The 72,089-nt window shown below is 43.9% G+C and overlaps 1 protein-coding gene and 1 long non-coding RNA gene across 2 annotated transcripts; both read right to left on the bottom strand.

The window, feature by feature from the left end:
• Positions 1 to 15,508: 15,508 nt before the first annotated feature.
• On the bottom strand, positions 15,509 to 37,537 carry LOC148112293 (uncharacterized). The gene is made up of 3 exons (XR_015729608.1): positions 37,340 to 37,537; positions 29,082 to 29,242; positions 15,509 to 17,890 (listed from the first exon to the last, which is right to left on the bottom strand). It is a non-coding gene; the product is annotated as an uncharacterized LOC148112293 (long non-coding RNA).
• Positions 22,578 to 28,411, bottom strand: LOC148112294 (uncharacterized). The gene is made up of 2 exons (XM_087877119.1): positions 27,777 to 28,411; positions 22,578 to 27,685 (listed from the first exon to the last, which is right to left on the bottom strand). Exon 2 carries the CDS (start codon positions 25,372 to 25,374, stop codon positions 23,974 to 23,976), a length of 1,401 nt encoding a protein of 466 aa, XP_087733245.1. The 5' UTR covers positions 25,375 to 27,685; positions 27,777 to 28,411; the 3' UTR covers positions 22,578 to 23,973.
• Positions 37,538 to 72,089: the final 34,552 nt, after the last annotated feature.

Here is a 72,089-nt window from a genome sequence, read left to right as displayed (position 1 = left end):
TTGGCAGCGGGTCGTCGTCCATCCAGTGTTGCTGGATCTGTTCGGTCGGCCTCACCAGAGCAGCCTCGTTCTTCTGGTCATGCACCTCCCAGGCCACCTCGCTCTCCTTCCTGCTCCCATGCTGGTCAACTCTCCCCCCTGTCGGATGCGGACATCAGTGACAACGGTGACTCTGGGTTGTCAGATGACAAGAACCTTCCACCTGATCAGCCGGTGTCTACGGCCCTTTTTCCACAGGCCTTGTTTAGGTCTCTTCTGTTCAAAGCCGTCAATACGGCTCGGCTTTCCTCCCCTGATTCCCATCCTTCTGTTTCTGGGCCGTCTGGAACTTTGGACCCGATGTTCGCTGAGCCGCCCAAACCGATTACAACCATTCCTACACCTCCACTTTTCCTGGATGTCGTGAAACGGCAGTGGACTTCCCCAGCGTCAGCTCCTATCCCTTCTTCATCTGACCATACTAATTTCCAGGTCGCATCTGACCTGGACACTCTTCTGCAGCTCCCGTCAATAGATGCTCCCATCGCTGCTCTTCTCTCTTCTGCCGCTGTGCCGGGCGATCCTGCTGAGAACTTACGACCTGATGAACGCCGTGCTGATATGGTCCTCCAAAGGGCCCATCTGGGGGCAGCATGGGCCATTAAGGCGGCCTCTACAGCATCTTTCTTTAACCGCTCCACGTTGTTGTGGCTCCGCCAGTTACAAGAGACATTGTCACCGGAAGATGCTCGTATTAAGCATGACCTCAATAAGATTGTAGCTGCGGTTCAGTTTTCAGCGGACTCCACTCTCAGCGCTGCTCGTTTTGCGGCCAAATCGCTGGCCTCTGCTGTGACGGCTCGCCGTTTGACCTGGCTCCGACATTGGCAGGCGGACGCCAGGCATAAATGGAAGCTCGCCTCGGTCCCATTTGGGGGGTCCCGTTTGTTTGGGGACGCCTTAGATCCCTTTTTAACCGAAACCAGAGACAAACGGAAGGTTTTGGCGGCGGTTTTCCGCAGGGGGGATTCCCGCTTCTCTCCATATCCCCCTCGACCCCACCTTCGAGGTAACTCTGTTGGTGGGCCTTCTTCCTCCTCCTTCCCCTCGCCCCGGCCGTACACAAATTTTGGCAGACAGCGGGGCTCGCAAGATAGGGGATTCCGGGGTAGATCGTTAGGGTCTAAGCGGCCCTTTCGAGGGGGAGGAGGTCGTTTCATCCGTCGCCGGCGCTAATTACATTTCTAATCCTCCCATTGGCGGCAGATTGGCCATTTTCGTAGCCGCCTGGGAACGGTCCACCTCCGATCAGTGGGTCTTAGCCACTCTTCGTTCGGGTCTAGCTATCGAATTTGTCTCCACCCCCCCTGACTCCTTTGTCTGTTGTCCGATTTCTCGTAATTTGGAAAGAAAGTCCCTTATGGACGCAGCGATTCACCATCTCCTGACCATTAGAGCTATTCAACCCGTCCCTGTGGGCCAGGAGCATCAGGGTTTCTATTCCAGGGTTTTCCTGGTTCCCAAATCCTCAGGGGGGTGGCGCCCTATTTTGGACCTGAAACGCTTAAATAGGTACGTGGTGTACCGTAAATTCAAAATGCAATCCTTACAAACTATTCTAGCCGGTGTTCGGAGGGGCGATCTCCTCTCTTCCATAGACCTTACAGAGGCTTATTTGCACATCCCTATCCTTCCCTCCCATAGACGTTTTTTGAGATTTTGTTACGGGGGGGTCCATTATCAATATAGGGCGTTACCTTTTGGTCTCTCCTCTGCCCCCCGTACCTTTACGAAGGTGCTGGCTGCTTTAGCGGCATTTCTTCGTGTCCGTTCTGTTAGACTTTTATGCTACCTCAATGATATTCTCATGTTGTCCCCTTCTGTTGCTCAGGCTGTGTCGGACGTTCGTCTCACGGTAGAGACGTTGGCGGCCCATGGTTTCTCGATTAATTTAGATAAGAGTCACCTCTCTCCTTCCACCAGTTTGGTCCATTTGGGAGCCCTGATCGACACGGTTCAGGGTAGGGTGTTTTTGTCCCCCGATAGGCAGGTGGGTATCCGTCAGTTAGTTTCCAAGGTGGAATCCTGCAGGGCCATTTCCCCTCTTGTCCTCTCCCAACTGTTAGGGAAAATGATTTCTGCCATCTCCATAGTTCCCTGGGCACAACTGCACGCACGGGAACTTCAATGGTTTCTCTTGCCGTTGCAGAAGGCGGGCAGAGGCACTTCATTCAGGCCGGTTCCGGTCCCTCCGGCGGTTCGTCGGTCCCTGCGGTGGTGGCGTTCCCCGGCCCTAGCTGCGGGGTCGTTTTTCCTGGAGCCTCAGAGGGTGATAGTAACCACAGATGCCAGCCTCCTCGGTTGGGGGGCCCATTGCCAAGGTCAGTTGGCTCAGGGAACTTGGAGCCCGGCAGAGTCCCGTCGCCCTATCAACTGGCTGGAACTACAGGCGATCTTCCTGGCTCTCAGGGCATTCCGAAGCCTGGTCTCCAACTCACACGTCCTCGTTCTGACGGACAATGTTGCAGCAAAAGCGCACCTGAACAAGCTGGGGGGGACCAGGTCGAGGTCACTTCTTCTGCTGGCCCTGCGACTGGGATTCTGGGCAGAGCGGCACCTTTGCTCCCTTCGGGCAGAGCATATTTCCGGAGCGGACAACTCCCAAGCGGACTGGCTGAGTCGTCGTCGAGTGGACAACGCGGAGTGGCGCCTCCATCCCCGATTCTTCCAGGAGCTGTCTCGGAGGTTCGGCATGCCGGTGATCGACCTCTTTGCAACGCACACGAATGCTCAGCTGCAACAGTTCTTCGCCAGATTCCCAGATCCTCAGGCGGCGGGCGTCGACGCTCTTCGAATTCCATGGCCGGCGGGTCTTCTCTACGCCTTTCCCCCGACCTCACTCCTGCCCAGAGTGATTCGCAAGATCTTATACGAGCGGGCGGAAGTGGTCCTTGTAGCGCCTCATTGGCCCCGGAGACCCTGGTATGCGGACCTTGTGTCCCTCTCGGTGGCCCCATCGTGGCGCATCCCCCTCGAGGACGACGTGCTGTCCCAGGGCGCTCTATTACACCCGGACCCCGCCTGGCTCAACCTGACCGTTTGGCGGTTGAGCGGAGCACTTTGACAGCGGTGCATATCCCGCCGGACGTTATTCAGACATTACAAGCCTCGCGCCGCGCTTCTACGGATCGCATTTACTCTGCCACCTGGCGCGCCTTCTGTTCCTGGTGTTCCGAGTCCGGTGTTTCCGCTCTTCAGCCATCCATTGTGGACATTTTATGTTTTCTGCAGCAGGGCCTGGCACAAGGCCTCTCTTCCAACACGTTACGCAGGCATGTGGCCGCGTTGTCCTCGGTCCTGGTCTGCGGGTCTTTGCCATCATTGTCGCATCATCGCCTAATCCGGCGTTTTCTGCGGGGAGCTACTAACTTGTGTCCTCCTGTAGTGCACAGATACCCTACATGGGATCTCCCCTTAGTTTTGGAGTCGCTTATGGGTCCCCCGTACGAACCTTTGCGAACTACTAGTCTCCGTTTACTCTCCTGCAAGGTCTCCTTCCTAGTGGCGATAACGTCAGCCCGTCGTATTTCGGAGATAGCGGCATTATCCATCCGTTCTGACCTTTGTGTCTTTCATTCGGACCGTGTAGTTCTCCGTTTGGACCCCACCTTCGTCCCGAAAATCAATTCGGTTTTCCACCGCTCGCAGGAAATCATTCTGCCTAATTTCTGCCCGCGCCCTGTTCATCCACGGGAGCGAAGATGGCACTCGCTCGACGTGCGACGGGCTTTGCGGATCTACATTAAGAGGACATCTGTTTTCCGTCGTTCGGAGTCGCTGTTTGTCTCTTTTCTGCCCGTTTCCCAAGGGTGCAAGGTCTCCTCAGCTGTGGTCGGTCGTTGGATTCGACTTACCATCGCTTCGGCCTACGACCTTCGATCCCTTCCGCGTCCAGCTCGAGTGACCGCTCATTCCACCCGTAGCGCGGCTACGACTGCTGCATGGGCGACCCAGGCGCCCTTGTTGGAGATCTGCAGGGCGGCTACGTGGACTTCACCCGTGCCCTTCGTACGCCATTATCGATTGGATCAGTTTGCATCGGCGGAGGCGGCTTTCGGACGACGGGTGCTTCAGCGTGTCGTTGCCGGGGAGACTGTTGTTGCCGACCAGCCGGTTCCCACCCTGAACTCGGGACAGTGAACTGGGGTATGTCCCACACTGGCTGCTTTCTCCACTCTCAATGGAGAAGGGGCGTTGGTCCTACCTGATACGCTCCTTCTCGTTGAGTGGAGACAGCAGCCAGACCCCCCCTTCTCCGGCTGTTTTTTTTTCTCTGTCTGTTTTACTCTTCTCTTTACTTACCTGGTGGCAGATCCTGCCTTCTGTGCCCACACGCCGAGTCAGTCTTACGTGTCTTCGCCAAAGCTGGGTCTGCCCGGCAACAGAGGCGGGACTTAAAGTTGTTGGCTGACTCAGTCCTTCAATCTGATTGGATGAGTAGTACCCACACTGGCTGCTGTCTCCACTCAACGAGAAGGAGCGTATCAGGTAGGACCAACGCCCCTTCAACTGAAAGAATAAAGTTCCAATTGAAACATGAAAGTGGGTGGAATTTTATTCATAAAAAGGCTCTCGGAATAAAAATGAATGGTCTAAATATGATTGTTGTACATGTGAGAGTTAGGGTTGGTTCTCTCTGAGCTTGCTTGTTTTCTTGCAGATGTTTCATTACCCAAATTAGGGCACATGTTTGATGTACATGTAAAAGGTTACTGTCAGGGGTGGGCTTCAATAATTTTAACACGGAGTTCTCTGCCCGGTTGCTGGGTGGGTGTGGCCATGGTGGGCCTGGCCTATTTGGCTCCTGCACCACAGTAGGCGGGGCGTTTTTGCCCTCCCCGTGCTCTGGAGGCTTTCCTCGAGCCTCTGGGTGGGCAAAAATGGCCTCCCCAGGCTCTGGAGGCCCTCTGGAGGCCAGAAACGGCCCCGTTTCTGGCCTTCTTGAACTTCTGGTAGGCCCATTTTTCACCTTCCTCGAGCCTCTGAGTGTGCCCTGCACTTACCTGCATCTAAAACAGGCTGCATGGGGACTCCTGAGAGGGGCGGGGAGGGGTGGGCAGGGCCAGCCAGGAGTGGGATTTGGGGGTTCTCCGAACTGCACAGAATCTTAGCTAGAGGTTCTCCCGAACCTCTGCGAACCGCCAGCAGTCCACCCTGTCAACTGTCCATCTTAATGAAAGAACAGAAAGGATTGATATTAACTTTATCATGTCCTTGATAACCTGGAGTTATTTAAATGTATTTAAAACAGAAGTGAAAAACCTGCATCTAGGATCTTAGCTGTCCCTCAAATAATTTAATTTAATTTTTTTTACAGCTTGTAAATTCTTCCTGGATTATGTCACTAAACAGTGGGAAGATACCAATAAAGGAGAATATTTGTAGCTCCAGATTGAACTGAGGGGTCCTTGGTGCTCTCTGAGCTTGGTTGTTTTCTTGCAGATGTTTCATTACCCAAAGTAGGTAACTAACCATCATTGTTAGTAAGGAATGGGGTTTGCTCTCAATTTATATTTTAGTGGCTTGCCCTGTCAGTTTTGATGGGGGTGGTCTTAGAGATTCTTTGCTTGGGCTGTTTAAAGATAAAGGTAAAGGTTCCCCTTGTTCCTGACTCTAGGGGACGGGGATCATCTCTGTTTCAAAGCCAAAGAGCCAGTGCTGTCCAAAGAAATCTCCGTGGTCATGTAGCTGGCATGACTCAATGCCAAAGGCACACAGAATGCTGTTATCTTCCCACCAAAGGTGTTCCCTATTTTCCTACTTGCATTTTTTACGTGCTTTCGAACTGCTAGGTTGGCAGAAGCTGGGACAAGTAACGGGAGCTCACCCCGTTACACGGCACTAGGGATTCGAACCGCTGAACTGCCAACCTTTCGATCGACAAGTTCAGCATCTTAGCCACTGAGCCACTGCATCCCGTTTGGGCTGTTTACTGTTTATTTATTTAGCAGTTCCTTGATTGGGGTATTGTTTACTTGATTGTTGGTCTGGCATTAAACTTGAAGTTAATCTATGCTCATCTGGGTGTTGATTGTTGGTGGGAAGGTCTTTTGGTCTTTCTGTTCCCTTTTTGGCTTGTTGATTGTCTCTTTTGTGCAGTATGTGTCTGTTGATGGCTAATTTGTCAATGTGCCAGGCTTCTAGAAATTCTCTAGTGTTTTTAGACTTGTGCGGATGAGTGAGAGTGTAAACATTGGTGATTTTGTTCCTGGTCCACCCTGAGGCAAGAGACACATAAAATTTCTGCTATGGCTTGCTCATTCCTTCAAGATTCCCATAGTCAGCTTCACGTTCCCTTACAAGGGGGCTGTTGGTAAAAAAACATAAGGAAACATGGCAACCTCCTTCTTGAAAAGCATTTGCTTGATGGAAGAGCTTTGAACGACAGCTTTGCTTGAAGCTTCCTCAAAACAATGAAAAGGCTATTTTGAAGCTTGGCAGAGCCCTGGTAACTGACGCTAGCTGATGTAGCACTGTCATTAAAGATTGCTCCAAGGGAGCTGAAACAAAGCAAAATGAATGAAAGCACTCCATGTGTTCCTGCATTAATCCATGCAACCAGGCAAAGGGAAGGAAAACAGAAAGGACACAGATTTCATTAAGGCATCTTTAACATAAATCTGGGATGAATACCGAATCTACAGAAATCCCATCCACATGGATAGTACAGGTAGTCCTCAATTTATGGCCACAGTTGGAACCAGAATTTCCATTGCTAAGCAAGGTGATTGTTAAGTTAAAGGTAAAGGTTCCCCTCGCACATATGTGCTAGTCGTTCCCGACTCTAGGGGGCGGTGCTCATCTCCGTGTCAAGGCTGAAGAGCCAGCGCTGTCCGAAGATGTCTCTGTGGTCATGTGGCCGGCATCACTAAATGCCAAAGGTGCACAGAACACTGTTACCTTCCCACCAAAGGTGGTCCCTATTTTTCTACTTGCATTTTTTACGTGCTTTCTAACTGCTAGGTTGGGCAGAAGCTGGGACAAGTAACGGGAGCTCACTCCGTTACGCGGCACTCGGGATTCGAATCGCTGAACTGCCGACCTTTCGATCGACAAGCTCAGCTTCTTAGCCACTGAGCCACCACGTCCCTCTGATTGTTAAGTTAATCATGCCCAATTTATAAGCTTTTTTTTCAATGGTTCTTAAATGGGAAAAAAAGACCACGTCAAAATTGACCCCAGAAACTCAGTCAAACTCAAATTCAGATGTTTAAGGGAGAAGCTTCCAAAGCCCACTGCCTGGGTGGACAAAGGCATCATTTTCCATTTCTTAATTTTGTTCTTGGTGCAAGAAGAAATGCGTATTTGCTTCTTGTATATCCAATTCGTGACATGTTCGGGATGATATTGTCATATAAAGGGTGCAAATGGCTGTGATGATAGATGTTTGTATTTATGAGACAGTTGTTTAGAGAAGACAACATTTGTAATTCGGTGTTGAACAATGCGGTCCTTGATGCTCTCTAAGCTTGGTTGTTTTCTCTTTTTTTGGTTAAATATTTTTTATTGTTTTATATCTCATATTCCATTTCTATGTTGAACAGTGTGTTTTCTAGGTGTCCAAAATGTTAACATATAAAGATCACCATCATAATCATCATAATCATATATACATAAACATGTATGCGATAACATCAATCGTTATTGAAAAATATACTATCTTCCATTATAGTATCGATTATATGTTATATAATTATACATATTGGTTGTTTTCTTGCAGACATTTCATTACCCAACCAGGTAACATCTTCAGGGTAGAAGGGAGAGAGGTTTACTTGTCCTGTCAGTGTTGTGGGGAAGAGTTGTTATGTAGAAAGGCAGCCCATTCCCCTTCCAGTTTCCATCCATTAAAATGAGACTGCACTATATCTAAGACTGAATCCAATCCATGGAAAGCAGTGTTGTGGGAATTAGGCAAAATAAGCTGAAGAAGCACAATAGAATATGCTTTGTAAAAAAAAGTCTGATCTGAGTCCAGAGGGAAGATAATAAAGAAGAAGGAGACCACTAAGATAGGTGGTCTCCTATAAAAAATAATAATTTTTTATTATTTTTTTAAAAAAAGACACTTTTATTATATTTCTAATTCTGAACAACATTAAGGTCTGTACAATTAATAATAAAACAACAATCGGTATTAAGGATCATAACTACAACATCTACATGATTTGTCATATTAAAAACGTATTTTATGTTTGTTAAAAAGATAAGGATTATGCATACGGAGGTTTTATCTCATTGATTTATACAGAATAACAGAGTTGGAAGGGACCTTGGAGGTCTTCTAGTCCGACCCCCTGCTTAGGCAGGAAACCCTACACCACTTCAAACAAATGATTATTCAACATCTTCTTAAAAACTTCCAGTGTTGGAGCATTTACAACTTCTGGAGGCAAGTTGTTCCACTTATTAATTGTTCTAACTGTCAGGAAATTTCTCCTCAGTTCTAAGTTGCTTCTCTCCTGGATTAGTTTCCACCCATTGCTTCTTGTCCTGCCCTCAGGTGCTTTGGAGAATAGTTTGACTCCCTCTTCTTTGCAGCAGCCCCTGAGATATTGGAAGACTGCTATCATGTCACCCCTCGTCCTTCTTTTCATCAAACTAGACATACCCAGTTCCTACAACCGTTCTTCATACGTTTTAGCATCCAGTCCCCTAATTATCTTTGTTGCTCTTCTCTGCACTCTTTCTACAATCAATTTACAATCAAAAACACACACACACATTTACAAATAAAAAATACACACATTCTACTATAGTATCTTAGTACAATGAGTCTATAGCATTTTTTACATTTGTTAAACATAAAGAAAATTTTTGGATACATGTAACGAAGTAGGGAAATGATCTGAAATAATTTCAAAGTCATTTGAAAAATTATCAAAATTGATTTGTGAAACCATCTCTCTCTCTCTCTCTCTCTCTCTCTCTCTCTCTCTCTCTCTCTCTCTCTCCCTCCCTCCCTCCCTCCCTCCCTCCCTCCTGTTTTTCCTCTTCTTCAAAGCCAAGAGAAAGCAGAGCTTTCTGGAATACATCACTTTATTTAGATTCCTTGTATAAAACATGGATTATTTTGAGCTTTTAGTAAGAAGAATTCTAAGAAAAACAAACATTAAGGAATACAGTGGAACTACTGTAAATTTGACATCTTCCCATGACTGTTGCAAACTATTTGCCAGAACTGTAGTCTTGCCAATGTCAAAGGAATTATTCCAGGAAATGTATAATATTATCACAACATCTAAGATAGATAAAGTACCAATTAATAAATCACCACTATCTGAATGTGACGCATATCTACGGTACAGGATGAGATGTCAGTTTCTTAGCTAATTTTTTTTTAAAAAAATAATTTTATTATGAATCAGAAGCTTTGACCAACGGGACAATTCTTGCACAATATTTTAAAAGATCCATAGTAATTTTAAATGTATATCTTTTCTAATTCAGAAAAGCTAAAATTTAGTAGAGCAGAAGGAAAGGCCATGCAAAATTTTTACTTTTTTTCCTCCTGGAATCAAAAAAATCATCATCCTTTATTATTATTTTATATAACTAGACCTAATATGTCGGAAATGCAGTGTAAAAAAATAGTGACTTTATTTTGGTAGTGCACCATTTATTTTATTTCTGAGATCGCTGTTTTAAGACAGTCTTTTCCATTTGACAATCAAGCTGAGTCGACAGTAAAAATAGTTTGTTTATTTTGCTTTATTCCTCAAAGTTGCCAGGAAATATTTTTTAAGATAGTTCATAAATCATCCATGTGTGTTTCTTTCTTGATTGCCTTTTGCTTGGGGTATTTTCTTCTTCTTTTTTGATTGCTCTTGTATATCTAGTGGAGGATTCCTGCTTATCTGGGTATTGGTTAATAGATATGCAATGAGGAAGGATGTTCTTAGGTGTATTTCCCTATTTCCTTGACCTTTGCTTGCTTCCTTTTTACTTACAGTAGTTTGTAAATGGAGCTTATCTCAATGTGGCTATTGTTAGGTTATCATGCCTCTAAGAATTCCCTTGTATTTTTGGATCTGGCTTGGTCTAAAATATCTATAGATTTCCAGGCAAAGTTAGAAAAACAAACTGCCACATATAAAGACCCCACGAACACCACACTCCCCAATATACTGATGATATTACTTAGGTGCTAATGAAAAGGGATGCAATGGCTTAGTGGCTAAGATGCTGAACTTGTCGATCAAAAGGTTGACAGGTTAGCGGTTCGAATCCCTAGTGCCGCCTAATGGGGTGAGTCCCCGTTACTTGTCCCAGCTTCTGCCAACCTAGCAGTTCAAAAGCATGTAAAAAATGCAAATAGAAAAATAGGGAACACCTTTGGTGGGAAGGGAACAGCGTTGCATGTGCCTTTGGCGTTGAATCATGCCAGCCACATGACCACGGAGACGTCTTCGGACAATGCTGGCTCTTCAGCTTTGAAATGGAGATGAGCATTGCCCCTTAGAGTAGGGAACGACTAGCACATATGTGCGAGGGGAACATTTACCTTTACCTTAATGAAAAGCCCACAAGGAAAACAAAAAACAAAATTGGAGAACCCTCAACCATTCAATCATGGGTTGCATTTTGTAGGATACAATCTGGGTCGGTCACCGGGACCAGAGGTTTTGTCTTCCGAGCTTTTGGACTCATGCTGGAGCCCATCTTCAGAGAACTCCTCTCTAGAAGTTCCCTGAAGATGAGCTCCAGCATGAGTCCGAAAGCTCAGAAGACCAAACTTCTGGTCCTGGTGACCAGCCCAGTGTCAACCCTGAAGCTGATCTGGCTGAAGCCATCTTGAGGCTTCAGTGCTGCCACACTGGAGTGAGGGATAGGGAGGAGGGATTAGAGATAGCTGGGGTTGTGTAGTCAAAATAACATGTGTTCTCTTGAGAACCAAGGACGTTCTTGCACCTGGCCAGAGGAAGGAGGAGTGAGGTCACCAGACCAGTGGACGCTGCCTTGATTGGGCCATGTGACTGATTTTTTGGGGTTGAGAGGAAAACTTTTACTTTTGACCCTCACTCTGTTAAGAACCTTGGAGTACTCATCTCTAATGATCTAAGTGCCAGAGCCCACTGTAACAACATTGCCAAAAAAGCATTAAGAGTTGTTAACCTAACCGTGCATAGCTTCTTCTCTGGTAATATTGTACTGCTAACTAGAGCATACAAAACATTTGTTAGACCAATTCTCAAATACAGCTCATCTGTCTGGAACCCGCACTGCATATTGGACATTAATACAATTGAGCGAGTCCAGAGATTCCTGGAGTCTTCCACTCCTCTGCTCGGAACAGAATCCCTTATGCCACCAGGCTTGAAATTTTGGGCTTAGACAACTTAGAACTATGCTGCCTTTGGTCTGACCTAAACTGACATAAAATTATCTGCTACAATGTCCTACCTGTCAATGTCTACTTCAGCTTCAACCGCAATAATACACGAGCACCCAATTGATACAAATTTAAGGTAAACCGCTCCAAACTCAATTGCAGAAAATACGACTTCAGCAACAGAGTAGTCAATGCCTGGAATGCACTACCTGACTGTGGTTTCTTCCCCCAAACCCCCAAAACTTTAATCTTAGACTGTCTACTGTTGACCTCACCCCATTCCTAAGACGTCTCTCCCCATTTATTCATATCCATTTCATGTATTCATAATCATGTTTATACTTATATCTGTTATCTTATACACGCTTGACAAATAAATAAAATAAAATAAAATAATAAATAATTAGGTGAAAACCAAGCGGTCCCTCAGAGTCGGTTTTCACCAGATATGCGCCAATATGATATTTCCAATAAAGCTATTCTTTGAGGAATCTCCCTGCCTCAGAGTTTTTGCTTGCAATGGATCGATTACTTGGACACCTGACACCAGATTCGATCCTATAACATTAGCCTGGGACATGTATATTTGCCTTCATTCGTGGGTTACATATTTTGCCCATTATGAAAATGGTCAAGATTGCTGGACTTTATTCAATGCAACCCTTCTAGTTTATTTTGTCACGATCTTGTAAATCAGTCCCTGGAAATTTAGAGCCAATTGATAGCTGGGTGAGAAATGTTACTCTCAGGTTAAACTCTTTTTTCCACATCTTGACTTCAGTGGGAAGCTATTGGAAGGATTTCATTCCTAAACATTGCACTTTTTGGTACAGTTAAATGTTTGGGGGGTGGGGAAGAAGCACAATATAACCAATTGTTTATTTTTCTCTCTTTGTAGCATCAAAATCTAATTATATCACAAGCAGAAAGGATTCTTTATTTTCCCCCCTCATTCTTTCTCTTTTGGTTGCTTCTCTGTCATAATTGCAAACTCCATCTGGAATCAAAAAAATCAGCTGTGTTTTTCCCCTTGTTGGAGGAGTGTCACTAACAATAATGCTTGTTCATTTGGAACTCTTCTTCTATAAAATGTGTACTGTTCACCGAGAACAAAACACAGCTAGTTCTCCCAGAGCTGGGGAAAGTAAACATATCTAGATTTATATTCAGGTTTTTTTTAATGATATACTGCAAGTCGTCATATCCATAAATACATAACTATAATTCAAAGGCAGAGAAGCAAAATGCCAAACTTAAATGCAACTGTCAGTAAGTTATCAGTATCATTTCAGGAGGACTCCATTTCCATCTCTTAAACCCTCATGAATCCAATTTAAAAGGTATCCAAAACCTGTCTGCTCTGGAGTCCTTGGTGCTCTCTGAGCTTAGTTGTTTTCTTGCAGATGTTTCATTGCCCAAGTAGGTAACATCTACCTCGTATCAGCATTCCAGAAAACCCCCCAGCTCCAAGTAAAAACTCTGAAGCAAGCATTTTTCAAAGTTCTATTTACTAGAATTGGTAAACTGGCACATCTGGGAAAACCTGAATCTGAGAGGTCCGGGGTTTCCCTCAGTAAGTCAAAACCCCCCAAAACCATCCCCTCACTCCTCAGTCGATCACATGCTCCAATCAACAGCCATCCCATCTCGAGACCTCACTCCGACCCAGGGGTGGGTTCTACTTATCTTTACTACCGGTTCGCAACGGGGCCGCATGCTCTTCTGCGCATGTGCAGAAGCGTTCTGATGGCATCAAGGTCGGAGGGTGGAGCCTCCTGCCGGTTTTACTACCGGTTCTATAGAACTGGTGCAAACCGGGGACAACCTACCACTGCTCCAACCACTCCTTGACCTCAACCAACAGGAAGAATGCTATTATGTCTAAAGACAACCCCTCCTACTTTCCCACACATGAGAAGGTGGCAGCATGGAAGCTTCCGGCTTAATATGGCTTCCCAAGCTGACACCTAGCACATACTCACACTGATGTTACCTAGTTGGGTAATGAAATGTTTGTAAGAAAACAACCGAGTTTAGGGAACACCAAGGACCCCATAGTTCAATCCTGAGCTACAAATATTCTCTTCTGTTGGTGACACATCTGATCTGCTGAATCATTTGCAGTTGTATTCTGGAGAGCAGGATGCACCAAATATTCAGGGAAATGGACGATTCAAGAAGAATCTTTGCAGTTCCCGTTGAGTCTTCAGGATTGTTTTATTCACTTATTTCATGTTATTTATCCAGTTGCTATCCTACCCCTCTCATCTAAATAACACTGGGCACTTTAAAGCAGAGGTGGTATTCAGCCGATTCTGACCAGTTCTGGAGAACCCGTAGTGGAAATTTTGAGTAGTTCGGAGAACCGACAAATACCACCTCTGGCTGGCACCGTCCCCATCTATTTGCTGTCTCCTGAGTCCCGGCTGATCGAGTCCCTGCTGATCGGCTGGGTTTTCTTTTGTTGCCCTGCACAGGAGGGAGCTGGAAAGCAGGCTAGTGGGGTGGGAAGGGAATGGAGATTTTACAGTATCCTCCCCCTGGAGTGGGGTGGAAATGGAGATTTTACAGTATCCTTCCCCCTGGAGTGGGGTGGAAATGGAGATTTTCCCCTGGAGTGAGGTGGAAATGGAGATTTTACAGTATCTTTCCCCCTGGAGTGGGGTGGAAATGGAGATTTTACAGTATCCTTTCCAGGGATGGGTTCTACTTACCTTTACTACCAGTTTGCAACGTGACCGAGTGTGCACACACACTTCTGCACAGAAGCTTCCTGACAATGTCCAGGTCGGTAGGTGGAGCCTCCCGCCGGTTTTACTACCGGTTCTTGCAAACCGGTCCAAACTGGGGCAACCCATCACTGATCCTTCCCCTTGGAGTGGGGTGGAAATGGAGATTTTACAGTATCCTTTCCCTGTCATGCCCACCAAGCCACGCCCACCAAATCATGCCCACAGAACGGGTAATAAAATTTTTTGAATCCCATCACTGCTTTAAAGGCATACATCAATGTAAAAACAAGTTAAAAACAGAACTAAAAATAGAGTTAAAAACAAAATTAAAAAGAAAGTTAAAGGTTAAAAATGATTGAGCTGGAGGAGAGAGCACTCAAGCCACCAAAATTGTATAGGATTCTTAGATCTCCATGTTAATTAGCAGAACCAGGTTTTAATGCACTTTGAGAAGGGCCGAAGGCAATGGCAGAGAAGGCTCTCTTCCTAGATTTCACCAGTCAAAAAAATTTTAATTGATGGAGTCTTCAACATAGGTTCCTCTGCCAGATTGGGTAGGATGGGTTGATGTCACTTAAATATCTATCAGGATTTGTGGGAATCGCAAACCCTCTTTAGATACTGGAAGGCGGAGGGAAATTGAATAGCCCTGGCAGAGACACTGTTCATATCACTCATTTGGCTTCTATCAGATGACACTTCTAATTCGTACGGCACTAGTGAAAGAAAAAGAATGCAAATAGGGCCACTCCTTTTTGGTATAAAACTTACCAAGTAACAAACAGTAACTGCAGGTGATATATAAATGTCAATCCCTAGATTTAAGTCCAATTCTGCTGCTTTCATTTAAATGTCACATTTCCTCTGGGTATGTTTTTCTGCTCGTTGTTTGGTTGGGTTGGTAACAATGTCTTCGCATAACTCAGTCTTGGATTATAATAAAATGTTTCTCTATCTGTCCTTTTATGCAATATTCCCCATTTCACCCTGCCCGTTAAAAAAAAAAAAAAAACTGTTGCAATCATGTTGTCCCCTCTAGTCAAAACACAAGTGTTGGCCTTACATATTGCTGCAGAGAAATGTGGGATATGCATTGGCATGTATCTGCCAGCTTATCTGCCATGCTGTTTCTCAGATAAGGATCTGCCTTATCTGTGAGAATTTCTTACACATTTTGCTTTGATTTAAGATTTGGAAACAGCAGAGGATATTCCTGGTTTCTATTACTTTCGGTTATGCAACTTTTCTCCTTGGCTGCTCCCTTTTCTTGATCCACAAGGAATTCCATTCTGGCACCTTTCCTTGGTTTTTAATGGAATCAGAAGACCATCGAGTAAATTATTTATTTATTGGAAACTATTTATTCTATTTACAAGTTCAAAGGTAGTCTATTTATACAGTCAATACGTGATGGAGTTGGACTACAGGAAGTTTCTGGGGTTCCTCTGATATGTACTCAGAGGACACTGTTCCATAATATGTCGCACTGTCTTCTTGGGAGCACCACAGCTACTTTCCGAAGAGGAGATCTTCCCTGTTGTGACCAAGGCCCAAGTAGTGATTACCAAACACAGTTCAGTCCTCAACAAACTTATTTTATTAAAACAGCTGAGAATTAATCCATTCTCAGCTTAGTCCAAAACAAAATTCTTAATAACCAGTCCGTCAGCCTTATCGCCAATCTTTGATGTCTTTGGCAACCTGCCAAAGGCTTTTCTTGCCAAAAACCCCACAAAGTTCAAGAGATGCTGACAAGAAGCATGGGAATCAACGTTGCTTTTCTACAAAGAACCCAATGGCTCGTTGCTGCTCTTTTAAGCCTTATGGGAGTGGCCAATCATCTTCTGGCCTTACTCCTGAGTTGTCCTCTTTTCTTCAGCTGCTCTTGCCTTCTGGCAGCTCTTCGCATGCGTGCACTAGGAACAGGCTCTTCCTGTTCCTCTGCCTCTCTGCTATCCGCCTCTGGAGGCTCCAGAGTTCTGCATCGCTCCCAGATGGACCTGGCCCCAGCTCTGCTTCTGATGCAGAGTCCTTGTCCGGGCCTTCCCCTGACTCCAGGACTGGCCCATTGTCCTCCCCAGCCTCCTCACTGTCTGACTCCGCTGCCAGGTCTGCAGGCTGCTGGCGGACCACAACACTCCCCCATTTATGGAGGAGACTAATGCCATGTTGAGTCCTGTTCCTATTGAGGATTGAACAGGTCTTACAGGGTACTGTCAGGGTTCTGACCGATGCCCTAATTAAATCATGAGCCCCGAGCCAAACTTCAAAAGAAATTCAGTTATTTATTATGAGCTTCATGTCAGCACGTTCCAAGTGAAGCCAACTCTGACCTCACTTAATTTACATCCTGGCTCTGACCCTGTTTCCCCCCTCCCCCCAAAGTTGTGTCATCAGTCACATTCTCCAACAAAGCAATTTTGCGGATTGTAGAGATCACTCCCCTTTGCCCTCTGTGGGTAACCGTGGAGATGGCCTTGACAGAGAGATGGCTGGAATGTGCTTTTGTTTTGACTGAAGTGCTCCCTCGCTGCAGCTGCAAGGGAGCTGCAGCTGCAAGCCTATGGCAACTCGAGAGCAGGCCAGGGATGCTTTGCGAGTTGACAGGTAGATTGATTCTTTTCGGTTCAGCTGTAAAGCAGAGTACATTGCAACATTCTGGAGGAGGAGTAGAGGACTATTCTTGCCTCCAGACCTGAAGCAGATTAAAGTTGCTATCTAGTAAGTTTCTGGCTGTTCTAATAGGTGAATGTCTGGAGCAAAGCCTGCAGTTTATAGCATTAGTGATATCTGAAATTGATTGGCAGGTGGACATTACTAATTATTTTCTTATAATTTTACATAATAGCTTATAATAATATTTCATATAATATTATCTCATAATAAAAAATAATATAATTATTTTCACCATTCAGTAAAAGACAGGATCTTCACATAGGATCGTTGGTCCCCTTTTCAATCCCCTGAACCCCCAAAAAAGCACAGGAATAGAATGCCAAGAGAAGACTTTTTACCAGTCTGTCCAGCATATCATCATAATCATGAATATTAGAATGGACAGCTAACCTTCAGATACATTCTCGGCATGACATAAGGAGAATTAGATGACTGGAAGTGAATTAATTTGGTCCTAAACAAGACAGTGCCTATTTGGCACTAAATGTAATCTCCCAGAATTAATTAGCTAGGACAATTAACAATTCAACCACATGCTTACCTTCCCTCTTGGGGCCCTATTAAGTATGAAGGGTGATTTGCAAAAAGTATATAAATATCAGAGTTCAACTCTGAGAGGTTTAGTGAAATTCTCTTCTCCTTTTGGAAGGTATTTGAGAAACAAACAAAAATCTTCTAATATACAGGTAGGAAAAAAAGGCACACGAGAATTGTTCTGTACCACACTTATTAAGTATTATCATTCTAGTTTTCTCCAGGGAAGCATCACACAGGCATGCCAAGTGATTCAGTTCCATCAAATTCTCCCAGTTTGCTTTAAGAAAATCCTCATCTGCTTTGCTAGTCCAATCCTTATTCATCATAGATATCTCTGGATGCAACTTCCCCAACTTTTAAATATATATTTTTTGTCCTCAGCTTTTGAACCAAAAAGGATTTTGACTTGGATGCTGGCAAACTCTGTGAGTTATGTGCCTAGTCATGGCAGAATATTTCATTTTGGTGAACCACTCTGCATAAAGGCAGTAGGATTTTTGCTTAAAAGGAAGATTTACCGTTATCCATTTTTATTAGTTGCTTCGAACATTTTCTATTTACAAATACTCCCATCCTGTGGAGGAAAAACAAGAAAGAGGCTTATGAAAATGAAAAATAATTCCTTCTTTCCCTTAATCCAATAGGTTAGCGCAGTGATGGCGAACCTTTTTCTGGTTGCGTGCTGGAAATGTGTGTGCATGAGCATGCCAGCACCCATAATGCAATGTGAACCCCCCCACATGTGCACGCGCACATGACCCCCATACTCCCCCCACGCATGTACCCCACATTGCGCATGCCCCCCGCACATGTGCTTTACCTCCCCCCCCGTGCCCCGTTTTGGGCCTGGAAAGTCATTATTCTGAGGCAGGGCTGTTTGGCCCAACTGATTCTTGTTGTGTCTGTATGCAGTGGGCTTTCTGGTAAGCGGGTGAGACTGCGCGGTTACCACAGTGGCTTGTAAAGCTCAGGCTAAGCCTGTGGGCCGCCAGGTCTGGAGCCGGCAGCAGCTTCTTCCTGTCACTCAGCCCTTGCCTTGGGGTAACTTTTTCTAAATTCAGCCCTGAAAGTTAGTGGAGTCTTCCACTCTGCATGTGCTCAGAGGCAGTCTGCAGTCCTCTGGATCCAAGTCTTGGCGTTGTAAGAAAAGCAAATTTTCGAAAGGAGCAGATTGATTTGGGGGCGAGAGGGCAGCAGCAGCAAGGATGGGCAGGGCGGGGCTTCCCTGTCACCCCACCCGAGTGGGCTTCTGGCATAGCCCCAGGCCTCCTGGGGGGAGGGAAGGAAGCCTCGGCCTGCTGCTCCCGGACACTAACCGTTAGCGCATGAGATGTTTGATTAGTAATCAGACAAGCTATTTGAGATGCAAACAGCTAACAATGAATTTTACTTACTATATCAAAACACCTGGGATACAAATAGCTAGCAATTATCTCTATTTTTCCGCACTTCTGATCTATGTAACCCTTTTAGGAGTTGATGATTCATTTGTGATGGAGGATAGGGATTAGCACAGAAAATGCAAAAGAAAAAAGAAAATTAAAGTAAAAGATAATGGAGAAAATAATAGTGTGTTAGCCCTAGAGCTATAGTTGAGGTTTCTTCCTTACAAAATAATAATAATAATAATGACAATTTCAGAATCTAGGGGTCATTAGCATAATTATTATGAATGAGAAATGTTTCACGGTGGAAACATGCATTTAAATAGAAGTTTTTAAAATTTGGGTGTTTTATTCCCAACCACCATTAACTTACAAAGCACTTGACCTCATAGTCCGTCAGATGTTGCAAAGAATATGAAGAAAAAGTGTCCAATTCACATTTGCAAAAAGATGTTGTGCTTAAGTCTGGGTTGCTTAGGGAATTCATTGAAAGTACCACTTTAGCAGGGATGCCTACATTTCAGAGGTGGGTTTCAGCAGGTTCTGACCAGTTCTGGAGAACTGATAGAGGAAATTCTGAGTAGTTCGGAGAACCGGTAAATACCACTTCTGATTGGCCCCACCCCCATCTATTCTCTGCCTCTCGAGTCCCAGCTGATCGGAAGGAAATGGGGATTTTACAGTAACTTTCCCCTAGAGTGGGGTGGGAATGGAGATTTTACAGTATCCTTCCCCTGGAGTGGTGTGGGAATGGGGATTTTACAGTATCATTCCCCTGGAGTGGGATGGGAATGGAGATTTTACAGTATCCTTCCCCTGGAATGGGGATTTTACAGTATCCTTCCTCTGGAGTGGGGTGGGAATGGGGATTTTACAGTATCTTTCCTCTGCCATGCCCACCAAACCATGCCCACCTAGCCACGCCCACGGAACCGGTAGTAAAAAAATTGGAATCCCACCATTGCTACATTTATCCATGCAAACGTAAGTCCAGATGTGTCTTCTGCTGAGTCTGCACAAGTCTTTCAATGAGTTCCCTGAAATCAATCTATCTATCTATCTATCTATCTATCTATCTATCTATCTATCTATCTTCCTTGGGAAAGTTGAGCCTTGCCCTTGCTCTCCATCTGGACTCTTGAACTTTGACTTGGCTCTTAATTACTTGTTATGCCTACTCGTCTGGATCTCTGGTTTTTGACTTTTCAGAACTCTGGATTAGTCTTAAACTAAACTTCTTGCTTTCTTTTGACTGTGTCCTTTGAATCCCCAACTTCCTTTTGTTTCTATCCTTTGTGAGGTGCAGTGGCGCAATGGTTAGAGTGCAGTCCTGCAGGCAGTGGTGAAATTCAATTTTTTTTACTATCAGTTCTGTAGGCGTGGCTTGGTGGGCATGGTGTGGCTTGGTGGGTGTGACTTGATGGGCGTGGCAGGATACTATAAAATCTCCATTCCCACCCCACTCCAGGGGAAGGTTACTGTAAAATCCCCATTCCCTCCCGATCAACTGGGACTCGGGAGGCAGAGAATAGATGGGGCAGGGCCAGTCAGAGGTTGTATTTACCAGTTCACCGAACTATTCAAAATTTCCACTACCGGTTCTCCAGAACTGGTCAGAACCTGCTGAAACCCACCTCTGGACTCGAGGCTTATAACTTGCTTGACTCTTTACCCAGGCTCTGCTCTGCCTGCTTTTATCTTACTCCTTTTTTGACTGAATTTTGAATTGAGTTCTCATCCGGCATGATAGATGCCGGGCACAAACCCAAGAATGACATATGATGTTTCTTTCAAGCTGAGTTCCTTATTGTTTTTACACCTGAAGACAAAATCTTGCCAGACTGAAGACGCTACTATCTGCATCTACAATATACTCTGTGAACTATTATGGAGAGACTGTTTTCACCTTCCTTCTCTCACATGTATCCTCTAGGCTGAAAGCAAAGTCTCATCTACCACATTGACTCTTTCAGAAAATATTTTGCTTGCTCCACCTTCACAACTGTCACCACATAAAAGGCACTTATTCTATTATGACATTTGCTAGGTCACTGTATTTTCTTCTCTTTAGTTGCACAGTTGCAACATCTCCCCACCATCCCAATTATAAAATAATTTATTTTTTCTATATAATACAGAAAAAGTACACTGAAATGCAAATATAATGATTGATGGATTGGATTGGATTGCTATGGCTTGCCCATCTCACATAAGGGCTTCAGGGTGGCTGACACAATGAAAATATCAAGATAATAACATTTGATAAATTGTACATTGCAGCAGTTGAAGGACTTTTAAATGACAATGTCAGGGTTCTGACGGATACCCTAATTAAATCATGAGTCTTCAGCCAAGCTTCAAAAGAAATCCAGGTATTTCTTAGGAGCTTCATGTTGGCACATTCCCAAGTGAAGCCAGCTCTGACCCTACGTAATTTATGCTCCAATTATGACCCTGTTTCCTCCCCTCCCCCCAGGGTGTGTCATCAATCACATTCACCTACGGAGCAATTTCGCGGGTTATAGAGGTCACTCTCCTTCGACTGCTGCAGGTATCTCTCGGATACTGCTTTGAGGGAGATAAGTGTGGAATGTGCCCCTGTTTTTTGCTGCTGTGCAGTTTCGCCAGTTTCCCATCCCACCTGGCCTATGGCAACTCAAGAGCAGGCCAGAGATGCTTTGCGAGTTGACAGACAAACTTTCTATCATCCTCATCTTTGGATTTCATTTTTGAAACAGAGGAAGGCTTGAGTGGACCACTCCAACTTCAAAAACATTTCTTTGTTGCCCAGAATAGCTTTGGTGATAGTGAGATAAAGAGGGGAAGAGTACATAAATTTAATAAACAAATATGAAATAAAATTTCTTTTTGCAGACCTGTAATTCTTGCTAAGAACCAAGAAGATTCATTTTCAGAGACTTAGTGGCCTAATACATGAGCAGAAATATTTTAGCGGATCAGTATGCACCTCTCTGTTGGCCAGTCACTGGAATCAAAATGAGACCCATCTCTTCTCCTATGACACCTGCGGAGTTAGGTGTGAAAAACCAGAACCACAAGTGAAGTTCCAATTAAATTGATTTATTACTATTCATGCCTATGTGAAGAAATCTGGTCAACCAATAGTTAGCATTATTTTGGCACTTAGATATTGGTCAATGGAATTAAACTGGGATTGGATTTTTGTGGCTATGTAATGATAATAATGTCAACTCGCAAAGCATCCTTGGCCTGCTCTTGAGTTGCCACAGGCAGGAGGGATGGGAAAATAGTGAAGCAGCACGGCAACCAAAAACAAAATCACATTTCAGACATATCTCTCTCAAGGCTGTCTCCCAGGGTTACCCACAGCGGCTGGAGGGAAGTGACCTCTACAACCTGTGAAATTGCTCTGATGGTGAATGTGACTAATGACACAACCTGGGGGGAGGGGGGGAAACAGGGTCAAGTTTGGGCCATAAATTACGTGGGGTCAGAGTTGGCTTCACTTAGCCTGATTTCTCTTTTGACTCCACCCCTAGGTTCTGCCACTCCTTCTCCTACAGCTGTGTGCCAATGACAATTTTCCACTTTGCAAAACAATAATAACACTACCACCACCAATAATACAGAACATAACCCTAGTGCCTGACGTAAGAAGAAACTGCAAGTTAGCATGGAAAAAAATCATCTCTGAAGATTTTTGGGAGACGCAGAAGCACTATTGCATGGTGGCACATTTTGGGCATTTGTGTGTGCGCACGCGCGTGTGTGCGCAGTTCATTTCACCAAAAGAGCTGCTGTGCACCTGCATCTCTATTTTTAGCAATATCTGTCAAGTTATTATCAAGAATACAAGGGGAAAAAAAGCTGGGAAGAGAATGGGCTTTGCCTTACCTGAAAGCCCTTTCTGATTGCGGTGGGTCCGGTGGTCCTCTTCCAGGGGAGTGCTCTTCCGATGACGTCGGATCGGGTCTGCTAGCTGAGAAGCTCCTCCCTTCCTGTAGCCTCCCAGCTTTCTGATGAGATTCGATTTGTAGCAGACCTACACGGTGAGCTGCAAGAAAGGAAACAGGACACCAGAACCCCGCCGAATCGGCCCTGGGCATAACAGGGCGGGGCGGACCACCGGACCCACCGCAATCAGAAAGGGCTTTCAGGTAAGGCAAAGCCCATTCTCATTGAACGTGGGTCCGGTGGTCCTCTTCCATGGGACATACCAAAGCGTGAAACTATAGGGAGGGAGTTGCCCTGGCCGATGAGGAGGTCCGCTGGAGGACCTGTTGGAGTACCCTACGCCCAAATGCTGCATCCGCAGATGCAAACTGGTCTAGTCGATAATGCCTAATGAACGGGGTAGGGGACGACCAGGCCGCAGCCCGGCAGATTTCCTCCAAGGAGGCTTGGGTGGCCCAGGCGGCCGAAGTGGCCGCACTGTGGGTGGAATGGGCCGTGATCCTGGGTGGAACTGGCAAGGCCTGGGACCCGTAAGCCGTGGCTATGGTGGCCCTAATCCAACGCCCCACTGTAATGGATGAGACTTTTTGGCCCATACTAGATGGCTGGAAGGAGACTAGAAGGGATTCTGATCTCCGAAAGTCAGATGTCCGATGGATGTAGATCCGAAGGGCTCTCCTCACATCCAGGGAGTGCCAGGCTCGTTCTAAGGGCAGGCTAGGACGTGGACAAAAATTTGGAAGGACTAGTTCCTGTGCCCTGTGGTAAGGGGAATTCACCTTAGGGAGGAACGTGGGGTCCAACCTAAGTACCACCCGGTCAGGATGAAAAACGCAGAGATCAGCCCTGATGGAGAGGGCTGCCAACTCTGAAATCCGCCTGGCCGAGGTTATGGCCAGTAGGAAGGCGACCTTATAAGACAGGAAACGTAGGCCCACTGACCTTAGGGGCTCGAAGGGAGCCTTCGTGAGGGCGTCTAGCACTAAGGGCAAATCCCAGGAGGGATATCTGTGGATAGACCCCGGGCGAAGGTTGGAAGCCCCCCTGAGGAAGAGGCGGATGAGGGAACGACTCGAGAGGGAATGTCTAGAACCGCAACACAAAATGGTGGATAGGGCGGAGACCTGCCGACGGAGCGTGTTAGGGGCCAGGCCTGCCTCAAAGCCGTCCTGCAGAAACACCAGTACCTGTACCGTGGAGGCCGACGTAGGGACGATGGAGCGGTGGTTGCACCATGACACAAAGGAGCGCCAGGTGGAGTCGTAAATCCGTGTTGTTGACAGGCGTCGAGCCGCTTGGATAGTGTTGGCGACCCGAGAAGGAATCTTGGACTTCTTCAGCAAGCTCCGCTCAACCGCCAGGCGGTTAGCTGAAGCCACGCCGGATCCGGGTGCAGTAACGGCCCTTGACGAAGAGTCACTTTGTCTCGAGGAAGACGCCAGGGATGACGGACGGACAGGGCTTGGAGGTCCGCAAACCATGGCCGACGGGGCCAGAACGGGGCAATCAACAGGAGCTCCGCCCGGAGGAACAGCATCTTTCTGATGACTTTGGGAATGAGAGGCAGAGGCGGAAAGGCATAGAGGAGGCCGGCCGGCCAGCTGCTGTGTATTGCGTCCACTGCCTCCGCCCCCGGCTCCGGGTAGCGAGAGAAGAATCTCTCTGTCTGGCGATTGGCCCGAGTGGCGAACAGATCCACCACCGGGAGGCCCAGGCGGTCGGTGATCATCCGAAACAGGCCCGGGTCGAGGGCCCACTCCCCTTGGTCCACTGACTCCCGGCTGAGCCAGTCCGCCTGGGTGTTCGTCACGCCCGATATGTGAGATGCCCGGAGGGACCTCAGGTGAGACTCCGCCCAGGCTCCCAGACTCTCGGCCTCCTGCATGAGGTGGCGAGACCGGGTCCCCCCCAGGCGGTTTACATGAGCCTTGGCGGCTACGTTGTCCGTCCGTACCAATACGTGTTTGTCTGACACCTGATCCTGGAAGATCCGAAGGGCCAGGTGGATGGCCCGAAGTTCCAACCAGTTTATATTGTGTGTCAGATCTGACTGGGACCAGCGCCCCTGGGCCATGGACGAGGACAGGTGGGCCCCCCAGCCCAGGAGACTGGCATCTGTAGTCAGAATAAGGAATTGGGACACCCTGAACTCCCTCCCCTTGAGGACTGCTGCTGAAGACCACCACTGGAGGGAGAGGAGAACTTTGTGGGGAAGGAGGACCTTGCGGTCGGAAGTCCCTAGATGACGTTTTTGGAACGGGATCAGAAACCACTGCAGATCCCTGCAGTGGAGACGCGCCCAAGGGATGATCCCGATGCAGGAGACCATCTTTCCCAGGAGCTTGGACAGGGCTGCCAGGGAGACTGGTCTCCCTGACGACACTGACCTGACCAGTGACCGCAGGCTGGACAGGCGGTCCTGGGAAAGATAAACCTTGCCTTCCACCGAATCTATGATGGCTCCCAGGTGCTGTATGCGAGTCGTGGGTATCAAATGGCTCTTGGCCATGTTGACGGAAAACCCGTGGCTCTCCAGGACCTGGAGGGTGGTGTCCAAGTCCTGGCGCGCTAGATCCTCCGAAGTCGACTGGACGAGGAGATCGTCCAGATAGGCCTGGATCCTTACTGGAAGAGTCCGGAGGTAGCCCACTAGTGCGGCCATGATTTTTGTAAAAACTCGGGGGGGCCGAGGATAGGCCGAATGGGAGGGCTCGATATTGATAATGACGACCCGCATAACAGAAGCGGAGGAACTGCCTGAAGGCCGTGTGGACTGGAACGTGGAGGTAAGCCTCCGTCAGATCTATTGAGGACAGATGGTCCCCGGGCCTGATACCCTCCAAGATGGAGCTGAGGGACTGCATTTTGAACCGACGGTATCGGATCCGTCGGTTCAGGGATTTGAGGTCTAGAATTGCCCTCCAACCCCCCGACGACTTCTGGATGACGAACAGGCGGGAGTAAAAGCCTTGTCCGCGCAGCTCCTGAGGTACCGGTTCGATGGCCTGAATCTCGAGAAGATGTTGAATGGCCGATACCATCAGGAGCCGACGAGCCCGATCCCGAGAGAAAGGGCATTTGAGAAATCGGGTCGGGGGGTGTGGAGAGAAATTCGAGGGAGAGGCCCACCCTGACAGTCTCCCTGACCCAGGTGTCCGAGGATGTGGCCTCCCATTGGCTGGCAAACAGGGCCAGGCGGCCTCCGATGGGAAGGCTGGACGAACCGTCAGCGGGATCTGCGGGCGGAGCGCCCACGATCCCCACGGAAGGGGCGCCTAGATTGGCCCCGCTGAGATTGGAACCCCTGACGCTCGGAGGGGCGGAATTGTCTGGATGGAAAGGACCTCTGACCTTGTCGAGGGAAGGAGAATCCTTCTGGCCCTCGAAAGGGACGAAAGGAGGAGGAGGAGGAAGAGGGGAGGAATCTTTGTCCCGACCTACGAGACATGGAAGGTAAGTATTTACGCTTGTCCCTAGATTCTGCTAGGAGAGGTTCCAATGGAGCCCCGAATAGGAAGGGGCCTTCAAACGGGGATGTCGCCAGACGCCATTTAGATTTGGCGTCTGCCTGCCATTGTCTGAGCCAGGAAAGTCTACGGGCCGTGATAGTTGCCCCAATGGCCTTGGCCGTGAACCTGGATGAATTCAAGGTGGCGTCGGCCGAAAACTCTAAAGCTGCCAGTACCTTAGTAATGTCCTGCTGAGAGCGTAAGTCAGACACTGGAAGACGTTCCTGCAGTTGCTTGAGCCAAAGAATGGACGCTCGGTTAAAGAAGGAAGCAGCCATTGAGGATCTGACGGCCCATGCAGAAGCCTGGTGAGACTTGACCAACACGTGTTCCAGACGGCGTTCCTCCGGCCGGAGGTTCTTCTCTGGAGGGCCCGCAGTATACGAAGAGGTCGAAAGGGCGGCAACCGGAGCATCCACCGAGGGCACCTGCAGAAGGGAGGAAAACTCCGGGGCCATATTATAAATGCGCTTGTCCAACGCATTGGGTCTAGGCCCCGAAGCAGGGGCAAGCCATTGCTTAGTGAGGACATCCCGGAACAATTTGGGGCCTGGGATCTCTTCGGTTTCAATGAGAGGTTCCTCAAACAGAGGCACTGAAGAAGTCCCCTCCCCAGCCGGATTAGGGCGGGGTGTTCCTAAACCAGTCGTTAACTTAGCTTTGTGCAATAAGGACCTGAACAATTGGGGTTTGAATAGGCCTATGAAAGAAGGTTGGTCTGGGGTTAAGTCTTCATCATCAGACAACTCAGTGTCCTTAACCTCCTCACCGGTGAGAGAACCTTGGACAGAAGAAGCTGATGAATGAGCTCTGGCAGGGGGTTGAACCCTATCTGACATAAGACCTGAACCTTCCACATCTATGTGAGAGGGTGAATCAGAAACCCATGAGGCTGTTCTGCGCTGTCTGTCGGCCTGAATGCCTTGCTGAATGGCCTGATGGATATAAGCCACCAAATCTGGGGAAATTACAGGCCCCTGCCCTTGGTTATCAGAACTCTGCAGGACTGGGGAAGGAGAAACCCTGCCCCCCCCGGGGATTGAGCCCTAGAGGGCTCTTCTTCTTGATTCCCAAAGAGAGATTCATTAACTTGTTGCTGTGGCTGAACAGAAGCCCCATCCCCATCCGGGGATAAGGCTGGAGGCAAGGCCTGGGCAATGGGTTCAGGTCTCACAGGAGAGGAGGCCCGAGCAGGGATAGAGGCTGAGGCCTCAGCTTCCTTAATAGAGGCCTCCTTGAGGGCCTTTTGTATTGAACGTTCAATTGCCTGGTGCAGCCTCATCTCCTCCCTTGATCTAGAATCAGAAGATTTGGAGGAGGATTTTTTTGTCTTTTTTGTAGGAACCTCAGCTGAAGTTCCAGGTTGGTCCAAAGAAGGGCCCTGTCTCTTAGTCTTAGACTGTCTGGTGGGAGCCATTGTAGAAAGAGGCCCAGACCTCGCAGAAATGCAAAATGGTGGAGGGAGCAGAAAGGCCAAAATGGCGGCTGCCACGAGGTGAGCAGGGATCCCTGGAGAGGCCTAGGAAGGCTGCAAGCCGTCTGCCAAAGAAAGGGCAAATAGAACAATTAATCCAGGAGGGGAGGATGATCCTTAGTTAATCCCCCCCCCCCCCCGCAGGGAGAAACTTACTTTGGCAGCAATGAGTTCCAATTAGACTGTGCTGTCTCCTTTGCAATTCCCTCCAGGCGCGTGGGCGAAAGCCCAGGGGGCGCCAAATCGCTGCTGAACAGGCAGGAAAAATCGCCCTGCCTGCAGTCCTGCCGGAGCTGAAAGGAGAGCCGGAGGAGAATGGGGCGATTAGGCCCGAGGGAAAGGCTCCCAGCTCCTGTGCCTTCCGGCGCGATGCAGCCCAATGGAGCAGTGGAGGCTCCGCCTTCCCCGCCCCTTCTGAAGCCGGTGCGGCGGCGGGGAAGCAACCACCTAATCCCTGCCTGAGGGCTGCTGCAGCGGCATAGGGAGTTTAACCCCTCTCGCTGCCAGAGAAATCTCCACCTCGAGGGAGCTTAACTCACCTCGATCAGTCCTCAGTGGCCTCGGGACGAAACCTTGCTCGCTGGGAATTATTCCCCCCCCCCGGGGGAATCAGGCAGGCAACAATTTAGAAGTCCAATTAGCTGGAAGGCAGAGATCAATTTAGAATATCCAATTAGAGTTATAATACTTCCAAAGTTATGGAGCAGCTCAAACCGTGACTTGATCCAAATCGGATCGAGTCTGAAAGCTGGGAGGCTACAGGAAGGGAGGAGCTTCTCAGCTAGCAGACCCGATCCGACGTCATCGGAAGAGCACTCCCCTGGAAGAGGACCACCGGACCCACGTTCAATGAGAATTCTGTTGCTCTTCTTGATTGACTCAGTGCTGAAGAAGCTTCTCAGATGAGAAGGCAAATGTCTTCAAAGAAAAACCAGAAAGTCCAGTTATATAAGTTGTTGTTTAGTTGTTAAATTATGTCTAAATCTTCATGATCCCATGGACCATAGCATGCCAGGCCCTCCTGTCCACCACTGTCTCCTGGAGTTTGCCCAAATTCATGTTCATTGCATCAATGACCCTATCTAACCATCTCATGGTTATAGGAATGGGACGTGGTGGCTCAGTGGCTAAGATGCTGAGCTTGTCGACCGAAAGGTCGGCAGTCCAGCGGTTCGAATCCCTAGTGCCGCGTAACGGGGTGCAGCTCCTGTTACTTGTCCCAGCTTCTGCCAACCTAGTAGTTTGAAAGCACATAAAAAATGCAGGTAGAAAAATGGGGACCACCTTTGGTGGGAAGGTAACAGCGTTCCATGCGCCTTTGGCATTTAGTCATGCCGGCCACATGACCACGGAGACATCTTCGGACAGTGCTGGCTCTTTGGCTTTGAAACAGAGATGAGCACCGCCCCCTAGAGTCAGGAATGACTAGCACATATGTGCGAGGGGAACCTTTACCTTTACCTTAACCATCTCATCTTCTGCCATCCCCTTCTCCTTTTGCCTTCCATCTTTCCCAACACGAGGGTCTTTTCCAGTGAGCCCTCTCTTCTCATTAGGTGATCAAAGTATTTGAGCTTCAGCTTCAGGATCTCTCCTTCCAAAGAACAGTTAGGGTTGATTTCCTTTAGGAAAAGTATATAAATAGGGTTGATTTAAAATGTTTATCCTTTCCGTTTCCTTTCTTTTGCATCACTATCAGTTTTGAAAAACTCTGTAGGTTTCTATAGCTCCAAGCAGATTTTTCTCTCGCAGTGTATAGATTTCCAAATGTTATAAAATATACTGTAACTCCCATCAGCATGGAAAATGTGTTCTAGCAATATACAAATGAAAGTTATAGGCTAGGTATGATTTTATTTTCTATAGGAAAATCACTTGATATATTTACATTGACCATGTTGCTGGGTTCACCCAACGCCCAAACACCAGGGGTGAAATCCAGCAGGTTCTAACAGGTCCTGGAGAACCGGTAGCGGAAATTTTGAGTAGTTCGGAGAACCGGCAAATACCACCTCTGGCTGGCCCCAGAGTGGGATGGGAATGGAGATTTTGCAATATCCTTCCCCTGCCACGCCCACCAAGTCACACCCACAGAACTGGTAGAGAAAAAATTTGGATTTCACCCCTGGTTAAAACTATGATTAGTTTAATGAGGTTAGTTAGAAGCTGTGTTCCGATATTATGATAAACATGGCTAGTGTTAATCTTAGGTTTCGTTATGAGGATTAGTGTGTTTTGCAAACCTATGTCTTTATTTAATTTATGGATCAAAGGAGCGTTTAGAAGTTTAGAAACTAAATTATGGATTGTATGAATCCAGCTAGCAGTCTCACACACACACACACTCAAACACACAAACATTCAAACACAACCTGAAAAGCTTCGATTTGCTATTCTAATCTTACAGGGAACTCATAGCCCAATAAATGTTTTTTTATTTATTTTGGAGAATACTGATAATATCTATCGCTCAGTTGCTGGATTGGAAAACCCAGAAGTCTAATAGAATTGCCACAAAGGAGATTTCAAATTTAAGGGGTTTAACATAGAGAGGAAGGGAAAACTGGGATTTGGTTAAGATTAGAGATAGGATGAATAGGTAATATTGATTTGGGAAAAAAAAAAGAAAAGAAAAGAAAGGGGGGGGGAAAGGAAAAATAGAGCGAATAAATACTATGGCAAAAAGGGGATATATAAATTGTGTTGAAATGACTAAAAATTTGTTTAAATTCGTGAACCGACCAATACTCTGTTTGGAAAAAATATATTGTATGTGTCTCTGTCTGTGTGTTTTAAAAAATAAAAAAAACTTTAAAAAAATATAATAGAATTGCCACTGTGCGTACTTTCACACAACTTTGGACTTAGGACCTTCTGACTGTTCGCCTCTGTTTATGTTTTTCCGCAGTGGAATTTCTGTTGTGCAATCTTGGAACAGTTGGGTCTAACAGATTGCTTTTAATATGTAAATCATGAAGGCATTATTTGTGCCCCTTGCCGTGTCTGGGAGGAAAGGAAGGAAATGCAACTCAGCTTGGGATCAGCTGTCAAAACAGCAAGATCCAGCTCCTGGGCTACCCCAGTTCCAAAGACTGTCCCTTAGGACTTGAGCCAAAAACAGTAGCAAGAATATTAATCCTCATTTAAAAAAAAAATTGCATGACATACATAGCGCAGAAGATTACTCATTAAGATTCGAGATCTCTAATAAAGGAGAATATTTGTAGCTCAGGGTTGAAATGAGAGGGCTTCAGTGCTCACTGAGCTTGGTTGTTTTCTTGCAGACGTTTCATTACCCAGATTTGGTAACATCATCAGTGCTCACAGGTTTTACCTAATTTGGGTAATGAAACGTCTGCAAGACAACAAGCAACCTCACAGAGCACCAAGCATCCCTCGTTTGGAATCTCTACCTTCTAGGCTAGAAGTTCCAATCATGCTTTCCGTTTTCTATATCCACAAATATTGTCGATGGCAAGATGAGCGGGGCAGGGGTGGGTTCTAAATTTTTTTACTACTGGTTCTGTGGGCGTGGCTTATTTTGTGGGCGTGGCTTGATGGTCATGTGACAATTATTTAGGATTTAGCAGAGGTACTGGTCTACCAGGCTTTTAACTGCTTGCAGAGCTGTACCGATCTACCGATTTATTTTTTGCAGGCACTGGTCTATTCATTTGTTTTTGCAGGCACTGATCTACTCATGTAGTTTTGCAGGCACTGGTCTACTCATTTGTTTGCTTTTAACACTGATCAGCTGTAGGGCGGCCCTTTGAAGCCCCGTGGCAAGAGTTTAAACAGTTTTTTCCCCCTCTAGCCATCAGTTGGGACTCAGGAGGCAGCAATAGATTGGGGGTGGGGCCAAATAAAAGGTAAGAATCACGCGGGGGTGGGTGGGTGGTGGGGGCATGGAGGGGCCATGGGGGGGGCAGAACCGGTTCGGTGACATCATATCATCACTGCTATCGGCTTGGGAGAACCCGCCTGAACCGGGAGGAACCCACCACTGGAGCGGGGCATAAATCTAATAAATGTATAAATAAATAAATATATGAGACCCTTGAAACGTTTGTTCCTGGGTTGCTTCACTGTCCTTTTGATGCTATTTGGCTCTCCAAGCTACTCATTCCTTCACCCCACTAAGTGTTTTGCCTAATAGAGGAAGTAATATTTTTTTTAATTAGCGGACTATTTTTATTAGTGGACTGTTAACTCTGGGAAAACAGCTAAATTCTGCACAATATTGATCACCATTAGGAAGCATTGCATTGAATTTGGCCTTATAGTCTTCCTATATCTTTTCCTTTTATGAGCCTCTGCTTATTGTATTACTTGATTACTGGATTTTATTTCTCTGGTCTATCACCCCAAGGAAATAACTAATGATTGTTCCAACCGCATCTCTATTCCTGGACCTGAAATATTGACCAATGTGGACTTCAAGGTTGCTGAATCAAAACTCTTAGAGCTCTGGATTGCATAACATATTAAGCTAAAGTTTAGGTTGCGGTAGAACATTACAGATAGTCCTTGACCTACAACCACCTATTTAGCCACTGTTCAAAGTTACAATGGCATTAAAAAAAGTGTCTTATTGTGTCTGTCATCTACACCTCTATAACTGTCTGGTTTGGTTCTGCAACCCAACAAGACAGACACGGACTTCAGAGGATAATTAGAACTGCAGAAAAAATAATGGCTACCAACCTGCCTTCCATGGAGGACCTGTATACTGCACGAGTCAAAAAGAGGGCTGTGAAAATATCTACAGACCCCTCGCATCCTGGACATAAATTGTTTCAACTCCTACTCTCAAAACAATGCTATAGACAAGTATCACCAAGTAGACACAAGGACATCCCAAATGTCATCATTCTGCTAAACAAATAATTCCCTCAGCACTGTCAAACTATTCACTAAGACTGCACTACTATTACTATTAATCTTCTCATTGTTCCTATCACCCATCTCCTCCATTTATGATTGCATGACTGTAACTTCTTGCTGTATCCTCACAATTTATATTGTTTCCTAATATGATTTGATTGCTTATTTGTACCCTATGATTATCATTAAGTGTTGTACCTTATGACTCTTGATGAGTGTATCTTGTCTTTTTATGTACAATGAGAACATATGCACCAAAGACAAATTCCTTGTGTGTCCAATCACACTTGGCCAATAAAGAATTCTATTCTATTCTATTCTATTCTATTCTATTCTATTCTATTCTATTCTATTCTATTCTATTCTATTCTATTCTATTCTATTCTATTCTATTCTATTCTATTCTATTCTATTCTATTCTATTCTATTCTATTCTATTCTAAAACTGGTCTTCACACATATACCAGTGCAGCATCCCCACAATCATGCAATCAAAATTTGGGCACTTGGAAACCAGCAAGTATTTATGATGGTTGTAGCACCTCAGGGTCTTGTGATCACCATTTGTGACCTTCCCAGCCAATTTATGATAAGTAAAGTCAACTGGGGTAAGCCAGTTTTGCTTAATGACTTTGCACAATTCACTTAACAATGGCCATGATTTTAGTTAAGAGCCATGGCAAAAGAGGTAATAAAATTGGGGTCAAGTCACTTAGCAACCACCTTGGTTAGCAATGGAAATTCTAGTTCCAACTGTGGTCACAACTCAAGGACTATCAACTTATGGCCCTCCTGTCTTGGTGTTCAGGTTCCATGATCAACAAGCAACATTGGGCAATTTGTATTTGTATTTATTAGTTTGTCAAACATGTACAAGATAGCAGGTATAAATATAAACATGGATATGAATGAAAGAAATGAATACAAATAAATGGGGACAGTAAGACAGGAATGGTAGGTAAGCTGGTGCACTTATGCACGCCCCCTTTATGGATATCTTAGGAATGGGGTGAGGTCCATAGTTACACAGTTTAAGATTGAAGCTGTGAGGGTTAGAGGATGTAACAACTGACTCAGGTAGAGTATTCCAGGCGTTGACCACTCTATAGTTGAAGTCTTATTTTCTGCAATCGAGTTTGGAGCACTTTACCTTGAGTTTCTACTGATTGTTTGTCTGTGTATTATTGAGGTTGAAGCTGAAGAAGTCGTTGACAGGTAAGACATTGTAGCAGATAATTTTGTGTACTGTGCTTAGATCGGACCGCAGGCGGCGCAGTTCCAGATTGTCCAAGCCGAAAATTTCAAGCCTGGTGGCATAAGGATTCTATTGTGAGTAGAGGAGTGGAGGACTCTTCTTGTGAAGTACCTCTGGACCCGCTCAATCATGTTAATGTCCGATATTCAGTGTGGATTCCAGGCAGATGAGCTGTATTCGAGAATTGGTCTGGCAAAGGTTTTGTATGCCCTAGTTAGCAATACAATGTTACTGGAGAAGAAGCTTCGCAAAATTAGGTTAACAGCTCTTAATGCCTTTTTGGCAATGCTGTTACAGTGGGCTCTGGGGCTTAGATCATTTGAGATGAGTACTAATTTCCTTGTGAAGAAAGAATTTGAAGACTCATATTATTGTGCCTTTCGATCCAGCACACTCCTCCCTGCCTTCTTCTTTGTCTTGAATGGTTTCAATTCCTTTAAAAAAAACCGACGATGACTTGTTCTGGACACAGATGGATGTGTTTTGCATGCTCTTCAGGCATTTGCCCAGCACATTGGCGCACCTCTCAACTTTTCTTGGTGGGCACACTTTCAAGGAAGAAAATGCAGAGTAGATAGCTGGGCCTGTCATCTTTCTCCCTCTAATTAGGCAAAAACTTAAACAGGGTTGACCAGACTTTAATAAAGCTTCTGTCATCATAGCTTCATATGGAAATGAGTCTTCCAAGTCAAATCCAATCTAATTATAACTCGTTTCTTCTTAAGGGGATCTGATATTTCGTTTGTTCTAGAAAGTGTTTTTCTTAGACCTATATCTCATTCATTTCCATAAAGCTGGGTTGAAACCATTTTTGGTCAGAAAAACAGGGCTGAGAAAAAAAAATCAAAATCAAAAAGTCTTCTGAGGATTTTTTTTATTTTTTATTTTGCCCTTTCTCCTTCTGTTCATTGTGGAGCATGGGGAGGGACATCCTTAAAACTGCTTTTGATTTTCTTTGATTTAAAGGAGAATACATTTTTGTGTGTATGTGTACATGCATATGCACACACAAACTCACAAGGGTTGGCTAGTGAGTTCTTAAAATGTGTTTAATTAGCAGGGCCAAAATGTCAGTGTGAAACATATAATTATCTCTCCACTCTCCACCTGCCCATATTTTCAATGCTCTGTCTGAATAGAATAGAATAGAATAGAATAGAATAGAATAGAATAGAATAGAATAGAATAGAATAGAATAGAATAGAATAGAACAGAATAGAATAGAATAGAATAGAATAGAATAGAATAGAATTCTTTATTGGCCAAGTGTGATTGGACATACAAGGAATTTGTCTTTGGTGCATATGCTCTTAGTGTTCGTAAGGAGGATAAAATACAGTACATTCATCAAGAATAAAAAGATACAACATTTAGTGATAGTAAAGGTTACTAATAAGCTATCAAATCGTACTAGGAAACAAATAAAAACAATATAAATTAAAAGATACAAGCACATAGTTATAGTCATAAATGGGAAGAGATAGATACTAGTAAGGAAGAGAAGAATAATAGTAATACAGACTTAGTAAATTATTTGACAGTGTTGTGGGAATTAGTTGTTAAGCATCTATCTGTCTGTCTATCTATCGATCTGTCTGTCTATCATCTATCTATCTATCTATCTATCTATCTATCTATCTATCTATCTATCTATCTATCTATCATCTCTCTCTCCCCCCCTCATCCATCCATCCATCCATCCATCCATCCTCCATCCCTCGCTCCCTCCCTCCCTCCAATTAAATGCTTAAAGATGATTTACAAATGTTTAGACACCAGAAACCTATTTTTGTGAATTGTCCATAAATAAATAGTAAATAAACTTCTTAGGCAACGAAGAAACATTTAACTATAAAAAGAGGTCCAGTTTAGCAACTTTTAGTAAAGGTTGATGTGATGAGTCAAGCATGTACAGTGTCTGATTAAATCAAAACGAATGAAAACCAATTCAAAAGTGAACATGATTGGGGTTTGTATAGGTGATTACAAACACAGCGTCCAACCTTAGTTTATCATTGGGCATCTCCTCTAATTTTTAATGGCAAAAGCGATAAGAACAAAATTAGCAACTGTTCTAGAAATGTCAGCAGGCTGATCACACAACCCCTAGTTTATCATAATTGATTGTGTTAGTCTAGGAGTTGGTCTAGGTGCAATGAGGGTAAGATGTCAGATATGATACAGAGCACAGTATGATAACACATAAATAATTATTTGGTTTAATTATCTGGACAGACAGAGAGATGTTCTTGGTAAGGAATATTATAGTATCTTCTTGTCACCGCCACTGAGGACAAAGCATTGATTCACATGACCTTTGGTAAGAAATGTGGAGAATATCATACAAATATGATGAAAAGAAGATTGTGGAGATCTCCTAAGAGACGCTTTGGGTCTATCTTCTTGTACATCCAGCTATAGAACTCTATTTGAGCTCTTTCCTACTTTCCCTGGTTCACTGAGAGTATAGTTCTGTTAGACTTCAGTGAGTCAGACCAAAGTCTACAGTAGTGGCCAAAATTGTGGAAACCTTTTGGGAAAAGTGTATTTTTGAGGTTTGATGGCTAATAACACCACTTTTTTGGGGGGGTTTCAAGATAATCCTATTCCACTGCTGGAATGGCCTTGGGAATAGCCCAGACCTTAAGCCAATTGAAAATCTATGGAGCCAACTAAAAAAACTTGTTAGTCAGAAGCGACCCAGCAATAAAACCCAGTTAATAGAAGCAATCATTCAATCTTGGTTTCACATTATAGCAGCTGCAGAACCAAAAGACTTGGTTCACTCCATGGGAAGATGTTGTAAGGCCGTCATTCATGCTAAAGGTTACCCAGTATTAACTGACATGATAATTTTTGTATATCTCATTTTTTCTATGGTGATAATTTTTGTATATCTCATTTTTTCTATGTGTTTCACTTTTCTTCTTTATATTGTAACTGCTATTCTAATAGCAAATCCTTCATAAAAGTTATGGCATTACATTCTTGATTAAATTATTTTTCCATTGATATATAATTTTATGATACTACTCCCAAAAAACAGTGGTGTTATTAGCTAGTTTTAGAAAATACACTTTTCCCAAAAGTTTTCCATAATTTTGGCCATTACTGTGCTTGTTTTTCCCAATGAAGAATATGATTGTAAAAAAAAACCCTAGTCACTTGGACTAAAGGCTAGAGATTCATTTCCAAATCTTTGTTTTAACCATTATTTAATTCATCAGAGTCTCAGCAGACCCCAGCAAAGATGCTTTAACCAGACAAGTATATTCGCTATTGATCAAAGTCATGCATAGGAAGTTTCTCAGAAATATCGTAATGAGTGGCTACTATAGTAGATGGGTCTTTATATATGTCAGGCAATGCCTAGCAGAAAGCTTAAAAATTTTGGCATTAAACCTATGTATCCCAACCTTAGGAAATATGTGGGCTTCAATGTCCAGAATTCCCCAGCTAGCATGGCTGGCTGGGGAATTCTGGGAGTTGAAGTCCAAATATTTTAAAGTTGCCAAGGTTGAAAAACACCCATGAAGAAGTTTGACATTGTATTTCATACGAAACTGAACTTCTTACTTACCCAGAAAGTTTTTCTTTCTGCCTCATTTTGATTTAGATGATACTGGCAAGATTTTAGTGTAAACATTTATCAATTAGCATATAAATTCTGTTAGAAATGCTTCGTTAAAACAATAAAAGAAACAACAATTCCCTATTCTCAGCAGCAAACTCCTTCAAATAAAAATCTCCATATTTAGAAGAGGGAATTCAGAAAATCTAAAGAGAAGTAAGTTGTATAATGAAAAAAAAATCTAAGTAGGGCAAGACCGTTTCCTACAGAGCTGGCTTGTGAAAGGAGGGGTTTTTTGAGCAGCTGAACTTACTACAGGAAGTAATTTTGCAGTGAAAAAAGTTCATTTGAAACTTGGCTGCCTAGCATGATAAAAAGGAAATACATCACCATGCAAAATTGCTATGCGCAGTTCGTTTACTGTAAAAGCATCAATAGGGATTTTTTTTTCAAGGCACTGTTTCATTTTTGGGACTGGAACTTAGCCAGCATGATTTCCAGAAATGCAAAGCCTGACAGGATGAGTGCTATAGTCACCTCCTCTACGGCACCTCCCCATTTGCCAAAAATAGCACTTCTAGATGTCTCGGTCTGAGAAGAAGCTCGGTGGGATTTCCTTTGGAGTAAATATAAAAAACGATGCAGAAAGATGCAGTAATTCCATTGGTGTAACTATCAATAACAGCAGATAAATATTCCTCCCAAGACTCTGTGATGTTGAGAAAGGGGATTAAACGTAGCTCTGAAGTATGGAATGAAATCTATCCAATTTGCAGCAGAGATAATATGTGTCTTAGGACATAAGATAGGAGTGGGAATTGGGGACCACAGCCTGTAGTGCATTTTTTTTTTTTGAGGGTGAGGGAGTTATTTTTGGACTGCTTCAAGATTTAACTACCAAAATTCACTGACAATTTGCATGATTTAAACCATTTCAGGGTAGATGCCATCTAACAGGGCTTGGTATTATCCACCATCTCAATCTGTCTCCAACAATTTCTTGAAGATTCTCCAAAGATAGCGATGTACTTTCTTATAGCACACCCCTACCCAGGGGTGCTCCCGGTTTGGACTGGATCACCTGATCCGGTAGCGATGGTGGCGGGCGGTTCGTAGAACCGGTAGCAAAAATCCCTGTGCGCCACCCCCCCATGCCCAGCTGAGCCGCATGATCATCAGAGGCTTTTTTTTTAACTTTTAAAAGCATTTTTCTACAACCTCTTCCGACGAAAAAATGCCTTTAAAAGTTAAAAAAAAAAAGCCTCTGATGATCGCGCGGCTCAGCTGGGATCGTCAGAGGCTTTTCAAAGCATTTTTTTCTGCAACCTCTTGGCTGAAGAGGTGGTTAAAAAATGCTTTGAAAAGTCTCTGACGATCCCAGCTGAGTTGCCCGATTGGCAGAGAGGTATTTTTTTTTAAAATACGGTAAGTACCCGGCTTAGGACCCGGGTACTTACAAGACCACCTTCTGCCACTGATAGCCTCCCATCAACCAGTACGCTTCCACAGAGAAGGACTCCTCAGGGTGCTGTCGGTCAAACAATGTTGACTGGTGACCCCCAGGGGGAGAGCCTTCTCTGTGGGGGCACCTGCCCTCTGGAATGAACTGCCCCCGGAGATTCGTAGGATCCCTGACCTTTGCACCTTTCGCCGTGCCCTCAAAACGCTATTGTTTCACCAAGCAGGGCTGGCCTAAATGCTATTTTAATGGGTGGTTTCTATTTTAGCTCTTTCGGCCAAATTATTTAATATTTTTAAATTGTCTTTTAGTTTTCATATAGTTGTGGGTTTTATTTTTGGCTGTACACCGCCCTGAGTCCTTCGGGAGAAGGGCGGTATAAAAATTTAACAAAATAAATAAATAAATAAATAAAAAGCCTCTCTGACGATCCCAGCTGAGTTGCCTGATTGGCAGAGGTTTTTCAAACATTAGAAAAAATGCTTTGCAAAGTTAAAAAAAAAAGTTGGCCATGCCCACCCAGTCACATTACCCCCCCCCCAAAGCCACAACCACAGAACCAGTAGTAACAAATTTTACATTTCACCCCTTCCCCTACCACTATCTTATCTTTTCTGTTCTCCTTCCACTTCCATCAGCCCTGCCCCAAAGGGTTATCCGGTCACATTACATAACAAAGTATTTTAAGTTTCTGCTTATAAAATTGCTTAAGAGAACAATTGGTTTTTCTTTTCTTTCACCCAGGATTGCCTGAAAAGGTTTCCTGGTGGTTTATATTTCTTTTGATGTTGTGTCTTCATATCTATAATTTGAAAGTATCTTATCTTCTTTTTCTCAATTTCTAACTGCTCAACTTTCAAAGCTATATATTATTGGCGGAAAGACAATTGTTATTTATTTATGGTCAGAGATCAAACTCCCCCCCCCAATTTTTTATTTTATTTTACAATATATCCATGGACAGTGAACAGTGAACAGTGTGGCATCTGGGTATCATACATTTTAGTACAAATAAAAACAGGGCTATTAATCATATTTGTTACATTCCCTCAAACTTATGTAGTTCTAGTATTAATACACATATTTGTATTAAATTATACTTTCATTATTTAATTATTCAATATTTCAATACGTTATTCCAATGCCAATCACAATATTGTTTAAACATACATAACACCATCATTCAATTTCTAATCTTCCCTCTTATTATTACTTTTGTCTTATTGTATAAAAATGTGTATACTAATATTCCCCCTCTCTTATTTCTAACCCTATTCTAACTTTTAATCATGCCACCTTTATATTTAAAAACAAATCCTTTCTATCTGTCATCACTTGTCCTCTTTAAAGCTTTAATTGTTTGTTTTTTAACTTGCCTCTCATATTCCTCTCTTGGATCTTTATCCCTATCTGCATCTACGTCCTGACTATTCATTTAAAACATCTTCCATCTCTGCCCTTTCCCATTGTCTAGCTTCCAAAAAGCTTCCCTGCCCCGTCTCCTTTTCAAAATTGTGTTCCTGCATCTCCAATTCCCTTTTTAAATCTCTTAAAATGTTTTCCCTTTGGATTATTTAATCAGTCATTGTTGTTATTGTCTCCTTTTTGTTGTCTTCTTTTGTTTGCTGGTTAATCTGTTCTGCTTTTTCATCTGCTCTTTCAATTGGTGCCTCCTTTTCCTGGGCATCTTGATCACTCATTGTCCTCTGTATAATATTTCCCAGTTTTTCATCCATGCCATGTATTAAGTTCTTAATCTTCTTGTGGTTTCTTATCTGAATGTCCTTGATGTTTTGAAACATTGATGCCATTTCTTCCCAAATTCCACTCATTTCCTCCTGATGTAGCATCTCGTCTTGTTTTAATAAGCCCTGCTCTTGTCCAGTAATCCAAAAACCATATTTTCAAGCCTAAAGTCACTCCCCAAAAAGAATCCAATGTTCACAATTTTTATATTCCATAGTTGATCAATCAATCTGTTCCTTTACATAATCTCAAAGACTTTCCAGAACCTCCTTAAATCCCCTTTATGCATTCAATCTTGTATCATAGCATTCAGGGGTTTCTTTAATGAAAAAAACTTCCTTATTCTCATATTTAAATCTCCAGTAGTCACGATGTGGGTGCATAAAACATATCCTTGTCAGAATTTTCCAGGATTTAAGAATATGTTATACTTTCCTTTCATCAGCAGATGGCACTCTCAGTTTAGATTTCAATGTTAACCAGTTTAATAAGTCAAAATATAGAAACAAAGTTAGTTTTTTAGGTAAATAGTTCCAGTATTTTTAAAATGCCTTTCCAGAACAACGCCTGCTCAGTTTAAAAGTCCAATTTTCTGTATTTTTAACAGTTTGTTGCTTTTCTCCACTTAATTCTTTTCTTTCAATTCTGAAATTTTTCTCAAAGTGCTTAGTTGCTGCTTTAGCAAATAGTTGTGAGCCTCTCTTTTCCTGGATTATTTCCTTTTGGGTTAGGTTTTAAATAAGAAAGAATCCTCTCACCCAGTTCCAGACACTTTTCACTAACTCAAGTTTAGCACCACTCTTCGGTGTTCCTTGGCTGCCCCAGCTTTGTGGCAGCCATCTTTAGGCTGCCTCTTCTCCTCATCATGGCTGAGAAGGAAAAAAAACCCAGGGTCCAGCAGGAGAGTTACGACTCTCCAGGTTCTCACAGGGCACCCCTCTTTGCTTCGCCGCCCCTACAGGGTGGCTTTGGCTCCTTTTGGAGCCCATCAACAGTGAGAAGTTGCCACGGAAGCATGGAGACCAGCTCCTTGTGTCCGATCTCGCTGTGACGTCAACCGGAAGTCCAAGATGAAACTTTTAAAAGGCATAGAAAGCAGGTAGAATAAATTGAAACACATAGAATTGAATAAAGACATATGCATAAATCCAAACAATATAATTGTGGTAAGTCATCAAGGAGTAACTGACACTAGAAAACTACACTTTTAGTCCCAAAATAGAGGCTGGTTGATCCAGGTAGGAGTCAGTTTAAACTCATTGATTTTCTGTTATTCTGTAAATGCAATTAGCAGTTGATAACCCTGCTTTTAAAAGAAATTTCCATGGACATATCGTCTGTGAAGAACTTATATCAAATCTCCTTGTTCTTCCAATATGGTCATTACAGAAACTTCTTGTTCATTATTTTTAGAACATTTTGGCATGATCTACACAAAGTTTTGTTATAGTTAAAAAACAAACAAACAAGGATGCAGCTCCTTATATTTTCTTCCCCTTATCGTTTTATCCTAGCTTTTGAATTTTGCATCCCTCTGCTTTTTCTGAAACTTGTCTGTTCAATTTACACATTTCCCTCTTCATGTTGTGGCTTTATTTTTCTTTCAAACACCAGCCTTACTCTACTTGCTTCAGGAATTAGGTAATGGTTCAGTAATTTGCACATTCTTTGCATCTTCTTCTTTTTTTCCCCTAAATAGATATTACACCAATCATTTCCAGTCTCTGGAGACACACAAACGTGTTCCATATTTGTTGACACAGATCAATTAACACTTTAACTGCTTCTTCTCCCCGTAACTTTAAACAGTTTAGAGAATATTTCATCTGCACCTGCTACTCGGGCCTATTTCTGTCGTTAACTCCCTTGCTAGTGGACTATTTCTGTCATGTCTGACTTGCTAGTTCCTGACTATTTTCTCTTTCTGTCAATGTTTCTGTCATTTTAAATCTCATTTGTAAGGAGTTTCAGGGTAGTCCCTCTATCTTCCTACAATCTCATTAGATTTTTTCAGTGATTGCCACTCCATTCACTTGAGTGTACTCATACTCTGAATAGTAATACTTTAAAGTTGCCCATTCCAGTTCATTTAGTCCTGAAACGTCTAATTTACTGCACTTCATTTTCACTGTCACAGTTTACTTGATACAAGCTTCTCACAGTCCATATTCTAGTTGTATGTGTCCACATAAAACAAGGAATTTCTCTTCCAATATTGTCACCATTAGTAGTGACCAGATTTCTTACGGCATTGCGCACGGTCACTCATGCCCTTGTCACCTCCCGGCTGGACTATTGTAATGCTCTCTACATGGGGCTCCCCTTGAAGAGCACTCGGAGGCTCCAACTGGTCCAGAATGCGGCCGCGCGGGTGGTTATGGGCGCAACTCGCTGTGCCCGCGTGACACCCCTCCTGCGTGAGCTGCACTGGCTCCCAGTGGTCTTCCGGGTGAGATTCAAGGTGTTGGTTACCACCTTTAAAGCGCTCCATGGCATAGGACCCGGGTACCTTCGAGACCGTCTTCTGCCACCAATAGCCTCCCACCGACCAGTCCGTTCCCACAGAGAGGGTCTCCTCAGGGTGCCATCAGCCAAGTTATGTCGGCTGGCGACACCCAGGGGGAGGGCCTTCTCTGTGGGAGCCCCAGCCCTGTGGAATGAACTGCCCCCGGAAATACGCAAGATCTCCGACCTCCGGGTATTCCGCTGCGCATTGAAGACCTTGTTGTTCCGCCAGGCCGGGCTATCAATGTAATAATTTTAAATTGGGGTATTTTAATTTTTAGAGTTTTAAATCAGCCAAATTTATTTAATTATTTTAATTTTTAATTATTGTTGTGTCTTGTGTTTTTAAACTGGCTGTACACCGCCCTGAGTCCTTCGGGAGAAGGGCAGTATAGAAATAAAATTATTATTATTATTATTATTATTATTATTATTATTATTATTATTATTATTATTATTATTATTATTATTATTATTATTATTGGACTGGCCAATCTTTAGATTTTCTTATGAAAGGTCAACATTCTTACGTAGCATTTTTCAACCTACAGTAGTGGTCAGAATTGTGGAAACCTTTTGGGAAAAGTGTATTTTTGAGGTTTGATGGCTAATAACACCATTTTTTGGGTGGGAATTTCAAGATAATTCTATTCCACTGCTGGAATGGCCTTGGGAATAGCCCAGACCTTAACCCAATTGGAAATCTAGGGAGCCGACTAAAGAAACTTGTTAGTCAGAAGTGACCCAGCAATAAAACCCAGTTAATAGAAGCAATCATTCAATCTTGGTTTCACATGATAACAGCTGCAGAACTAAAAGACTTGATTCACTCCATGGGAAAATGTTGTAAGGCTATTACCCAACTAAGTATTAACTGTCATGATAATTTTTGTATATCTCGTTTTTTCTATGGTGATAATTTTTGTAGATCTCGTTTTTTCTCTGTGTTTCACTTTTCTTCTTTATACTGTCACTGCTATTCTAACAGCAAATCCTTCATAAAAGTTATTGCATTACATTCTTGATTAATTTATCTTTCCAGTGATATATAATTTTATGGTACTACTCCCCAAAAAAGTGGTGTTATTAGCTAGTTTTAGAAAATACACTTTTCCCAAAAGGTTTCCACAATTTTGGCCACTACTGTAGGAGTCTCATTTAACTGTCACTCAATCTTGTCTAAATATTTTAGTCATGTCCATAAAAGCTCATGGCAACAACAGAGAACTGGTCTGTCATTGTCTTATTCTGGACTAAATTTTGGACTCTCTTTTCCAAGATAAGTTACCTTCCCTGATTCCTGCCTTTATCTCCATTCTGGATCACTCTCCATTTCATCCCTCACCTTCTGATTTTATCAATGAGAATGATGGTACTTGTTGGATATAAGCAACTGGAGCCACTTGTAAAAACAGTTAGTATAAGCTATTGTCTCTACCTATGTTATAAGAATCTCTCCAGGCTGCTGGTTTTCACCTGGGAACGACCAGACAGGGCTTCATGGATCTTTTGGGGGAGAGCAAGCTTATGTCTCTTGTGGCTATGCAAGGATTCCAAGCTGGGTCCCTGCTTGCCCCCCTCCTTCTAGCCTAGCTAGCAATTTCCCAATAGTACTGTTCCTTGTGGCATCATACTTAGGGTCCCAGAAGTGATAGTCCCTAGTTTATTTTTTTTTTAACACTAACTCCCAGAACATCCCCCAAGGCAAATGCAAATACAAATACAAATGCAAAGGCAACACAACACAACACAACACAACAAAGCAAAACATAATAATCCTGGCCCCACTTCCTTTGAGGATATTTCCTAGTCACCAATATGCTTCCCTCAAACTTTTCCTTTATGTATTTGGCAACCCCAGTTTTTCTATTGTCAAAAAGTATGGAGAGATTACCTTTTTTTGCTCTTTATATTGTAAACATCAGTGCAAAATATCTCACTGGTTTTTCACTTCAATTTTTTTCATTCAATCTCAATACATACATTTTCCCCACAAGAGGTGCTTCTTTACTCATTAGTTAATTCTTGAATGAGAAGAGATTATTGTGTCTGAAGCTATCACTACCAAATGGATACAATTGATTTGGCTCCATGGTACATGGTTTTGAAGAGGGTTGGATTTTTTAAAAAAATTGATTGAAAAGACATTTAAATATCCAGACTGAAACTCATAATGGGACAGTTCGTATATCTCATGAACTTTAATTTGCTACAATTCAATTTTATTGTTGATAATTTGGCAGGAAAACATTTGCAACATGGATAGTAGTGTTTATTTTAATTCAGAGGGAAGTGTGCAACGGACATGTATTTTTAATTGTTTATATATAAAGAAAAGCAACTTCTCCTCTTGAATCCAAGCCTTGAATGTACTCCAAATATAAATAGCATGTCTATTTCTTTTAAATGTCAAAACAAGTCTAAGAGGAGTTTCCATAAGCATCACAAATGTTGACTTCTGCCCCAAACTTCAAGTTTGTAACATGCACAAATGAATCAATAGGAGATTGAAAACAGATAATTTTTTTTTTAAAAAAAATGTTTTCGTCATTGTTTTGGAAAGACGATTAGAGGTTGCTGCATTTTAGACAGCTCTTCATTACATAGATTCAAAAATCTTCTTCCTTTGTAGACAGAATTGAATGATATCACCAACAAGATGATGCACAGTGGATTACTCAGTTTAATGAATCCACTCAACTAAGACATTTTTCAATAAACTCTGTTCCATTCTCCTTACTTCTGCAGCCTCATTCCCCCTTAGTCACCATTTAATCTGGGTTCTGAGCATCATGCTAAGTCTCATAAATTCTGAATTTGGCTTAATATGTTGTGTAAACCCAACACAGGGTAGCTTCTTCAAGGAATCGTATGTAGCAGCGAGGTTGAGCCATTAGAGAATGAACGTTAAAAATACAGGGCTTTTTTTAAAAAAAATCATACATTTGGTCTCTGTATTTCTGCAGTAGCTTGATCATTATGGGTTGTTCTATGGTGAATGTAGCCTGGATTCCCAGGAGGGAGGGGCTGCATTCCAGAGGAGCAAGAGTTGAGATATTTTGGTTGGGAGGAAGAAAGTCAAGTCAGTCCCTCCCTAAGAGTTACAACATAGAATAACAGGGCTGGAAGAGACCTTGGGGATTTTCTAGTCCAACACCCTGCTCGAGCATGAGACCCCATACCATTTCAGACAGATGGTTGTCCAATCTCTTCTGGAAGACTTCCATTGCTGGAGCATCCACAATCTCTGGAAGCAAAGCCATTCCATTGGTTAATTCTTTTCAGCTGTCAGGAAATTTCTCCTTGGTTCTAGGCTGGATCGCTCTTTAACTGGATCTTCCAGTTGTTACTTTTTGTCCTGCCCTCAGGTACTTTGGCGAATAAGTTAACCAGCTGATCTCTGTGATAGTTCTCAAAGTATATGTTTAATGGTGCAAGTAATTGCTTTGTTTGGCAAGATTTCTGTCTATAGATGGGGAACAATAAAGGAAACTGCTTAGAACCGTGATGGTGAATCTATAGCACGCGTGCCAAAAGTGGCACACAATGCCATGTCACCTGGCACGTGCGGGTTTGCCTGTTTGTCTTCCAGGTTTCTGGCACACATGCACGCACGACGATCAGCTGTCCTTCATGCAAGGCAGTACTGAAAACCGGCCTGCGCATGTGCGCCGGCCAACTAATCGTCGTGTTTGCGTGTGTGCCAAAACCCGGAAGTTCAGCTTTTCTGAAGCATGATTCCTTTGCATGCACGGCAGTGCTGAAAACTGGCCTGTGCATGTGTGCCGGCCAGCTAATTGTTGGGTGCGCATATATGCTAGATCCCAGAAGTTTGGCTTTTCCAGAGTGCGATCCTTTTATGCTTGCAGCAGTGCTGAAAACTGGCCTGCACATGCATGCTGGCCAGGTGATCATTGGGTATGCATGCATAATAGAACCCTCCGGAGCGCGATCCCTTCATGTGCGCAGCAGTGCTGAAAACTGGCCTGTGCATGTGCACCAGCCAGATGATCATTGGGTGCACGTGCACGCTAGAACCCGGAAGTTCAGCTTTTCTGAAGCGCAGCCCCAGCGAGCGTGCTCCTGCAACATTTTGCCATCACTGGCTTAGAAGAAGCTCAGTGTGTCTTCCTTTTTTTTTTTTTTTGGAGCCTGACATGCTTCCATGAAATGCCTACCTGGTGCTTTGCTCCAATTATGGGCAAGAATCTGTATGAAATATATTGCTGTTCTTCTGGAAAGTGAAAAAGAGGACAGGGGAGAGAAACCAAGTGAAATTTAATAGCCAGGCCGGGCTATTAACATAACGTTTTAAATTGGGGTATTTTAAATTTCTGGGATTTTAATTGGAGCCTAATTATTTAATGATTTTAAATTTTAATTGTTGTTTTGTTTCTGTGTTTTTAAATAGGCTGTACACCGCCCCGAGTCCTTCGGGAGAAGGGCGGTATAGAAATAAAATTATTATTATTATTATTATTATTATTAAATTCCCAGCTCAGTAATAGTATAATAATAGCCAGGGAAATCTGACCTCTTTCCCTCCTACTTTGAAAGATAAACCCATCTCAAAAGAGACAAAACATCAAACTTTGTTTAAAAAAGAAAGAAAGAAATAATGAAAGAGAAAAAAGGTAAAACTCCTTGTTCAATAGTTAGGGAAAAAAACTCAGAGGTAGAAGAGATATTGATATCATAGCATTTGTAGCAGGAGCTACAAAGATGTCTCCCATGACTTCAAGGAGATATATATATATTCTCAATCATCCAGGTAAATTTGTCTGAAGGTTGGCCAAAGTTGTGTGAAGTTGGATTCATTGCAACTGGACTATTTATTTATTTATTTATTTTGTTATTCGTTTGAGAGACATTTCAAATAATAAATAAGTTTCAATATATGTAGATTATTATTATTATTATTTTTTGCTTGTTTGTGCTTTCAATCAGTCTTGATGTCTGGATAAGTCCCTGAAGTTTTCTTGGCAAGATTTCAAATGTAATTTGCTGTTCTGGTCTATGACCATAGTAAAAATTTGATTTCATGATGTGATTTGGCTTTTCAGGGCTGAGAGCAGGGTGGACTTCAAAAATTTTAGCAAGGGGTTCTTTGCCCGGTTGCTGGGTGGGTGTGGTCATGGTGGCCATGGCCATGGTGGGCGTGGCCTAGTCGGCCTCCTGCACCATGGTGGGTGGGTGGGAGGCATTTTTGCCTTCCCTGGGCTCCGAAGGCTTTCTTCGAGCCTCCGGGAGGGCAAAAACGGACTCCCCAGGCCCCGGAGGCCCTCTGAAGGCCAGAAACAGGCCCGTTTCTGGCCTTCCTGAACTTCCGATAGGCCCATTTTTCACCCTCCTTGAGCCTCCACCCATGCCCTGCACTTACCTGCATCCAAAATGGGCCACATGAGGACTCTTGGGAGGGGTGGGGTGGGCGAGCTAGCTGATCATTGGGTGCGCATGTGTGCTAGAACCCAGAAGTTCGGCTTTTCCAGAACGCCGTCCCAAGGAACGTGCAACCTTTTGGGCACTCTTTGCTGAAAAAGTTCACCATCACTGCCCTAACTCCTGTATCAAAGTGGGTCTTGTTTCAATGACATCCAGAAATTTTGTTTATGTATGCAGCTTTTTCTTTTTCTTTTTTTTTTAAAAAGGAAGGTTGCCTGGAGAAAGCTTTTCTTCACATTAAGCTATGATAGCACCAGTGAAGTGGATTGCATTTAACTCACCAGCCTGCTGTATAAATAGAAACTGTCAATCAATATTTGTGAACACCAAATAAATGGCGTCTCTCTCTCTCTCTCGAGAAGCTCTAACATAAGCTTTGCTTCCTTCCCTGAAAAGAACATTTAAAAAAAATGTGTGCCTTCTGGCTGCGCGAAAAGGTATGACACTTTGTCACCGTAGAGGACATTTGCGTATAACTGTATAAATAGGGGAGAATTTCAATTGGTTCACTATTTTAACTGAACTTATCGAAATGGGAACATTTCCTCATGTATGGCAAAGGAAGGATCTTATTTAGAAGGTTGGAAGAACACCGACTGATAGATTATTTTGTTCAAGCAGCTGATTTTGAATGCTCAGTTCATAATATTGGATCTGAATGCATAGCTGGAACTCAGAGAGAAAGCATGCACTGGCTCTTTAGGCAGTTTGTCACTTCACTTGTAAAAGAGTTGCATTGTTGTATCTCCATGCGTAGCTTGAAACCAAAATGACTCTACACACCATCCTTAATTGCTAATCACGACTAACTGGGATTTTAAATGTGAAAAGATAAACTTATTTATGTGTAAAGGAAAAGATTCCCCTCGCACATATGTGCTAGTCGTTCCCGGCTCTAGGGGGCAGTGCTCATATCCGTTTCAAACCTGAAGAGCCAGCGCTGTCCAAGGACGTCTCCGTGGTCATGTGGCCGGCATGACTCAATGCCAAAGGTGCACGGAACACTGTTACCTTCCCACCAAAGGTGGTCCCTATTTTTCTATTTGTATTTTTTACGTGCTTTCGAACTGCTGGGTTGGCAGAAGCTGGGACAAGTAACGGGAGCTCATCCCTTTACGCGGCACTAGGGATTCGAACCGCTGAACTGCTGACCTTTCGATCAACAAGCTCATTGTCTATCCCGCCTTTATTATTTTTATTATTTTTACTCAAGCAACTCAAGGTGACAACCGTATCCAACACACCTTCCTCCTCCTTTTCTACCCCCCAAACAACAACCCTGTGAGGGGAGTTGCTGTGTTTGTGAGAGAAAGTCATCAGCTGGTTTTCATGGTTAAGATGGAACTTCAACTCATGGTCTCCTGCTTTCTAGCCTGTTGCCTTAACTATCAGGCCGATCACAATTGGGACCAGAATTTCTGTTGCTAAGCAACGGTCAGTTGCACCTAATTTTATGACATATTTTTCACCATGATTATTAAGCAAATCACTGGGTGGTGCGGTGGCCTAGAGGTGGAGCTCTCACCTTACAATCAAGAGGCTGTGAGTTCGATCCTAGGTAGAGGCAGATATTTCTCTCTCCGGGCACGTCGAGAATATATCTGCTGAATATAACTCCACACTGGCGACAGGAAAGGCATCCAGCCAGTAAACACTCAGCTCCATTCAGTTGCCAAGACTCCACCCCGCAAGTGATTATGGGATCATTAAAAGGAGATGATTAAGTGAATCACTACAGTTGTTAAATGAATCATGTGTTTAGGTGAATTCGGCTTCTCCCATTGACTTTGTTTGTCTGAAGCCAGCTGGGAAGGTCACAAATAGTGATCACATGACCCTGGGATACTGCAACCATGGTAAATACAAATGTCAGTTTTAAAGTACCCAAATTTTGACTGTGGGGATTCTGTGGGTCGTAAGTGTGAGGATTGGTCATATATCTCTTTTTTCAGTGCCGTTGTAACTTCAAGTTATGAATTCTGAGCTGAATAAACATATTGGTAAAGCGGCCACCACATTTTCCAGACTTACAAAGAGAGTATGGCTTAATAAGAAGCTGATGGAACATACAAAGATCCAGGTCTATAGAGCCTGTGTCCTGAGCACACTCTTGTACTGCAGTGAGTCTCAGACCCTTTACGCACAGCAGGAGAGAAAGTTGAACACCTTTCATATGTGCTGTCTCCAACATATTCTTGGCATCACCTGGCAGGACCAAGTTACAAATAGTGCAGTCTTGGAATTTCTAGCATGTATACACTATTTAAACAGTGATGTCTACGCTGGCTGGGGCATGTCGTGAGAATGGCTGATGGTCGGATTCCGAAAGATCTCCTGTATGGAGAATTAGTGCAGGGAAAGCGCCTCAGAGGGAGATCACAGCTGCGATATAAGGATATCTGCAAAAGGGACCTAAAGGCCCTGGGAATGGACATTAACAACTGGGAAACCTTGACCTCCGATCATTCAGCTTGGAGGCTAAAGATGCAGCATGGCCTTCTCCAATTCGAAGAGACACTTGTTTGGCAGGCTGAGGCAAAGAGGCAGTCCCGGAACCGGCGAAATCTGGGGACTGGGCAGGGGACAGAATGTATCTTCCCTTAGTGTGGAAGGGATTGCCACTCTCGAATTGGCCTTTTTAGTCACACTAGATGCTGTTTTAGGACCTCTTTCCAGAGCACGATACCATAGTCTCTTGAGACTGAAGGATGCCAATGTAACTTCAAATGGTTGTAGGTTGAAAACTTCCTGTACATAAGATGTCCTGGTCTCCACCTTTGGTTTTGTCCTCAAGCCATTTTCTCAAAGGAATGAAAGACCCTGGCTCATCTATACAACACTGTTGTTGTTTTGTTTTGGAATACAAATCTTGCAGTGACTCAGATATATATGTAAGTAGAGGTGGGATTCAGCTGGTTCTGTCCGGTTTGGGCACATTGGTAGTGGCGACTGCGGTAGGCTCCGCCCACCCACCCAGACGTAATGCCTGACCACTGTGCATGTGTAGAAGGCCGTGTGCATGTGCAGACAAGGCACGCACGCTCACATTTGTGAACCAATAGTTAAGGTAAGGGAATCCCACCTATGTATGTAAGACTACAGGTCCACAACGAAGGAGACTGCAAAGGATGCTGAACGTCTTCTTGGGAAGAGAAACAATCAAAAGAGAAATGGTTTCTGTCAGGGAAAAAAGTGGGTCATGAAATAGAAGGTAGAGTGTCATCTTCTGGTAGGGCTTGGGTGACTATTTTTAGAATTGCCTTAGATTCGATTGGCCATATTTATAAATGTGTTTTCAAACTACTATGAAGTTGATGGAAAACAAAATAGATCTCCTGTACATCATTAAGGATTTCTGACGCCCAACTGTTGAGAACAAGAAAACAGCATATGACTCACCAAATTGTTCAGGGAAATGCCAAAAATTGATAGTCGGTAGGGATGAGATCAGGAGAAAGGGACTGAGTTAGTAGCTAAAATAAAAATCCTAGATGAATCCGTATACAGATGGGAGGTTGAACAACTAGCCTCGTGGTCCAACCGGAACAATCTGGAACTGAACACACTCAAAACCGTAGAAATGGTGGTAGACTTTAGGAGAAACCCTTCCATACTTCCACCTCTCACAATACTAGACAACACAGTATCAACAGTAGAGACCTTCAAATTTCTAGATTCTACCATATCGCAAGATGTAAAATGGATAGCTAACATCAAAAATGTCATCAAAAAAGCACAACAAAGATTGTTCTTTCTGAGCCAACTCAGAAAGCTCAAATTGCCCAAGGAGCTGCTGATCCAGTTCTACAGAGGAATTATTGAGTCTGTCATCTGCACCTCCATAACTGTCTGGTTTGGTTCTGCAACCCAACAAGACAGACACAGACTTCAAAGGATAATTAGAACTGCAGAAAAAACAGTTGCTACCAACCTGCCATCCATTGAGGACCTGTATACTGCACAAGTCAAAAAGAGGGCTGTGAAAATATTTACAGACCCCTCACATCCTGGATATAAACTGTTTCAACTCCTACCCTCAAAATGATGCTACAGAGCACTGCACACCAGAACAACTAGACCCAAGGCCAGTTTTTTCCTGAACGCCATCACTCTGCTAAACAAATAATTCCCTCAACACTGTCAAACTATTTACTAAGTCTGCATTACTGTTAATCTTCTCATCGTTCCCATCACCCATCTCCTCCCACTTATGACTGTATGACTAACCTTGTTGCTAGTATCCTTAAGATTTATATTGACTGTTTCCCTATGACTATCATTAAGTGTTGTACCTTATGATTCTTGATAAACATATCTTTTATTTTATGTACACTGAGAGCATATGCACCAAGACAAATTCCTTATGTGTCCAATCACACTTGGCCAATAAAAAATTCTATTCTATCCATATTCTATTCTGGATTCACTTTGCCTCAAATGATTTTCTTTACTTTCCTCCTTCCTCCTTCCTTCTTCTTCCTTCCTTCCTTCCTTCTTTGTCCCTCCCACCCTATAATAGAATGTGGAAATGACTTTGGGGAAAAGGGGGAAAAGATGCTGTCTAGAAAACAGTCAGAAAAGAGAGGCGGGAGCATCCAGGGGTGTAATGCTCAGAGAAAATAACTTAGGAAGGTCCCACCCTAATTATTTGGGTCGTTAAAAGTGGTGGCAGGAAGTTTGGAATTTCAGACTTGTGAGATTCTGTTAATATAACCTTACAATAAAGTAGAATTAGCACATTTGGTTGTGTTTCCTGTCTGGTTTACATGGGAGGGCTATTCCTTCCTTCCTTCCTTCCTTCCTTCCTTCCTTCCTTCCTTCCTTCCTTCCTTCCTTCCTTCCTTCCTTCCTTCCTTCCTTCCTTTCCTCCCTCCCCTCTTCCTCCCTCCCCAAAATATTGAGATTTATGCAATTTGAATGAAGCAAGATTGCCGGTTATATCAACACATTTACATATTGGAGACAGACAGTGCAAACTAAAATCTCATTTTTAAAAGAAGAGTGTAGGTTTTTTTAAAAAGTATATGTTAAAATTTTGGGATATTAAGCATTTTTCCCCGGCTTTCTAGATATGCCTCACAAGTTGCACTGTATTTATTTCTTTACTCTGAAGAAGAAAAAAAAAATCATTTCATGTTTTTACTTTCTCCTCTTGCTGCTGATCATAATTTTCTTAATTATATCTGTGTGTTTATTTATGACTAATTCTACCTCTTCCTTTGCAGACTGTCGGGTGAATCATGTTCAAAGTGCATCATGAAAACAGTGATTCTACAAACTTGGCAGAAAAAAGGAAGAGCAGCTATGAATGAAAATATACAAAAAGGTATGCATCATGTTCATAAATATATCCACACCAAAACATTGAGTATTTTTTTATTAGCAGTTAACCATATTTATTAACCAGTCAGAGTACTTTGATAGGCATGGATAGAAATGTGAAATGCAAAATGGAATAAGGAAGAGGAGGAGGAGGAGGAGAAAGAGGAGAAAAATAAGTAATGAATAAGAGAAGTATGTTGATTTTGACTACATTTTCCTTATGATATTCAATGGTGGATTCCTACATTTTCCTTATGATAGTCTAATGGTGGATTCACACATTTACTATACCATGGTTTGTGTTACCCATGTTTCATTGAATATCCCTGAATTAGCTGGTTAATTTTCTCTATACATCTGCAGAATGTTGAGTGGACAACTCTGCCCATTAAAAAATAAGATACATAGAACTTGGTTCAAATGTTATGTCCAAACACAGAATGCAAATGTAACCCCACACAGTACAACATATATTGACCTACTCCCAATATAATGTTTAGTGCATTGAGGTCATCATAATTCTGGTGGAATTATGCAATTCCACATTCATGCCATTGTACAGTTTTGCTATTCCATACACAACATGCCTGAATTTGTGAGTTCCGAACTTTTAGGAATACATTTAAGAAAAGAAAACTTTTCAAAATCCTTCTCTCTGTCATTTTCCTCATCAGCAACAGTTATTATGCTCACTATTTATTCTCAATTAAAATTATGCCTTCAGCCGAGTCCTCCTAATTTTTCCTGACCTAATTTGAGACATATAATACTTAAGAAAAATCTCCCACCATTTTTTTCTGAACTCCTGTCAAAACTGGCAGCCATTCGTCATCATTTTTCATCATCTACTTTAGGGCTAGACAACCTTCTCTTCCAAAATTGATGGCGATCTGTGCTAATAACAATGAGTACGAGGTAGGGTGTTCCAAAATTGGTCCAGGTGAGCAGGTGTAAGAATGATTTAAGACAAGATCCAGAGATGGAGAGCTTTTGAACAATGGCACACTGTCAGATGCGTTAATGGAGCATGAATAAACTCACAATATGGAAAACATAAGCTAATGGTCCTACAGTATATATAGTTCAACTATTTCTTCTATTCAGCAGCTCCCATATAAATAAATAAACTAGAAAGGGGTGTAATTCTACACAACCTATTTCAATTTGGGATTAACTTCCAGGATTTCCAGCTAACATGACTATACTTTTGTGAACATTTAGGTCAGTGGTGGGTTTCAATTTTTTTTTACTACCGGTTCTGTGGGTGTGGCTTGATGGACGTGGCATTGCTTGGTGGGCATGGCTTGGTGGGCGTGGCAGGGGAAGGATACTGTAAAATCTCTATTCCCACCCCACTCCAGGGGAAGGATACTGTAAAATCTCCATTCCTTCCCCAATCCAGGGGAAGATTACTGCAAAATCCCCTTCCCTCCCCAATCCAGAGGAAAGTTACTGCAAAATCCCCATTTCCTCCTGATCAGCTGGTACTTGGGAGGCAGAGAATAGATGGGGGCGGGGCCAGTCAGTATTTTTACTACCGGTTCTCCAAACTACTCAAAATTTCTGCTACTGGTTCTCCAGAACTGGTCAGAACCTGCTGAAACCCACCTTTGATTTAGGTAAATGTTCCATCTCAGATGGGGCAGGACTCTACAGAAAATGAGCCTGAAGAGTTCATCTGAAGGTGGGTTGATCAAATGTCTAAACTGAGTCAACTTTTCAAACTGAATTGTTCAAATTTGTTGAATCACATGTCTCTGGACTGATTAGAATGCATTTAGGTGCACGCAGAAAAAAAAATGTTTTCCAAATCAGTTGAGAAATCCGAATTGGATTGATTGGATTTGATAATGAGTTTGGAATAATCATCCTATGATTATTGTTGGTGAACAATAATCTGTCTATGAGGCATAGGCAAATAAAAAGTTAGATTTAATTGGATCTCACTGTCTTGTCTCTGGGTTTGAGCCTGACATTACATTTAGGCACCTGGCTTCTTAGGTCTCCAGCCCTAGAGAAATATATAAACAGCTACTTAGCCTCCTGCAAGCCTCTGCACATGATTTGTGCCTTGGAGTTACCCATGGGGAGATGGCATGCAAGTTATATACTATTGACCTAAGGCAGTGATGCTGAACCTTTACGGCATCAAGTGCTCAAACTGCATGCTTGTGCATGTGTGCATGCCGGAGCAGCGGAAACCCAAAGAGCAGCTGGCTGGCACGCACATGCCTGTTTTTTTGGGTGGGTTTTTTTTTCTGTTTTCAGACCGTTTTTTTGGGCCAAAAACAGCCCGAAAAACAGCCTGAGAAATGGCCCCCCAAACAGTCTGAAAACAGCCTGGAAAACGGCCCCAAAATGGCCTGTTTTTTGGCCATTTGTTTGGCTGTTTTCAGGCCATTGTTCAGCCCTTTTCAGGCCATTTTTCCAAAAAATGCCCCCAAAATGGCCTGAAAATGTGGCTCGAAATGGCCCAAAAATGGCCTGAAAATGGCCCAAAAAACAGCCTGAAAAGTGGCTCAAAATGGCCCAAAAATGGCCTGAAAACAACCCAAAAATGGCCTGAAAAACGGCCTGAAAACAGCCAAACAAATGGCCTGAAAAACGGCCTGAAAACAGCCAAAAAAAAAAAAGCCTGAAAAATGGACTGTTTTTTGGCTATTTTTGCCCATCTTTCGGGCCAGTTTCAGGCCATTTTCTGGCACTCCGGCACCTGTGAAGACCAGTTGGCAGGCACTAGAATACAGAAGAGCAGCTGTCAACAGTGCACGTGCCCACAGAGAGGGCTCTGTGTGCCACCTCTGGCACGCGTGCCATAGGTTCGCCATCATGTACCTAAGAAAATGCATCATTTTCTTGTCCACTTCTCAAAAATACACAGAGGACCAGAGATACTGCATTGCCAAAAAAGATACGAAAACAGATATAGAGATAACTACTTATTTATCTTCCCTTTAAGCATTTATATCTGCTCCCTAGATATCACACGTCCCAAGCAGTTGGCCGAAGGGAATACTAATGCTTGCGATTTCTCAATTTCTCTGTGTTTCTTTCTTCTTCATATTGGGTTATTCTTAGAGTGATTTATCTTGGCGTCATTGAGGTCATTTTGTTATTAGCGGTGGCAGAGGGTGTGCAGTGCTGGATGTCATTGTCTCCAATCTACCCACTCTTCCCTAGTCGCAGAAATAGAAATGGAGACATCCCTCTGTGGTGTTTTTCCCTTGATTTTATAAAATCAACTAGAGAGGATGCAAAACAGCGGAGAGATTATTGAACAATGAATGATAGGATAGAAAGACCACAAGCACACTGTGGTTACCTTATAAGCACACAAGTCTGCTGGTAGTCCTAGACTTCATTCATTTAGCATAAATGTCTCTCTAAATAAAACAAAATAGAAGAAGAAAAAGTAGAAGGAGGAGGAGGAGGAGGAGGGGAGGAGGAGAGGAAAGGATTGATTTATTTTCAAATGGCTCTAGAAGAGATAAAGGTATGAAACAGGTTATTAAGCAAATTATGGCCTGCACTTGGTGTTTCCATGGGTTACATCACGAACAATGGAGGGAAGCGATGATATGTTTATTTGATAGCTATGGGCCTGGAACTGAGAAAGCGCTTAGATTTAATAGCTCAGTAAAATGGAGGCTTATGGAAATGGGTTTATTTGGATGCTGTTTCTTCTAGGGGTTTTATGGGTGTAGGTTGGAGGCTGAAACAGCACAACAATGTTCAAATGCTGACAAGTTTAATCAAATCTCCATTAAAATGATCGGCTAGGGTATTTAGAATCTTACTGAAATCTCATGGGAATGGCTGATTTTGAGAGATTCTAGCCATTTTTTTTAAAGTGTGCTTATTTCAAATTAATGTAGGGTACTTGGGAGTCTCATATTCCTTCCTCTGCATTATATTATTATTTTAGCCTTACCTGGTAATTTATCTGAATGGCTACTTTCCCATCTTGCTATCTTTGTCTATGGCATTGGTTGCCAATTTTGGCCAACCTTGGGTTTGTAGACTTCAACTCCCAGAATTCCACTGCCAGCATGGCCATTGGTAAGAATTCTGGCAGTTGAAATCCATACTCCTGGAAAATGGTCAAAGTTGGGGGGGGAGAAATGGTCTATGGCCATAATAGCATTAGAGGCCACCAATTTGCAATCAGAATAATTTGATTAAGAGGCAACCTTAGGATCACACGCTTTTGTCAAAATGACAAAAAGAGTGTCAGTGCTACTGTGATGCAACCCCACTCCTTTGTACATGTGTGCAACATCATGATGCATGTACAAAAGGGACATTGCTTGCATTCAATAGCATCATGCTCAGTCTGTCATTTGTCTCCCTTTGACTTCGCTTTGACCCCACTGGTTTATCCAAAGATTTTATGGTGAACATGTTGGTCCTAAATCTGAGCGTTAATCAGTGGTGGATTTCAAATTTTTTTACTACCAGTTCTGTGGGTGTGGCTTGGTGGGCGTGGCAGGGAAAGGATGCTGTAAAATCTCCATTACAGAACTAGAACTCACCGTCCCCCACTTTCTACCCTGGTGCCTTATTCACTAGACTCTCCGATTATTTAATGTCTGGTGCTCCACAAATACAGTCTTTCTTCCAATCTTGCCATGGAGTCCAGTTAATTAATTAACTCACTGGAAATGAAGGTGAAAAACAACTTCTACAGTCTTGTATTTACTCCAAGACCAGCGTTAAAGAGATCTTATGGATTTCCTTACTCTTTTTATATAATTTATATTTATATTTATATAAAATACCACTTTATAATGCCTTGGTAAGGCCACATTTGGAATACTGCATCCAATTTTGGTCGCCACGATGTAAAAAAGATGTGGAGACTCTAGAAAGAGTGCAGAGAAGAGCAACAAAGATGATGATGGGACTGGAGGCTAAAACATATGAAGAACGGTTGCAGGAACTGGGTATGTCTAGTTTAATGAAAAGAAGGACTAGGGGAGACATGATAGCAGTCTTCCAATATCTCAGGGGCTGCTACAAAGAAGAGGGAGTCAAGCTATTCTCCAAAGCAGCTGAGGGAAGGACAAGAAGCAAAGGGTGGAAACTAATCAAGGAGAGAAGCAACTTAGAACTAAGGAGAAATTTCCTGACAGTTAGAACAATTAATCTGTGGAACAACTTGCCTCCAGAAGTTGTGAATGCTCCAACACTGAAAGTTTTTAAGAAGATGTTGGATAACCATTTGTCTAGAAATTTGGACTAGAAGACCTCCAAGGTCCCTTCTAACTCTGTTATTCTATTCTATTCTATTCTATTCTATTCTATTCTATTCTATTCTATTCTATTCTATTCTATTCTATTCTATTCTATTCTATTCTATTCTATTCTACTCTACTCTACTCTACTCTACTCTACTCTACTCTACTCTACTCTACTCTTGTTCATCTGTTTGGATATGTTTTAGAAAATGGAGTTTTCTAATACATGTCAGGCAAGGAGCAGATAGACATTTCAGCCATATCTCTTAAGTAAAGTATCAGTTTATCCATTAGAGACTCTTGAGAAAGAAGATCAGACAATACCCAGAGGCTCCAACTTAATGTATTCATTAATAAATGAGGATTGGATTAATAAATGAGGTTTCCAAGATTCTCTGTCAGAATGTTATATGTAGTCCCTCTTCCCTTAAGCTCTCAGAGCAGAGAGAGAGAGAGAGAGAGAGAGAGAGAGAGAGAGAGAGAGAGAGAGAGAGAGAGAGAGAGAGAGAGACAGATGTTACATTACATTTACATTACATATATAAATTATACAATCCATATATTATGTTACATAGAGAGATACAGATGTTACATACAGATGTTACCTCCTAAAGCTTCCTTTGGGTCGTTTTGTCAAGTCTGAACCAATAGGGAAAAAAGTTTTAACTTTTCTCCTAAAGTAGAGGATGTTTTTAACAATTGAATGCTTGCATTCATTGATTTCTGATTTTGTCTTAAAAAATTATAAACCTAATTTATTTGCTAAATGGTTCAATTACTTATTAATTTTATTACTTAATATAGGAAGCCAAGCATCTGACAATTCCGAGGTAGGTCAGGGTTGCACAGATTTTCAGACTCCTGTTTGATCTTCTTAGATTCCCTGTCCCATTTGGTATGCCTCCTCCTCCTCCTCTTCCTCCTCCTCCTCCTCCTCTTCCTCCATCATACTGCCTTGATGAACAATACACTAGAAGAACAGGTCAATTGCTGATAATTTATGTCCATATGTGACAATAAAATAGAATAGAATAGAATAGAATAGAATAGAATAGAATAGAATAGAATAGAATAGAATAGAATAGAATAGAATAGAATAGAATAGATTTATTGGCCAAGAGTGATTGGACACACAAGGAATTTGTCTTTGGTGCATACGCTCTCAGTGTACATAAAAAGACAAGATACATTTGTCAAGAATTATAAGGTATAACACTTAATGATAGTCATAGGGTACAAATAAGCGATCAAATCATACTAGGAACCAATCAATATAAATCGTAAGGATACAAGCAACAAAGTTACAGTCATGCAGTCATGAATGGGAGGAGATGAGTGATAGGAATGATGAGAAGATTAATAGTAATGCAGACTTAGTAAATAGTTTGACAGTGTTGAGAAAATTATTTGTTTAGCAGAGTGATGGAGTTCGGGAAAAAACTGTCCTTGTGTCTAGTTGTTCTCGTGTGCAGTGCTCTATAGTGTCATTTTGAGGGTAGGAGTTGAAACAGTTTATGTCCAGGATGCGAGACATGGAAGTAATCTCACAAACACATAATTCCCCTAATGCAGTCATTTCTAAATGCCTCCAAGTACTCTTAAAGTTCATTCAGTCATCCCATTCCCCATCAAAAGTTGTCTCCCTCTTAAGCTGGTATTTAGAAGGTAATTGTCTCTCAGGCACGAGATTCAGAGCTGTGGTAGGGGAGAAAAAAAACCTTATCCAGCAGCAACTACCCCCACCCCTTCCTTCCTTGTTGAAGAGGAAATCTTTGGAATATAGGTCAACTAAATTATCAACAAAGTCCAAATTCATTCATATTCATATATGAAAAATAGATGATAGATGATAGAGAAATAGATAGGTAGATAGATAGATAGGTAGGTAGGTAGGTAGGTGGGTGGGTGAGTAGGTAGATAGGTAGATAGAGAGACAGATAGATAGATAGATAGATAGATAGATAGATAGATAGATAGATAGATAGATAGATAGATAGAGATGGAATAATCGATGAATGGACCAATTGATAGATCAATGGATTGATGCATGGATCAATGGAAGGAAGAATGGATCAACCAACAGACAGACAGACAGAAGACAGACAGACAGAAGACAGACAGACAGAAGACAGACAGACAGGCATATGTATTAAACATTTACAATAGTAACAGTTTAATTATATCTAGTAGAAGCATGCAAATATTTTGAGGTCGTTATGTTTGAGTCTTGAACTATTCCTTTGCAACTTCACCAGAAACATTTGGTTGTTGGACGGTCCTGTTCATATTTTATCCCTTATTCAGTCTGTTTCAATTATGTAACAGAAGTTGGAACAACCTGTTCTGAAGTCAGGACACTGCCAGGAAGACCAGAAGAAGCAGTTCCAAATTTGGAAACTTTCCAGCAAAATCAGTCCTTCTGAGGCTTCAGGGTTGGGTGGATTTTGACTTCAAAATGTTTTGTGCTTACTCTGCTTATGTGCGCCTAATTTTTGTAGACTGGATTATAGCTGGGTGCATTTATACTGGCAGGTCACCATGACACACGTAATGCAGGGGTACACAGAAAGGATATTTAAAATTACAGCTAGAATTTGTACAAGTCTGTAGAGTTCAGCAAGAATTTATGAGTATATCTTTATCAAACTTATCTCCTAAGAGATAAGTAGACTCTTGCAGGATTATAAAAGAAGACAGCAACATAAATGATATAAAAACAAAACAAAATATATATCTAACTATTTTTTATTAATTGTAGCCTGCCCAATTAGATTGTATTAATCAAAATCTTTCTGGAAAGATAAGATAGTAATAAGAGTGTACACATTACCAGTCTGAGCTCAGTGTGTCCATTTAGTTATTCCTTTGGGTTAAGAAAATGCAAAAATTATTGAACAACCATTTTTAATTAATGCTACCCTAACATTACTATGAGGGATGTGGTGGCTCAGTGGCTAAGATGCTGAGCTTGTCGATCGAAAGGTCAGCAGTTCAGCAGTTCGAATCCCTAGTGCTGCATAACAGGGTGAAATCCCGTTACTTGTCTCAGCTTCTGCCAACCCAGCAGTTCGAAAGCACGTAAAAAATGCAAGTAGAAAAATAGGGACCACCTTTGGTGGGAAGGTAACAGTGTTCCGTGTGCCTTTGGCGTTTAGTCATGCTGGCCACATGACCACGGAGAGGTCTTCGGACAGCGCTGACTCTTTGGCTTTGAAATGGAGATAAGCACCGCCCCCTAGAGTCGGGAACAACTAGCACATATGTGCGAGGTGAACCTTTTTTTAACTTTATTATCTATGTTTCCAAAGCTTTTTAACCACCGCAGTGAGGAATTGATGATTGTATGTTTCTTATTACCAGATTTACTATTGAAAACATGGGGAGATTAAAGTCTCTATTTCTTTGGTCAGTGGTATTTAAAAATACATACAAAAAATCATTGTTGAAAAAATTAACTCAACCATACAGTGTCATGGAAAAATATTTAGTCACAGTTGAGTCTTTATTCTATTTGATAATACCGTTTCGTTAAAGGTTTGTTTACTCAAACTAAATTCTCTTAAAAAAAAAAAAACTCTAGCCACAAAATGTTTCCAAACAGATTCCTAACCATCTGTATAAATATTGTCAGGGTAGAAATATTGAATAAGTATGTTTATCTATGTGCGCCTTAATATTTTTAGGGTAAAAAAAAACTTTAATGAATACATGCGTTCAAAGTTTATTTATTTTGCTTTTGTTAGTCTTCTCATTTTGTTACTTTTTGCCAAGATATTTACATTAATTAAAATATGATCAAAATAGCAGCCATCCAAAGACCATGGCCTTTCTCTATTTTTTCCCCCCCTGAAATGAAGAAAGCTGAACTAATAATAACAACAGGAACCCATTTTATTTTACCAAGGTGGTGAGACTTATTTTGTTCAGGGTCTCAAAAGATATTTTGTCTTCGAACCTTTGAATGGAAGAGTATGTTATTTCCATACATGGGTTCTTTTTGAATAGATCACGACATTCTAATCAACCAAGCAGTGGTGAAATTCAGCCTGATCTATCTGGCTTCTGCGATCCAGTAGGGCTGGTGGTGGGAGGCTCCGCCCACCCACCCGGATGTCATCACGTCCCGTTTTTGACCCTTTGCACATGCACAGAAGGCTCTGTGCATGTGTGGAGGAGGCGCGCATGAGCGTAGAGCATATGTGCACACGCACATTTGCGATCCGGTAGCGAAGGTAACTGCATATTACCTCTGCAACCAAGAATATCAAGCCTGAGATCTGCATATCCATTGATCTATTGAAAAGATGTGCAATCTTTACTGGCTGGAGTCAATCCTTTTTGGCACAGGGAGAGAAACAGTACAGTAGGTAGAGTGATGTCTCAAAGTGAGGTTATTACAGACAGGGACTGAGCCAACAGTTTGTTGTGACCCAGGCCCAAGTAGGTAGTTTTAGATGCAGACAGTTCCAAAACAAACAGTCTTTATTAGAACAGCTGAGAATTAACTCATTCTCAGTATAATCCAAGCTAAATTAAAACAAATTCTTCATAACACAAATTTTCCATGGCGATGCTTCGCAATTCTTGTCTGGGGGATTTCCCTCGCTTCTTGCCAGGAACTGAGAGTGAGCTATGCCTTTAAATTTCCTTTTGGCCACTCCCCCTAGCTCCGTGCTCTCCAGTTTATTTCTCTCAGTTCTTTGTGTAGGAACGTGAGTGTAGCTCTCTCTCATTAGTGAGATCCCTTTTTGTATTATATTTAGATAGTTTTTCTTGTAAATTTTGTAAATACTCTACTTTTTTCTTGTACATAGTGTAGATAGTATATTTAGCTTAGGGGAGGGAGCGTGGTACGAAGGAAGGCTGCTGCGATCGCGGCGAGCCTGGAGCTGCAGCCGTGGGCGTCGCTAATTGTTTAGCTGACTGCCCAGGCTTGGAATCGCAGCGAACAGAGTTTTCCCTTCCTGGAGACTCTGACAGCTTTATTGCTGTGCCTGTTGAGCCGCCGGCGAGCGGTTGGGGCTGCTGGTCCGCTGGTTGCCTCTCCGCCGCCATTCCGCTCCCTCCGTAGTTGGCGGTGGCATTGTACCTGCCCGGGGCCCCGGGTACAAACTTTGCCTGATCCTTGCCTCGCGGCGCTTGAGGGACTGCTGTTCCTCGCGCCCTGCAGCCACCTGGTGTTTGCTGGATATCTGCCTCTTCTCGACGAGCTCTTGGAGGCAGCGAGGGCTTGGAGCTGCTTGGATACGCGCCAAACAATTCTTGCATCCTTGGCGGGCGCTTGAAGGCGAGGCTGCGCTTTCAGGGTCAGTTCGTCCCTGGCGCTTCTCTGAGGGCCTTGACTTGCAGACGGCTGTGTGAGTATCTTCCCCCTTCTTATCTGGACTTCGCGCCAAAATTTTTTTTTTTGGCGCTCTAACGGTGCTGGCGGCCATTTTGGATTGGAAATCTAGCTCCCTGGTAGTTTGGGGCCTGGAGCTGGGCCTTAAGCCTCGATTCTCCCCTTTTTTTTTCCCTTTCAGGCTTGCCTTCTTGGGAACCGCCTGGTCTTCCCCTAACCTACCTGATTGACCCTCATGGCTGACCAGGAATTCTCGTCGGACCCTGAACAGGTTCCCATTGATCCTAGGCCGAAAAGGCCCTCAAAAAAGAGGGCTAAGACAACCTCCTCTATTAGTCAACCTTCCACTGCTGGCCAGCCTGCCTGTGATCTCTCCACAGCAGGCAGGGAAGAACAGAGGAGACACAAGGCTCTTGAAAAGCAATTTACGAGGGCCCAGAAGCAAGCTGAACTTAGAGGGGAGTTGGTTCAGGAACCAACCATATCACAGCAAGATCTAGGTCCTGATTTGACCTCTCAGACAATGCAAGCCGTGTCCCCTCAGCCCTCTCAGGACTCTGGGTTGATTGATAGGCCGGGCCCCTCAGCAACCTTTACACCCACGGCTGCTGGCCTCCGGCCTCAGGAGAGTTTTGGCTGGCCCCCCCACCTGGATTTTCAAGCTGTCTTTACGGATGCCCTGGCCAGGGCAATCTCCTCGGGCCTTCAGCAAGGGGGTCCAAGCCAATTTGGTTTCTCTGGCCCTCAGGTGCCAGTACTTCCTCCTCCTCCTCCCCCTCCTCCCCCCCCTCCTCCTCCTCCTCCCCCCCCTCCTCCTCCTCTTAGGCCAACCACGCCTCAGATTCCCTTAGAGGCTTTTGGGGACAATTCCTCCTCTCAGGACGGAGAACAGCTGGAGCCGGAATTTTCTGAGGATGAGGACATAGTGCCAGAGAGACCGGCCTTCGCCACCTTGTTTCGGCCCGCCGTGTTTAAGACATTACTCAGGAAAGCTAAGGCGGCCACCAACATGGGCACAATAGTTAACCCGAACCTTCAGGGGCCTTCGGAAGTCATCCTCATGGTGAACTTTTTGCTGTCCCTGTCCCGGATAACGACTATATTCCGTGTCCTGACTTGTTTAAGGACGTGATCAGGAAGCAGTGGGATTCACCAGGGGTCCTCTCTGCCCCTAGTGGTCACGATAAAAAACTCTACTGTGCTGATCCATCTCTGGACAGTCTCCTTAGTCTCCCCTCGGTAGACCCTCCTGTGGTTAGTCTCTCCTCCTCAGCCGTTCTGTCTTCGGACGCGGTGGAGGTTTTAAAATCTGATGAGCGCAAAGCGGAGGTTTCCTTCAGAAAGACGCACCAGGCCGCGGCTTGGGCGGTGAAAGCCGCGACCTCTGCGTCGTTCTTTAACAGAGCCACCTTGATCTGGCTCCGCCAGTTGCAAGGGAGGTTGCCCCCTGACGATACCAGGCTTAACCACGATCTTAACAAATTAGTGGCTGCAACCGAGTACTCGGCTGACGCATCCCTTGACGCTGCCAGGTTTGCGGCTAGAGCGATGGCTTCCTCCGTTACGTCACGCAGAATGCTGTGGCTTAAACCTTGGAAGGCGGATGCGAAATCAAAATGGAGGCTAGCCTCTGCCCCTTATCACGGTTCCTCTCTCTTTGGGGCAGCTTTAGACCCTATTTTAATAGAGGGGAAAGACAAACGGAAAGTGTTACCAGTCACTTTCAATCGACAGGAACGTAGGTTTACCCCTTATAGTCAGCGGCAGCCCTTTCGCCAGGAGTCAGGACCCAGGGGGTCCTACTATAATAGACCTTTCTCCCAGGGCTTTGACCGTTTCCCTAGCAGGCAGGGAGGTGGTGACAGGGGACGATTCCAGTCAACATCTAGGCGCCCCTTTAGGGGCTCAGGTCCCCGTCCTAGTAGAAGGGGAAAATGACTCTCTCGATCGCTTTCCCATTGGGGCCCGCCTCCTTCACTTCCTGTCCCAATGGGAGATCTCCACTTCCGACCCTTGGGTCCATCGCACGGTGGGAGTGGGTCTGAGGCTCGAATTTCGTACCATCCCCAGAAATCATTTTGTTCGCTCCCCAGTGCCCCGTCGCAGGGACAAACTGAACAATCTCACCACAGAAATACAACATCTGCTTCAGATAGGGGCAATAGAGGAGGTTCCCCCTCTTCAGGAGCGGAAAGGAGTCTACTCTATCCTTTTCTTAGTCCCAAAATCCTCAGGCGGGTGGAGGGCCATCTTGAATCTCAAACACCTCAACAAGTTCATCCGGTACAAGAGATTCAAGATGCAGTCCCTCAAGTCCATCTTGGGGTGTATTCGGATGGGAGACGTGATGACCTCAGTCGACTTACAAGAGGCATACTTGCATGTACCGATTCATCCTTGCCACCGCAAGTACCTTCGTTTCACATTCATCAACCGTCACTATCAATACAGAGCGATGCCCTTCGGGCTGTCATCTGCTCCGAGGGTGTTCACCAAACTGTTAGCTGCCGTTGCGGCCACTATTCGGTTGATTCCAGTCCGCATCTTATGTTATCTGGACGATATTTTAATTTTGTCAACTTCCCCCCTCCAAGCACAACAGGACCTACAGAAGGTCTGTCGAATCCTGCAACGTCATGGGTTTTCTTTAAACCACAAGAAGAGTCATCTCACCCCGACCAGGTCCATTGTCCACCTGGGAACCCGGATCGACTCGGAGTTGCTTCAGGTATTCCTGTCGGAGGATCGGCAGAGGAACATCAAGGACTTGGTCCGGCATACCCTGTCATTGAGGCAAGTGTCTTTAATAAGCTTATCTCGTTTGCTCGGCAAGTTTATTTCCTGTTTAGACGTGGTCCCGTGGGCTCGCCGTCACTCGAGGCCACTCCAGTGGCTCCTCCTGCCATTCCAGAGACGGGGCCAGAGCTCTTCCAACATGGCTGTGTCTCTCCCGAATTACGTACGGGTGTCTCTCCACTGGTGGACATCGGAGGCCCTGTCCAAGGGTTGCCACTTCCACGTGGTCTCCAGGTTAGTGGTCACCACGGACGCGAGCCTTTCCGGCTGGGGGGGTCATCTCAACTCTCAGGTGGTCCAAGGGATATGGACGGTGTCAGATTCTCAGGACAATATCAACGTTCTGGAATTGCGGGCTGTGCGCCTGACTCTGCTCCATTTTCAAAAGGTTCTGCTCCATCATCATGTTCTTGTCCTCACGGACAACATGTCCGCAAAAGCCCATATAAATCGGGAGGGGGGCACTCAATCTCTTCTCCTCATGCGGGAGGCGGAAACATTATTGGACTGGGCGGAAACTCATCTGTTGTCTCTGAGGGCGGAACACATTTCGGGAACAGCAAACAGCACGGCAGACTGGCTGAGCAGACGCCAACTGGACCCGTGGGAGTGGCAACTGGACTCCGACCTGTTTCGGGAGCTGACCCGTCGGTTCGGCCTCCCTCTCGTAGACCTCTTCGCCCGTCAGGACAACGCCCAGTTGCCGAGGTTTGTCACACGGTTCCCTTGCAGGGGAGCCGAGGCCCACGACGCCCTGAGGTGTCACTGGCCTCAGGGTCTTCTATATGCTTTCCCCCCCATCCCGTTGGTTCCGGGAGTGATCCGCAAATTATTATTGGAGAAGGCGGATCTGCTATTGGTCGCCCCTTACTGGCCTCGGCGTCCCTGGTTCGCCGACCTGGTGGACCTTTCCATAGACAAGCCTTGGCGCATTCCTCCGGACCGGGTGTCACTCAGCCAAGGGGCCATTTTCCATCCAAACCCCCAATGGCTACAATTAGCCGTGTGGCACTTGAGCGGGTCCGTCTGAGGAAGGACAACATTTCGGGCGATGCCATCCGTACCATTCAGGCAGCCAGACGCCCTTCCACTATTCGGATTTACGATGCCTCCTGGAAGGCCTTTTGCCTCTGGTGTGCCTCCCGTCATGTTGACCCGACGTCTGCTTCTGTTTCCGAGATCATAGACTTCCTTCAAGCGGGTCTCGAGAAAGGCCTAGCCCCTTCCACTCTCAAAAGACAAGTGGCTGCCTTGGCAACTGTTCTGGGTCCGGGGGATTCGGGTTCTCTCACCCTGGACTCCCGTATAAGAAGTTTCCTAAGGGGGGCCACAAATCTTCGGCCTCCGCCCATTCGTAGATACCCCACCTGGGACTTGACACTCGTTTTGAAGTCTCTTACTGTGGCCCCTTTCGAGCCCCTGGCCTCGGTTAGCCTTCGCTTTTTGACTCTGAAGCTGGCCTTCCTGTTAGCTATCACGTCGGCTCGCAGAGTATCAGAACTCGCAGCTCTCTCCGTTCGTGAGGATCTATGTGTTTTTAAACCCCATATGGTGGTGCTCAGACTTGACCCCTCCTTTGTTCCCAAAATCAACTCCGTGTTCCACAGACAGCAGGAAATCATCCTCCCTGACTTTTGTCCCCAACCTCGTCATTCCCTAGAAGTCCAGTGGCATACCCTGGATGTCCGGCGTGCCCTACGTCGATACATTGCCCGCACTAAAGCCTTTCGTAAGTCGGAAGCGTTGTTGGTGTCTTTCCATCCGACTACATTAGGCCAGAAGGTGTCATCTCAAACCGTGGCTCGATGGATCAAGGCCTGTATATCCTCAGCTTATAGTTCTCAAGGCAGACAGGTTCCGGGACGTATTTATGCACATTCCACCCGCAGTGCAGCAACGTCGGCGGCATGGTCCACTCAGGCGTCAGTCCTTGACATTTGCCGGGCTGCCACGTGGACTTCGCTTTCACCCTTCGTGCGGCATTACAAGGTCGATACCTTTGCATCGGCTGACGCCTCCTTTGGACGCAGGGTATTACAGTCTGTCCACTCCCCTGGGACCCTGGGGCCCAGGCAGCCTCCCTCCCAGTAGATGAGTGCTTGGGCATATCCCCAGACAAGAATTGCGAAGCATCGCCATGGAAAAAGGACGTTGTCTCACCTGAACGTTCCTTTTCTTGGCGATGCTGAGCAATTCGTCCCTCCTCTCAGGCTGCCTGGGATGGGGAGAGGGTTTTTTTGTTGTTTTCTCCAGGTCGTGTTCCCTACGATAATCCTTCAAGAAATAAACTGGAGAGCACGGAGCTAGGGGGAGTGGCCAAAAGGAAATTTAAAGGCATAGCTCACTCTCAGTTCCTGGCAAGAAGCGAGGGAAATCCCCCAGACAAGAATTGCTCAGCATCGCCAAGAAAAGGAACGTTCAGGTGAGACAACGTCCTTTCTACAGTCTAATCACAAACCTTGGTATAATTAGGCAAACTGCCAAAGGCTTCTCTTGGCAAAAGTTCAGAAACAGAAGACACCGACCAGAGATAAGTGCAGCAAGACAAGAATAAATCTATCAACGTTGTTTTCCGACAAAGAGCCCAAGAGCCATTGCTGGTCTTTTAAGCCTTATGGGAAGGGCCAATCATCTCTTGACCCTACTCCCGAGTTGTCCTCTTTGCTTTAGCTGCTCTTGCCTTCTGGCAGCTCTTCTCATATGTGCACTAGGAATAGGCTCCTCCTGTTCCATTTCAGACAAGTGATTGTCCAATTTCTTCTAGAAAACCTCCGGTGATGGAGCACTCACAATATTTCTTCCTCTGGACAATTTGTGGAAAATCTTCCCTCTCTTCCTTGCCCCAAAAAATGCAAAATTGAGACAGGTCAAAAATCATAATTAATTAATTTGATTTATTTGCTACCCATCTCGTTTTGAAGCAACTCTGGGCCTCAAAATAATGCATCTGCAGTGCCATCATTCAAAGCCATTAAAAAGCAAAAGTTAGAAGATTTTGAACATGCGATGCGACACCCAGAAAAATACGACATCCTTCACTTAATCCTCCAGGGAAAGATTGAAGGCAAATGAGGTCCAGGTAAAAGAAGAACATCATGGCTTGTTCTGCCCCAGCTACGGACCCCAAAGAACGCAGCACACACAAAGTCTGTACAAATCTTAGTTTACTAAATTAAATCAGTCTTTTTCAAATAAAGGCTGTTAATTAACTTTCTTAACAGCCTACAAGAATCCAAAGAATTAATAATCGTAATCTTACTATGGTTGGCAGAAAGCCCAGAAGCAATTTGCAGGAAACTGATAAGAGAACTAAGATCAGGACGTGAAGAAGAGTGAACGAAGTTGTTCCCTGCATATTGCCTCAGTTGTCATCCTTCCTTAAATAGGCTAAGGGAGTGGCCAATTAGCCCCAAGCCTTACTCTCAAAGAGACCTCCTCCTGAGGAGCCACTCCTGCCTTTTGGCAGCTCTGCGCACCCGTGCATCGAGAAGAGGCTCCTCCTCTTCGTCCTCTTCACTTAAAGGAGCTTCTGGAGGTTCTGAAGGCCCTGGCTGAATCCCCGCCTCTGGCACCACATCTTCTCCAGCCTCATCATTGTCCGACTCGAGTGCCAGCTGCACAGGCTGCTGGCGCAGCACCACACCAGCCTCCTTGCTGTCGGAATCAGCTACTAGCTGCACAGGCTGCTGATGGGCCACAACATGGCTTCAAAACCTAAGGGACTGGTTTGGACAAAACTCAGCAGCATTTTTTCATGCAGCTGTTGACAAAAATAGGATTGCCAACATGATCGCCAACATCCTATGACAGATATGGCACAAGAAGGAGAAGAAGAATGCCATCATGTTGTAGCACAAGTTATTTTTCCACATAAAAATATTGCTGTGAGAAGTCAAAATAAAAATAGGCTTTTGCCTTTTGCCTCTGTTTAGTGTCCAAAATACCTCAGGACATATTTGCTTGCCTTATCACCATTTTTGTGCTTTCTTTTCTACCAAGAAGACTTTTTTACAGGGGTGAAATCCAAATTTTTCCCCTACTGGTTCGGTGGGCGTGACTTGGTGGGCGTGACAGGGGAAGGATACTGCAAAATCCCCATTCCCTCCCCACTCTGGGGCCAGCCAGAGGTGGCATTTGCCAGTTCTCCAAACTACTCAAAATTTCTGCTACCGGTTCTACAGAACCTGTTAGAATCTGCTGGATTTCACTCCTGCTTTTTTAACGGTATGTTTTAACAGTGCTCTCCATCCTAGTGATGCCTCAATTTCAAATGTCTTTCCTGACATTTTTTTTAAGGCTATGACTCAGCATAATCAACTTTGGCAAAATCAGACAGCGAGCGTAAGCGTGCTAACTTGAAATAAACAATTCTGTATAAATATTTTGTGCTTGGATCAAACCTGGGTTGTGAATAACAAGAGATAATTAACTTTATGAATTCTCCTGGGTGGTTAGACTTGTTCTATACAATTTTATGTCTCTCTCGAATTGCTGGGTTTAGCACATTACACTTAATTGAAGGTTTTAGATTTGTACTGGTGCTCTCTGTGGAGGAAGAAATATAGTGTAAATGTTGCTATGCTGATTATTGAGTGCTTGAAACCCGCTTCATTTCCAGTTCACTTCTTCAATTTTCAATCTGGCACAATGCAAATTGAAGAAGAGCATTTCAAGAGAGTAATTCATTCCCTCAATTTACCGTGGCTAAATTAAAGTGATTTTACTTGCCACCAAGATGATAAGAGAGACCAATATAATCTTGCTGGCTATCTGCCAACAGAGCTGGTGTATAACTTATGTATACTTACTTGGAAGTAAACCCCATGACGTTGAAAGATTAAGTAAATACAGGTAGCCCTTGACTTACAACAGTTTATTTTGTGCCCATTCAAAGTTACAACGGCACTGGAA

Source organism: Pantherophis guttatus, chromosome 11 (genome assembly GCF_059756535.1).
Source record: "Pantherophis guttatus breed Tessera chromosome 11, ASM5975653v1, whole genome shotgun sequence".
NCBI classification, from domain to species: domain Eukaryota; kingdom Metazoa; phylum Chordata; class Lepidosauria; order Squamata; family Colubridae; genus Pantherophis; species Pantherophis guttatus.
This window is presented reverse-complemented; position numbering and strand designations above follow the sequence as displayed.

Excerpts from the sequence above, each read along its gene's own strand:
- LOC148112294 (XM_087877119.1), bottom strand. The coding sequence starts at position 25,374 with ATGCGGGTCGTCATTATCAATATCGAGCCCTCCCATTCGGCCTATCCT.